The 72,089-nt window shown below is 41.1% G+C and overlaps 1 protein-coding gene across 1 annotated transcript; it reads right to left on the reverse strand.

The window, feature by feature from the left end:
* Window positions 1–11,854: 11,854 nt before the first annotated feature.
* Window positions 11,855–58,924, reverse strand: LOC135504718 (RPE-retinal G protein-coupled receptor-like). The gene is made up of 7 exons (XM_064923527.1): window positions 58,846–58,924; window positions 58,346–58,502; window positions 56,800–56,921; window positions 46,215–46,368; window positions 21,299–21,416; window positions 13,596–13,709; window positions 11,855–11,998 (listed from the first exon to the last, which is right to left on the reverse strand). Exons 1-7 carry the CDS (start codon window positions 58,922–58,924, stop codon window positions 11,855–11,857), a joined length of 888 nt encoding a protein of 295 aa, XP_064779599.1.
* Between the last annotated feature and the right edge of the window lie 13,165 nt (window positions 58,925–72,089).

The following is a 72,089-nucleotide window of genomic DNA, read 5'->3' on the forward strand; positions in this document are numbered from 1 at the left end:
TCAAGTGTGGCATCTCCTTGAACTCGGCACGGCCTAGTGACTAGGTTCATGGAATTTGTTTCCCTTTCTGTGATGATTTAAACCTGCACATTTCTGGGTTTCAGTCCAATTTGATGGTGAATTCATACATCCCCTTTAGGATATGAAGGGGACACTTCAATCTTTTAATAATGATATCGGTAGAGGTACAAGTGACCCTGAATATATGGCAACAGGAATTTTAGTTAGATTGCACACAGGTGAACTTTATTTAACTAAGTGTCACATGTTCTCAGTATATATACTTGTACCAGAGAGGATAAAGCATAACCTGTAATTCCATGTTATCCTTAGGGAGAAACTTGGATGTGTCAGACTACATGAACTGACATGCTCAGCTAGTATAAATCTTATTATGGCTGGGCGGAAGTATTGAGTAGCTTTGATGAATAAGGTGCCCAGAGTAAACTGCCTGCTACTCAGGCCCAGAAGCTAAGATATGCATATCATTAGTAGATTTGGATAGAAAACACTCTGACGTTTCTAAAACAGTTTGAATGATGTATGTGGGTATAACAGAACTCATATGGCAGGCAAAAACCTGAGATAAAATCCAACCAGGAAGTGGGAAATCTGAGGTTTGTAGTTTTGAACTCATAGCCTATCGAATATAGAGTGTCTATGGGGTCATATTGCACTAGATGATGTCAACAGTCTTTAGAACCTTGTTTGAGGCTTCTACTATGAATAGGGCGAGAAAGAGAGCTGTTTCAATCAGGTGTCTGGCATGAGCTGATCACGCTCGCTCCCGTGAGAGTTAGCTGTGTTCCATTGCATTTCTAAAGACAAAGGCATTCTACAGGTTGGAACATTTATTGAAGATTTAGTGTTAAAAACATCCTAAAGATTGATTCTATGCATCGTTTGACAAGTTTCTATGAACACTAACAGAACATTTTTACTTTTGTCTGGACGTAATGCTCGCACCTCATGAATTTGGAATTGTGAACTAAACTCGCAAACAAAAAGGAGGTATTTGGACATAAATAATGGACTTTATCGAACAAACAAAACATGTATTGTGGAACTGGTATTCCTGGGAGTGCATTCCCGATGAAGATCAGCAAAGGTAGGTGAATATTAATAATGCTATTTCTGACTTCTGTTGACTCCACAACATGGCGGGTAACTGTATGGCTTGTTTTGCTGTCTGAGCGCTGTACTCAGATTATTGCATGGTGTGCTTTTACTGTAAAGTGTTTTTGAAATCTGACACAGTGGTTGCATTAAGGAAAAGTATATCTATAATTCGACGCATAACAGTTGTATCTTTTATTAATGTTCATTATGAGTATTTCTGTAAATAAATTGATGTGGCTCTCTGCAAAATCAGAGGATGTTTTGGAAATTACATGCCAATGTATTGTGTATTTTGTAACATGAAGTCCTATGAGGGTCATCTGATGAAGATTATCAAAGGTTAGTGATTATTTTTATGGCTATTTCTGCTTTTTTTGACTCCTCTCTTTGGCTGGAAAAATGGCTGTGTTTTTCTGTGACTAGGCGGTGACGTAACATAATAGTGTGGTGTGCGTTTCCTGTAAAGCCTTTTTGAAATCGAACACTGTGGTGGGATTAACAACAAGTTTAGGTTTAAAATGGTGTACAATACTTGTATTTTTGAGGACTTTAAATTATGAGATGCACTTTCACTGGCTGTTGTCATATCGATCCCGGTAAGCGGGATATCAGCCATAAGAAGATAACTCTGTGGCTTATCCACAACAACCACCCCCCGATGAGTCCATCGAAACGGCGTGTCTCAATGGCCGCAATATGTCCAAAGCATCACTAAATCACCACTAGTCAGGCTTTGTTCCAATCATACTATTTGCACAGTCACTGAGGTCAGACCGAGCGAGCTACTGTCAAGTGGGGCATCCCCTTGATCACTGCATGGCCTAGAGATTAGGTTGATGACATTTGATTTCTTTTCTGTGATGATTTAAGCCTGCCCAGTTCTGGGACTCATAGGAACGCAGAGCTTTCTAAATAAGAGTCCCTTCCTGATTGGATTTTTCTCAGGCTTTCGCCTGCAATATCAGTTCTGTCATATTCACAGACAATATTTTTACAGTTTGGAAACTTTAGAGTGTTTTCTATCCTAAGCTGCCAATTATATGCATATTCTAGCATCTTGTCCTGACAAAATAGCCTGTTTACTTTGGGAACGTTATTTTTCCAAAAATGAAAATAGTGCCCCCTAGTTTCAAGAAGTTAATGAATATGATGTCAGTTCGGTTGTCATCTGAGACATTCTCATCAATGATTAGATGACATAAACTCTACAGTGGAAAGTCTACACATCAGAATTATCGGATTCACATGGAATTGTTGTTCAATTTAAATGTTTGAATATTAAATTATTTGTGATGGGATGAAATGTGATTTTAGCTTCTAAAATGTGAGATGTGGATTTTAATAAGATATTGCTGCTCACTCAGTGGCCTGCCCACGTGAAGACACAGAGGTTGTAAACTATGACACACACCCCTTTTCTCCCATTCTATATAAAGCCTTGACGACAATATAACTTCCTGTTCCAATGAGGTGAGATGACGGTCCTATGTCAGAATGGTTCAAATAATAACTACAGAACGAAGCCAACATCAGCATGATCATTGGTTGCGAATGGTATGAACTTTAAACTCTTATTCACGACAGAAGTGATACCTCCTAGCTGTTGAGTTAGTGACCACAGCTGCAAACGCAAGGTTAGGAACGGACCATACAGAGTATCCCATCTACCACACAATGACGTTACTACAACTTATCCAAGTGACCACCAGAGACATTCTTCAAATGACAGAGGACTCGGTTTGGCAACACGGTCTTCCATCTACCACCAACCTACTGAAGAGCAGCTCAGAGTAAATATTTATTGCATTTTCCTTTTCCAAATGGAGGGTAATTTAGAATGCATAAGATACTGTATTTACGATAGCCCAGCTTCTTCCCTTTGTTCCTCAGTCTTCCCGCTCCTTCACTCAAACCCAGCCACTTTTCTTTTGTGTAACAAGCTGTCATATCTGTTCCGCCCGCTTGGTGTGTTTTTCTTTATGACGTCATTTGTAATCAATTCATAATTAATTGTGTGTATGTGAATTCTGTGTGATTAGTTAGGTATTTAGTAAATAAATAATTAAACCCAATTTTGTATTGCTGATTCAAATTGTTAGCCAGGGTTCTTGCAGATAACCAAGAATTTACAACTTTCATATTATGAGACTGAAGTAAAATGAAGATTAATGTTGACTGCTATTGATGTAAAATATTACAAGGTCTTTACGAGTTTATTCAGAAGATAACAGCTCTATAAATATTATTTAGTGGTGCCCGACTCTCTAGTTAATTACATTTACATGATAAGCTCAATTAGGTGATATTAATTACGGATAATTTATTTTATAGAATAGCATGTCATATCACTTAATCCGGCATAGCCAAAGACACGACACTGCACAGAAGCATAGTTAGAGCATTACCTGTAAAGCCATCTTATTCTTAGGGAGAAACTCGTATGTGTCAGAGAACTTGACCGGAGCACTTAGCTAGAATAACTCTGTGGCTTATCCACCCCAACCTCCCCCTGAATAGCATATTGAAAACGGTGTGTCTCTGTGTGACCAAGAGGCCGCAATATGTCCAACATATCATTAAATCACTACTAGTATAAGGCTCCATTCCGGGCCTACTATTTGCACGGTCGCTGCGGTCAGACCCGAGTGAGCTATGGTCAAGTGGTTAATCTCCTTGAACTCGGTACGGCCTGGAAACTAGCATGATGCCATGTTTCCCATCCTGTGATGATTTAAGCCTGCACATTTCTGTATTTCAGCCATATTTGATGGCAAAGTTCATACTTCCCCTTTAGGATATGAATGGGACCATTCAGTCTTTTAATGTTGATATTTGTAGAGGTACAGGTGACCCTGAACATGTGCTTAAAGGAATTTTGAGAATTGCCTGCACAGAAGCAGAGTTATTGCATAACCTGTGAACCCGTGTTACTCTTAGGGAGACATTCAGATGTGTCAGACTACATGAACTGGCATGCGCAGCAAGAATACCTCTGTGGCTTATCCACCTCAACCTCCCCCCGATGAGCCCATCGGAATGGGTGTGTCTCTGTGTGACCCAGAGGCCAAACTATGGCCATAGCATCATTAAATCAATACTAGTCAGGCTTCATTCCGGGCCTACTATTTGCACAGTCTCTGCAGTCAGACCGAGCAAGCAACAGTCAGATTGGGCATCTCCTTGATCTCGACATGGCCTAGAGACTAGCTTGATACCATTTGTTTCCCTTTCTGTGATGATTTAAGCCTGCACATTTCTGGAATTAAGCCTTATTGGATGGTGAATTCATACTTCCCCTTTTTCGATATGAAGGGGACCATTACATCTTTTCATGTTGATATCTTTAGAGGAACAGGTGACCCTGAACATGACCCTGAAAGGAATTTTGAAAAATGCATGCACAGAAGCAGAGTTCGAACATAACCTGTAAACCCATTTTATCCTTATGGAGAAACTCGGATGTGTCAGACTACTTGACAAGAGCGCGCAGCTAGTATACCTCTGTGACTTATCCACACCAACCTCTCACCGATGAGCACATCAAAAATGGTGAATCTCTGTGTGACCTCGAGCCCTGAATATGTTCAAAGCATCATTAAATTACTATCAGTCAAGCTTCATTCTATGCCTACTATTAGCACGGTTGCTACAGTCAGACAGAGCGTGTTACGGTCAAGTGGGGCAAACTCATTAAACTAGGCACTGCCTAGAGACTAGGTTAATGCCATTTGTTTCCAGCACAATTTGATGGTAAAGTTAATACATCCCCTTTAGAATATGAAGGGGACCATTAAATATTTTCATGCTGATATCTGTAGAAGTACAGGTGACCCTGGATATGTGCTAAAAGGAATTTTGAACATTGCCTGCATAGAAGCAGAGTTAGAGCATAACCTGAAAACCCATGTTTTCCTTAGGTAGAAACTGGGATGTGTCAGACTACATGAACCAGCATGTGCAGCTAGAATAACTCTGTGGTTTATCCACCACAACCTCCCCTTGATGAGCTCATCAAAAACGGCATATCTCTGTGTGACCCAGAGGCAGCAATATATCCAAAGCATCACTAAATCACTACTAGTCAGGCCTCATTCTGGGCCTATTATTTGCACGGTCATAGCAGTCAGACCTCGTTGAACTCGACACAACCTAGAGACTAGGTTGATGACATTTGTTTCCCTTTCTGTGATGATTGAAACCTGCACATTTCTGGATTTCAGCCCAATTTGATGGTAAAATTCATACTTCACCTTCAGGATATGAAGGGGACAATTCAATCTTTTCATGTTGATATCTGTAGAGGTACAGGTGACCAATGTCATGGAAATTTCCTCTATTTACCAAATCATGAGAGCAAACCACACACAAGTCAGAGTTAGTTATCATTAAGTCCATCTTTAATTATATGAGCTCTATCACAACCCTGTGACTCTCAGATCAATTCAGTGTCTATCAATGAATTCTCTGAGAGCCCCTTACACATTGCAACTGAGATCCTTTAATAACAGAGACACACATATCCAGACAGCATAGGCATAATTTATCGTTCAGCTTTGTCTCCTAAACTATGTTCTTTTCTCAAACTCAGAACCATAAACAAATCCTCCATATCAACAGCCATATATCAAATCCATCCTATCTTGACAAGATCACAGAGACACACTGACTGGCACACAGACATTGTGGAGCCAAAAGATACACACTTGACCTCTCACCTCTCTCCGGCCCAAGCAACTTAGTCTTGACATAGAACAGATACTGCAACCCCGCCACAGTATTATACAAAAATAACATTCTGATGAGAAGTAACTTACAAACATATGATGAATATAAAACATCTTACCTATGTTACAAACTAATTCTGATTATTCCCCAACACCCTGAACGTGGGCTATAAGGAATGTGAAAACTGCCTGCTCAGAAACAGAGTTCGAGCATAACCTGTAAACCCATGTTATCCTTATGGAGAAACTCATATATGTCAGACAACTTGACAAGCGCGCACAGCTAGAATACCTCTCTGTGGCTAATCTACACCATCCTTCCACCGATGAGCCCATCGAAAATTGCGTATCTCTGTGTGACTTAGAGGCCTGTTCCTGTCATCAATGTCCAAAGCATCATGAAATCACTATTAGTCAGGCTTCATTCCAGGCCTACTATTAGCTTGGTCGCTGCAGTCAGACAGAGCGAGTTACGGTCCAGTGGGGATTCTCATTGAACTAGGCACTGCCTTGAGACTAGGTTGATGCCATTTGTTTCCCTATCTGTGATGATTTAAGCCTGCACATTTCTGGACCTCATCCCAATTTGATGGTAAAGTTAATACTTCCCTTTTAGGATATGACCTGGACCATTAAATATTTTCATGTTGATATCTGAAAAGGTACAGGTGACCCTGAACATGTGCTAAAATTAATTTAAAAAATTGCATGCACAAAAGCAGAGTTAGAGCATAACCTGTAAACCCATGTTATCCTTAGGGAGACACTTGGATGTGTCAGACTACATGAACCGGCATGCGCAGCAAGAATATCTTTGTGGCTTATCCACCCCAACCTCCCCCCGATGAGCCCATCGAAACGGCGTGTCTCTGTGTGACCTAGTGGCCGCAATATGTCCAAAGTATCATTAAATCTCTACTTGTCAGGCTTCATTCCGGGCTTATTATTTGCAGGGTCTCTGCAGTCAGACCATGCGAGCTAAGGTCAAGTGAGGCATCTCCTTGACCTCGGCAAGGCCTAGAAACTAGCATGATGTCATTTGTTTCCCTTTCTGTGATGAATTAAGCCTGCACATTATAATGTGGGTTCAAATGGCTGTCACGCCCTGGTCGAAATATATTATGTTTATTCTTCATTTATTCGGTCAGGCCAGGGTGTGACATGGGTTATTGTGTTGTGTTTTTGTCTTGGGGTTTTGTGGGATGTCTAGCGTTAGTCTATGGCTGCCTGAGGCGGTTCTCAAGCAGAGTCAGGTGATTATCGTTGTCTCTGATTGGGAACCATATTTAGGCAGCCATATTCTTTGTGTGTTTCGTGGGTGATTGTCCTTAGTGTCCTTGTTCCTGTCTCTATGTTAGTTTACACTAGTATAGGCTGTTTCGGTTTTTGTTACGTTCTTTTTGTTTTGTAGTAATTGCATTGATTCGTGTTTTACGGTTTTTCATTAAACATTGATCGCAATCTACACGCTGCATTTTGGTCCGACTCTCCTTCACCGCATGAAAACCGTTACAGAATCACCCACCACAAACGGACCAAGCAGCGTGTTAACAGGCAGGTGCAGCGAAAGGAGGAATGGACATGGGAAGACGTTTTGGATGGCAAAGGTTGTTACACTTGGGAGGAGATACTGGCTGGAAGAGATCGCCTCCCATGGGAACAGGTGGAGGCACTTAGGAGAGCAGAGGCAGCCGGAGAGAGGAGCCGGCGATATGAGGGAACACGGTTGGCAAGGAAGCCCGAGAGTCAGCCCCAAAAATTTATTGGGGGGGGGGCTCACAGGGAGTAGGGCTACGCCAGGTAGGAGACCTGTGCACACTCCCTGTGCTTACCGGGGGGCTAGAGAGACCGGGCAGGCACCGTGTTATGCAGTGGTGCGCACGGTGTCCCCAGTGTGGATGCATAGCCCGGTGTGGTATATTCCAGCTCCTCGTATCGGCTGGGCTAGAGTGGGCATCGAGCCAGGTAAGGTTGGGCAGGCTCGGTGCTCAAGAGCTCCAGTGCGCCTGCACGGTCCGGTCTACCCTGTACCACCTCCACACCCCAGCCCTCCGGTGGCAGCTCCCCGCACCAGGCTTCCTGTGCGTGTCCTCGGCCCAGTACCACCAGTGCCAGCACCATGCATCAGACCTACTGTGCGCCTCGTCTGATTAGCGCAGTCAGAGCCTTCCTCCTCTCCTGCGCTGCCGGAGCCTCCCGCCTGTTCAGCACTACCGGAGCCTTTCTCCTCTCCAGCGCTGCCGGAGTCTCCCGCCTGTTTAGCGCAGCCAGAGCCTTCCTCCTCTCCTGGGTTATTGTGTTGTGTTTTTGTCTTGGGGTTTTGTGGGATGTCTAGCGTTAGTCTATGGCTGCCTGAGGCGGTTCTCAATCAGAGTCAGGTGATTATCGTTGTCTCTGATTGGGAACCATATTTAGGCAGCCATATTCTTTGTGTGTTTCGTGGGTGATTGTTCTTAGTGTCCTTGTTCCTGTCTCTATGTTAGTTTATACTAGTATAGGCTGTTTCGGTTTTCGTTACGTTCTTTTTGTTTTGTAGTATTTGTATTGATTTGTGTTTTACGTTTTTTCATTAAACATGGATCGCAATCTACACGCGCATTTTGGTCCGACTCTCCTTCACCGCATGAAAACCGTTACAATGGCAAGTCATTTCAGTAATTCATGATCAGTAACTGGTCAAAAACTGTAATTTGATCTAATGATTAATAACAGTTTTGTAATTGATAAAAAACAAGTTGGATATAAGCCATATTTTGATTCTGGAATTAGTATATTATTGTTTGTGAAACAACAAAAGTTAAGTATATTATACATAAGAATACCTACTGTTGGAAATATTCAAAAAGCTGATGCAAATAGTAACCTATTTTTTTTTATAGAACTCGCACAATATGTTTTACAGTTTTGACAGAATAGTGATTTGTCACAAAAAGCACTTGGGGAAGCACTTGGGGAAGTCCACTGAAAAGTATCAATAATACATCAATAATAATTTATATGAAGCTGTTTCAAAATACGAACAACTATAGATCAGAGACATCCACAAATCTCACGGGTGTTCACAAGTCACTTGCACCTTTCACTGATTAGACTGTGGGGTTTAAAATTTCAATGCACAAATACCTAATATGTCTAAAATATTTCTTAGAACTATGATTTTTACAGTTGATTCAATTCAACAATTTAAATGGACTATGTTTGATGGCAATTACTCTTTCTTTATACCAATATATATTGATATTTAACCTTTATTTAACTAGGCAAGTCAGTTAAGAACAAATTCATATTTACAATGATGGCCTACTGGGGAACAGTGGGTAAACTGCCTTGTTCAGGGGTGAAATTAAAGATTTTTACCTTCCAGCAATCTTTTGTTTACTGGCCCAACGCTCTAACCACTAGGCTATAAACATCCTGATGCAAATATTTGATTGAATTGTACGTAACAGGGAGTTTTACCTCCCCACAAAACACAAAAATACAGCTACTATAAATGTTGCTGTTTATGTTTTGGAATTCTAAGAAGTTGCAATCTTATTAGAAAACAGCACGTAACAGCACTTAAATCGTATTAAGATTACATGTTTGATTTGGAAAGGTCAGAGTTTGTGAATTGCCAAATTACTGTGCTATTCTGATGATGTCACTGATAACACACGTGACATTGTATAGATGATTGTCAATCAAGGACGGGAATGGAAAGAAAGACCATTTTCACTCTGCATTTTAGATAGTTGAACAGCTCATGTGGTTTCTATGTATTGATGCTTACACATTGCTTACATTTATCACCCTAGATACCTGAATGAGACTCATAGATACCATAATTTTAGGCCTACACTCTGCATTAGGAGTTTTTACAATTGCAAAGCAGATCATCTGAGTTTCTCCTATAATAACAAAAGGATTTTATGTTTGATTGTCATCATTGTCATTGATTATCATCTGCTATGGTAACTGGCTCTCTCTCTCAGTCTGACCTATGTTACACTATCAGCCTGGAGGTATGGTGCATCATAATGGAGTTATAATACATTGTAAGACTTTTCATAAACATGTGTGATAATAATCTTGACTAGATAACACCCATTTTTATTCAGTTGAAAGGTTGATATAGAGATATAACATATTATAAGACATTAGAAAGCCTCATACATGTTATAAAGCAGGCTTTAAGTAAAGTGTTACCACTGTATCAATGAAGTCACCTCATATCTTACTACCTTGTTAGTCTTTATTGTATTTATCTTATCTCCCATACTCTCCTATGAAAGTATTGTATCCATTATTTATTTTCTGAGCATCAACCATCAGACAAGGTACGTACGAAGTGTTGTGGTAATAATGTTGAAAAGGAAACAGATGTTAACTGATGCTGGCTGCTAAACTGTTCTCTCCACGTAAACTGAATCATACATAAAACTCGAAGAGTTGGATGGAATGAACGGTTCTCAAACACTACCTTGTGCTCTTTCGTTGGAATCAATTAATGTCAAGGGACTTTACCTTAGTAACATCACCTTAATCAATGACGTGCAAGGTTTAATGTCACATTTGGTGCATCATAATGAAGGCGATTGTTTACTTTTACTGACCAGTTATAACCTCTCTGACCATTTATCACCTGTCAACAGTGAACATCTATTTTAGTAGTTTACTTTCTAACAGGAATGATGTGCTAACAAAAAAATACTTCTATGTGAAATAGGACAACATTTTACATTACTGCCTTTGAAACTAAGCTTGGAGGAGAGAAGAGCATGCAAAATACATTTCTTTCTTTCTTATAATCTCAGGGTGGCCGGAAGGATGTGTTTTCATGAAAAGCACCCTTTTTGGTAGGATTGCAGAGTGTAGCTGCTCTACTAATTCTTCTTTGTAGCTCAACCAGGACCTTTGACGGTAATAACCTACAAAGCAAGATTGGAATGCCCAATCTCTGGATGACCATATGGCTTCTACTGGGACTAGAGCTCTAAAGGATTTATATCAGGGGAGCTCTACTCTTTACATGAACTTATCCAGATTCAAAGGAATGCAAAGTAGTATCATGTTTGATGAGTGAAGCCTGCAAGTATGATGCATTTTGATGTGGTTATAATGTGTTGTTAGAGCAACAGTTGTTATACACATGTATGACCCATTATATTAGCATCTCATAATATTAAATGCACATTGCTTTGGGAACCAAAGGACCATGAGTTACAGTGTATTTGGAAAGTATTCAAGACCCCTTGAATTTTTTCCACATTTTGTTACGTTACAGCTTTATTCTAAAATGAATAAAACATCATTAATCTACACACAATACCTCATAATCACAATGTGAAAACAGGTTTTTAAAAATGTTTGAACATTTATTACAAATCAAAAACAGAAATACCTTATTTACATAAGTATTTAGATCCTTTGCTATGAGACTCGAAATTGAGCTCAGGTGCATCCTGTTTCCACTGATTATCCTTCTACAACTCAATTGGAGTCCACATGTGGTAAATTCAATTGATTGGACATGATTTGGAAAGGCACACACCTGTCTATAAAGGGCCCACAGTTGACAGTGCATGTCAGAGCAAAAAGCAAGCCATGAGGACGAAGGAATTGTCTGTAGATGATAACAAGAAATAATAAAGTGATGAAGCATTATACCTGTCGACTAAAGAAGTGTTAAAAATATATATGTATTTTAGTCCATTTAGAGAAATTATGTTCTTGGCTATTTGAGCTGGACAGGAATTCATCATTATATGTCATAATTTATAATATCAACATCTAATAATATAGTTTTTCACCAGTCTGGCATGGCGTGTCTACTGCTCATCCTAAACTAGAGACTGAACATAAATATATCCCAATGCCAGAACAAACACAACACTCCATGTTAACCCCAGACTAAAATGCCTCACACACACACACACACCAGGTCCAGTGACTTTAATGAATCTACAACAACATTCGTACCTTTTGGAAAACCAAGAGGACAGTTTGTGTGTGATTTTCACATGCTTAGTTTATTTGAGCTTGTTCTCAATTTGAGGCACTTCAGTCTTTTCCCCAGTGAGGAACTGCCAGATGCCTCCTCTGTAGTTCTCATTGCCCAGGGCGTACACGAAAACATTGAAGGTGGGAGAGGTCTTTGCCAGAATAGGAGCCAACTTCAAACAGAAGACCAAACAGAGCAATGTCAATGTCTCAGTACGAGCTCAAGAAGAAACAAATGATACATTTGTGTCAAACTGTACAATAAGTTTGTTTAAATACAGATATACATAAAGGGTCGAATGACTCAGTTGGTTGGAAAATGACATTTGGCACATCAGAGTTGTGAGTTTGATTCCTGAATGGGCAATACACAATACAAGTATGTGTTAAATGCACATTGCTTTGGGAACCAAAGAACCATGAGTTACAGTGCATTTGGAAAGTATTCAGAACCCTTGAATTTTTCCACATTTTGTTTACGTTACAGCTTTATTCGAAAATGAATGAAACATATAAAAAATGTTCTTTAATTTACACACAATACCTCATAATCACAATGCGAAAATGTTTTTTTTTAAATGTTTGAATATTTATTACAAATCAAAAACAGAAATACCTTATTTACATAAGTACTTAGACCCTTTGCTATGAGACTCGAAATTCAGCTCAGGTGCATCCTGTTTCCACTGATTATCCTTCTACAACTTGATTGGAGTCCACCTGTGGTAAATTCAATTGATTGGACATGATTTGGAAAGACACACACCTTTCTATATAAGGTCCCACTGTTGACAGTGCATGTCAGAGCAAAAAACCAAGCCATGAGGTTGAAGGAATTGTCTGTAGATCACCGAGACAGGATTGTGTCGAAGCACAAATCTATGGAACGGTACCAAAACATTTCTACAGCAGTGATGGTTCCCAAGAACACAGTGGCCTCCATCTTTCTTAAATGGAAGAAGTTTGGAACCACCAATACTCTTCCTAGAGCTGGCAGCCCTGCCAAACTGAGCAATCAGGGGAAAGGGGCCTTGGTCAGGGAGGTGACCAAGAACCCAATGGTCACTTACAGAGATCCAGAGTTCTTCTGTGTAGATGGGAGAACCTTCCAGAAGGACAACCATCTCTGCATCATTTCATGGATGGAAGCCATTCCTCAGTAAAAGGCACATGACAGCCCACTTGGTGTTTGCCAAAAGGCACCTAAAAATGCTCAGATAATGAGAAACAAGATTCTCTAGTCTGATGAAACCAAGATTGAACTCTTTGGCCTGATACCTAAGCGTCACAGCCAGAGCCCTGACTTGAACCCGATCGAGCATCTCTGGAGAGACTTGAAAATAGCTGTGCAGTGACGCTCCCATCCAACCTGACAGAGCTTGCAGAGAAGAATGGGAGAAACTCCCCAAATACAGGTTTGCCAAGCTTGTAGGTGCTTCAACTAAGTACTGAGTAGAGAGTCTGAATACTTATGTAAATGTAATATTTCAGTTTATTTATTTTGAGGGGGTGAACAAGTTAATGCATTTCAGAATAAGACTAACGTGACAAAATGTGGAAAACGTCAAGGGGTCTGAATAATTTCTGAATGCACTGTATATAATCAAGCAGTGCCATTAATGCCTACTATATTACACAGAAACCCTGAGTATTGCATTTGGTAAATGGAGTAAAAGACCGTTGGCATACACAAAGTCATATGACCTTGAGAAATATATATTAAGTTTTCTGTCAGATTAGATGCGCTGTGTGCGTGTGTGTTGTCCTTACCATCCTAATTTTGGGAGAGACCAAGTTGGCGTTTTCAACAGCAGCGTAGAAGGCAAGAACTCCATAGGGTCCCCAGCAGAACAAAAATGTCTTCAGGGGAGTGGAAGTGTTAAACTGTAGAGAGATTGACAGTATATTACTTACAATGCCTTCAGAAAGTATTCATACCCCTTTACTTTTGCAAAATGTTGTTGTGTTACAGCCTGAATTTTAAAATGGATTAAATATGTTTTTTTTTGTCACTGGCAAACACACAATACCCAATAATTTCAAAGTGGAAATGTATACAAATGTATTTCAAATGAAAAGCTGAAATGTCTTTAATCAATACGTATTCAACCACTTTGTTATAACAAGCCTAAATAAGTTCATGAGTAAAAATTTGCAAGTCTCATAATAAATTGCATGGACTCTCTTTGTGCAATAGTGTTAAAATAATGTTTTATGACTACTTCATCTCTGTAGCACACACATAGATTTATCTGTAAGGTCCCTCAGTGGAGCAGTGAATTTCAAACACAGATTCAACTTCAAAAACCTGCAAGGTTTTCCAATGTCTCGCAAAGAATGGTTGGGTTAAAAAAAGCAGACATTGAATATACCTTTGAGCATGGTGAATTTATTAATTAAAGATACAGGTTGGATAAACAACATTGTAGTTACTCCACAATGCTAACCTAATAGACAGAATGAAAAGAAGAAAGCCTGTACAGAATAAAAACATTCCAAAACATGCAAAGGGAGAAAGAGAGAGCAGAGAGATGAAGAGAGAGATGGAGAGAGAGAAGGAATTGTTACTGTTCAAGCCATGAAGAGAACAAAAAAAGAAAGAAAAACATCTCGGATCATGGGGCTTACATGCATGTGACGGTCTGGTCACAAGCATGGGATAACGGCTGGGATAGAAACACAATATGCAGCTTACCATAATTTCATAATGAACTACATTCCGAGTTCAGCTCGTAAACAAAGACATCATGCACCAAAACAGGTACACAGGGAAACGTTGTTTACTGACCATTGAGTAATCCCATGTTTCATATTCATACTGCAATATACTTGGGGGTAACAGTATGTGTTCTTTTTGAGTACACATGACACAAAGATTGGATTGCCATGTGTACAACTTTTGTATCCATAAAGGAATGTTAATTACATAGTTTACAGTTTTGTAGACATTTCTAGTAGAAACCCAACGCTCTGTTTGTCAGGGGAGTCTGAGAGGAGAGGGGGCTTTGTTCGTCCAAAATAGTGATAAGGTGATGTGTGGATTTCAGGTCTTGGATGTGTGTGTGTCTGTGTGTGTGTGTGAGAGAGACACAGAGAGAGCATGTCTGTGTGTGAATGATGCTATTTGAAGGTTACATAACAGTAACAGTGCTGCCTTTGTGAGAAGAGCTCACGCTTTCCTGCAGCATAGTCACATTTGTGCTCCGACTAGCAAGGTCTTAGACCTAGCTACAGCACCATGAGTAAATGTCTTATGCAACATATAGAGGCAACCTGATTCAGTCCCTCCAGTCCCGCGGGACGTATGTATAGTGGCTTCCTTTATGGCACAGTGGTTGCTTTTCAAACCAACTCACCTAATCCCTTCTCCCGGGGGCCTTGATGCTCTACACCTTACATGGGCAAAAAAACTAAATAGATTAACATTGGCACTATAGGGGTTGTGCATGTTGACAGAGGGTGTTCTTTAATGGAAGCCTCTCCAACATAATCCAGGTAGAATCAGGAATTCCCCAGGGAAGCTGTCTCGGCCCCTTACTTTTTAAATTCTTTACTAACAACATACTACTACCTTTGAGTAAAGCCAGTGTGTCTATGTATGCAGATGACTCAACACTATACAATTTTTAAAATTAACTAAATAAATTATTATCTACAATGACGGCCTACCCCGGTGTCATGACGTTGGCCTGGGGGGTAGGTTTATGACAGTCAGAAATACCTCTTCCCCCCTTTTTCCTCTCTCTACCCTACTGAGGTTACCCTTGGTTAACATAGAGATTCTGAGAATGTCAGAATGTGAGGGGAAATGAACTATATTCTGGTAAACCGAACAATTGAATATATGCGGTGGTACTTAATGAATATGATGTCAGTTCGGTTGTCATCTGAGATATTCTCATCAATGATAAGATGACATAAACTCTACAGTGGAAAGTCTACACATCAGAGTTATCGGATTCACAAGGATTTGTTATTGAATTTAAATGTTTGAATATTAAATTATTTGTGATGGGATGAAATGTGATTTTAGCTTTTAAAATGTGAGTTTTCATGTGTGGGTTTTCATAAGATATTGCTGCTCACTCAGTGGCCCGCCCACGTGAAGAGACAGAGGTTGTAAACCGTCTACCACACAATGACGTTGCTACAACTTATCCAATTGACCACCAGAGACATTCTTCAAAGGACAAAGGACTCGGTTTGACAACACGGACTTCCATCTACCACCAACCTACTGAAGCGCAGCTCAGAGTAAATGTTTATTGCCCATTATCCAAAGGGCGGTAATTTAGAATGCATAAGATACTGTATTTACGATAGCACAGCTTTTTCCCTTTGTTCCTCAGTCTCCCGCCTTTCACTCAACCCAGTCCCTTTTCCTTTGTGTAACAAGCTGTCATATCTGTTCCGCACGCTAGGGACGTTTTCCTTTATGACGTCATTTGTAATCAAGTTATGATTAATTGTGTGTATGTGTAATTAGTTAAGTATTTAGTAAATAAATAATGTAACCCAATTTTGTATTGCTGATTCAACTTGTTAGCCAGGGTTCGTGCAGATAAAAGGATTTACAACTTTCAGATGAGACTGAATTAAGGTGACGATTGATATGGACGGCTATTGATGTAAAATATTACTAGATCTTTAAGAGTTTATTCGGAAGATAACAGCTCTATAAATATTATTTTGTGGTGCCCCACTCTCTAGTTAATTACATTTACATGATTAGCTCAATCTGGTGATATTAATTACAGATCAATTATTTTATAGAATAGCATGTTATATCACTTATTCCGGCATAGCCAAAGACACAACACCAGCCAAACCCTAATGACGCTGGAACTCCTAATCACGGCCGGTTGTGATACAGCCTGGAATCAAACCAGGATATGTTAAGACACCTCTAGCACTGAAAAGCAGTGCCTTAGAACGCTATGCCACTCGGGAGGTACATCAGTGATTGAAATGACTGCTACACTTAAAGCGATGCAGTTTGTTTCAGAATGGGTGGCAAGGAATAAGTTAGTCCTAAATTAGTGACCCGATTCAGTCAACTAGGCATATGTTGCAAGTAATGACTTCGCAGGAGAGCTTTTTGAATGGTAAAAAAATGATTTTAGAAAATAGCATTTTTTTGGCAGAAATGCTTTCTCGAACATGTGAACTTTCATGTGCCGCAATATCAAACTTGTATGCTGGTCATTGAGTGTACGGGGGAATTACTTTTTCAGTAACCTGGTTATATTATGAGCCTAGTTGGTTTAGCCACAGAAAAAGCCAGCAACCTTCCCGCTAGTCATGATTGGCTGAGATAAGTGGGCTGGACATGCTGAGAGATGAGGTTGGATTGGTCTGCCATGTAGCAAGCACTTGTCTATTGGAGCTGGTCAGTATTTCTAGGTAATCGTGTTGAACAAGTTTAAAAAAAATTGTATCACGTAGTAAAACTGCATAAACCTAATGTCAAGTTAAAGTGTAGTGTTCACTAGCTAACATTAGCTGGCATGCTAACTAACTAATGTTATGTGTATGCTCTCCGCTTTCTGGAGGACTGAGTTTTGAAATCAATGGAATTCGAGTATGATAGCCAATGAGATGGAGAAACACCCATCTGGATTACATCTTCAAACTAAGGGCAACCATGCCTAGCATCAGACAGAAGACGCATCCAACCATGATGTAAGATAGTCTAGCTAGCTACATTCAGATATGACACATTTCTAATTTTGACAATATGGTTTAATTTCTAGTGTACTGTTAGCTAGTTAACATTAGCTGGCTGGGTCGCTATGTAATGTTATGTGTATGATCTTATTCTTTGTATCTCAGACACATTTGCTTGACTAGTTATAGCCATAGAACTGGTTGGTTTGCTACCTGCAAATTCATGCAGGGTAGTAAAGTCATGAGTTGTGATTATGGTCCATTGTTTAGCTAGCTAGCTACATGTCAAGACTCCACTATGCAAGTCTCCATTTCAGTACAATGTCACTGCAACTGTTGTTAGACGTAAAAGCTGGTAAATTCGCTCTGGCTATCTACTCCAATTTCAGACCATGGATAAGATATTGTTGCTTGCTACATTTTCAGATTTTACTCGTTTCTAATTTTGACAAAATATTTTTTTAGCTAACATTAGCTGGTTGGCTTGATAACTAACATTATGTCATGCGTTGGGATTCATTGTTTACCTACCTAGGTATCTAGCTACATTTCTTAACAAAAAACTCATCTTAGTGTGCCAGAGAGCAGAATAACTGATACATTTTTTAATGCTGAACACCCATTGAATATGTCCGGTGTCAGTAAACGTAATTCAAATCGTAATTAAATTGTTGCCAGCAGCACTGTTAGAGTCACCAATGCTTTGAATAACATGAAAACAGACTAACCAGCTCTGCTAGGGTGAGTAAAATGGTCAGAGTGCGGTGTTCTCTCATTATGTGTCTGGAAGTAGCTAGCTAATGTTAGCCAGTTAGCTTGGGTGCTTTCGGCTCAACACTACTTATTGGCCTGAGCGTACAGTGTGCGCCTTGAATGCGAAATGCTCTGCATTTACCAACGGACAATCTGACTGCACAGTTGAAGTCACCAAAGCTCTGGATAACATAACAGCCTAACCAGCTCTGCTAGGGCGAGTAATGTTCAGTGAGCTGTTCTCTCTCTCTCTCTCTTAAATGTCTGGAATTAACTGGCAAGTTAGTACAGAACGCTCGGATCAACCCTTAAAGAGATGGGTGGGGCTAAGGCTTAAGAGGGTGTGAACAATGCTGAATGGGTGTACACAAAGGGCTCTCCAATAGCAGTACCAAAACATTAAAAGACAGTCATCAAAAGTCAGTTTACATGTTGATCAACTTTCAAAGCAGAATTACTTTCCTATTTTTTCCTCAGATGCAGTGTATGATATTTCACTTTGTAGCTTTGAGTCTCTACTTTTATCCAATGTAAAAAAAAAGGAAATTCCAACGTTGCTCCAAAAGATCAAATCCAGGTGGTGAGTAACATGTATCAAAAACTAAAAGCATTGCATTTGAGAAAAATCATTAATGAAACCCTAAACCTCAACTAAATCTTGTAATATGGAAATTGAGCAAGTTGAGGTGAGTAAACTGCTTGGAATAACCCTGGATTGTATCATTGTCAAAACATATTGATACAACAGTAGCTAAGATGGGGAGAAGTCTGCCCATAATGAAACGCTGCTCTTTACAGCACTTTCAACAAGGCAGATCCTACAGGCCCTAGTTTTGTTGCACCTGAACCACTGTTCTGTCGTGTGGTCAGGTGCCACAAAGAGGAACTTAGGAAAATTGCAATCAGCTCAGAACAGGGCAGCATGGCTTGCCCTTAGATGTCCACTACCGTTCAAAAGTTTGGGATCACTTAAACATGTCCTTGCTTTTCAAAGAAAAGCTTTTTTTATCCATTAAAATAACATAAAATTGATCAGAAATACATTGTAGACATTGTTAATGTTGTAAATTACTATTGTAGCTGGAAACTGCAGAGTTTTTATGGAATATCTACATAGGCATACAGAGAACCATTATCATCAACCATCACTCCTGTGTTCCAATGGCATGTTGTGTTACCTAATCCAAGTTGATCATTTTAAAACGCTAATTGATCATTAGAAAACCCTTTGGCAATTATGGTAGCACAGATAAACTGGTGTAGCGATTAAAGAAGCAATAAAACTGGCCTTCTTTAGACTAGTTGAGTATCTGGAGCTTCAGCATTTGCGTCAGCATTTGTGGGATCTTTCTTCTGAAACTCGACAGTATACTTGTTCTGAGAAATGAAGGCTATTCCATGTGAGAAATTGCCAAGAAACTGAAGATCTCGTACAACGCTGTGTACAACTCCCTTCACAGAACGCAAACTGGCGCTAACCAGATGCTGGCCTTCTAAGCAGAGTTCCTCTGTCCAGGGTCTTTTGCTCATCTTAATCTTTTCTTTTTATTGGCCTATCTGAGATATGGCTTTTTCTTTGCAACTCTGCCTAGAAGGCCAGCATCCCGGTGTCGCCTCTTCACTGTTGACATTGCGACTGGTGTTTTGCGGGTATCATTTAATGAAGCTGCCAGGGCATCTGTTTCTCAAACTAGACACTAATGTACTTGTCCTCTTGCTCAGTTGTGCACCTGGACCTCCCACTCCTCTTTCTATTGCTTGGAAGGCAGCCACGGTTCGTCCTTTATTTAAAGAGGGAGATCAAGCTGATCATGACTGTTAAAGGCCTATTTCTAATTTACCCTGTTTATCAAAAGTGTTCGAAAAACTTGTCAATAATCAACTGACTGGCTTTCTTGATGTCTATAGTATTCTCTCTGATATGCAATCTGGTTTCCACCCAGGTTATGGATTTGTCACTGCAACCTTAAAAGGTCCTCAATGATGTCAGAATTGCCCTTGATTATAAGGAATGTTGTGCTGATATTTGTATTGACTTGGTCAAAGTTTTTGATACTGTAAACCATTCCAGTCTTGTGGGTTGGCTATAGAGTATTGTTATCTCTGAGGGGTCCTGGGGCTGGTTTGCTGACTACCTCTCTCAAACAGTGCAGTGTATAAAGTCAGAACATCTGTTGTCTCCGCCACTGCCTGTCACCAAGGGAGTACCCCAAGTTTCGATCCTAGGCCCCACTCTGTTCTCAATTTACATAAACAACATAGCTCAGGCAGTAGGAAGCTCTCTCATCCATGTATTGTCTTATACTCAGTTGGCCCCTCCCCGGATTTTGTGTTAAAGGCTCTACAACAAAGCTTTCTTACTGTCCAACAAGGTTTCTCTGCCCTTAACTTTGTTCTAAACACCTCCAAAACAAAGGTCATGTGGTTGGGAAAGAAGAATGCCTCTCTCCCCACAGGTGTGATTATTACCTCTGAGAGTTTAGAGCTTGAGGTAGTCACCTCCTACAAGTAATTGAGAGTATGGCTAGACGGAACACTGTCCTTCTCTCAGCACATATCAAAGCTGCAAGCTAAAGTTAAATCTAGACTTGGTTTCCACTATCGGAATCGCTCCTCTTCCACCCCGCCTGCCAAACTAACCATGATTCAGATGACCATCCTACCCATGCTAGATTACAGTGACACAATTTATAGATCGGCAGGGAAGGGTGCTCTCCAGCGGCTAGATGTGCTTTACCATTCGGCCATCAAATGTGCCACCAATTCTCATATACTCCTCTGTAAACTGGTCATCTCTGTATACCCGTCGCAAGACCCACTGGTTGGTGCTTATTTATAAAACCCTCTTAGGGTTAGGCTATAAAACTCCCCTTTTGGTAGGCCGTCATTGTAAATAAGAATTTGTTCTTAACTGAATTGCCTAGTAAAATAAAGGTTAAATAAAAAGAGTAGCTGCTGCCTTGGCATGGGGATCCATAATAAATACAAATAACAATATAGTATTGATATAGGGCTTAGCGACGAATGAAAATAATAGCAGACATCCTTCTTACCCTGGGGTTTCCAGTCTTCTTGAATTTCTGGCTGATGGACTGGTAGGAGGACATGACAACAAAGGTCTGGATTGCCATGTTGAAAATGGCCATGGGGATCAGGTAGGATGCATAGTTGCTGTTTAGAAGAAGAAAGAACACAGGATGTTATGAAACAAGTGCACCTGGGGAGCAAAGACGAATGTTTTACAATACAGAAATAGACAATACTACAGTGGTTGGCAAAAGTATTAACCCCCCTTCGCATTTTTACTATTTTGTGGTTTACAACCTGGAATTAAAAAAATAGATTTTGGTGGGGTTTGTATCATTTGATTTATACAACCTGCCTAACACTTTGAAGATGCAAAATATTCTATATTTTGAAACAAACAAGAAATAAGACAAAAAACTGAACTTGAGTGCAAAACTATTTACGCCCAGAGACAGTACTTTGTAGAGCCACCTTTTGTAGCAATTATTGGGGTATGTCTCTATAAGATTGGCACATCTAACCACTGGGATTTTTGCTCATTCTTCAAGGCAAAACTGCTCCAGCTCCTTCAAGTTGGATGGTTTCCGCTGGTGTAAGGCAATCTGGGCTTTGACTAGGCCATTCCAAGACATTTAAATGTTTTCCCTTAACCTTTTATAACTAGGGGGCACTATTTTAATTTTTTGATGAAAAACGTTCCCGTTTTAAACAAGATATTTTGTCACGAAAAGATGCTTGACTATGCATATAATTGACAGCTTTGGAAAGAAAACACTCTGACATTTCCAAAACTGCAAAGATATTGTCTGTGAGTGCCACAGAACTGATGTTACAGAAAAAACCCAGATAAAAATACAATCAGGAAGTGCCCCATTTTTTGAAACCGCCTCATGGCAATGAATCCTTATATGGCTGTGGAGGAGCTTAACTTTTTTTTCAGCTTACCTTTTCCACGTTTTCCCCAAGGTGTCTGCAGCATTGTGAAGTATTTGTAGGCATATCATTGGAAGATTGACCATAAGAGACCAGGTGGTCGCTTGGTGTCCTCCGTCGCAATTATTGCGTAATCTCCAGCTGCAGTATTTTTCTGTTTGCCTCTGATGAGAAACCGACTGCCAGGAATGATTTTTCATCAAATAGAATTGTGAAAAACACATTGAGGATTGATTCTAAACAACGTTTGCCATGTTTCTGTCGATGGAGCTAATTTGGAAAAAAGTTTGGCGTTGTAAGTGACTGCATTTTCGTTTTTTTTTCTTAGCCAAACGTGAAGAAAAAAAAACGGAGCTATTTCTCTTACACAAATAATCTTTTTGAAAAAAATGAACATTTGCTATCTAACTGAGAGTCTCATCATTGAAAACATCCGAAGTTCTTCAAAGGTAAATTATTTTATTTGAATGCTTTTCTTGTTTTTGTGAAAATGTTGCCTGCTGAATGCTAGGCTTAATGCTATGCTAGGCTATCAATAGTCTTACACAAATGCTTGTGTAGCTTTGTTTGAAAAGCATATTTTGAAAATCTGAGATGACAGTGTTGTTGACAAAAGGCTACGCTTGTGTTTCAATATATTTATTTCATTTAATTTGTGATTTTCATGAATAGGAAACGTTGCGTTATGGTAATGAGCTTGAGGCTATGATTACGCTCCCGGATACGGGTTTGGAGTCGCAAGAAGTTAAACCACTCAAGTGTTTCTTTAGCAGTTTGCTTCGGGTCATTGTCCTTCTGGAAGGTGAACCTCCGTCTCTCAAATCTCGGAAGACTGAAAAAAAAGTTTGCCTCAAGAATTTCCCTGTATTTAGTGCCATCCATCATTCCATCAATTCTGACCAATTTCCCAGTCCCTGCCGATGAAAAACATCCCCACAGGATGATGCTGCCACCACCATGCTTCACTGTGGAGATGGTATTCTCGGGGTGATGAGAGGTGTTGGGTTTGCGCCAGACATAGCATTTTCCTTGATGGCCAAAAAGCTCAATTCTAGTCTCATCTGACTAAATGTTTGATGAGTCTCCCACAAGCCTTTTAGCAAACACCAAACATTTTCGTTAAGCAATGGCTTTTCTTCTGGCCACTCTTCCGTAAAGCCCAGCTCTGTGGAGTGTACGGCAGAAAGTGGTTCTATGGACAGATACTTCAATCTCCGCTGTGGAGCTTTGCATTCAATTAATGAAAACACATTGGTATATTTAAATTACAGTAACAATTGGTCCTTCGAGCGGATTCCACAAACTTGCCTCTGTCATCCAAAGGGAAAGCTGAAAGCCGTGCACGGACAGGTCTGGACTCATTATTTAAAGACCTGGCCTCTGAATTGAGGGTTTAAAAGACCAGGCCGGTATATGATCTAAGGGCGACAGAGAAGGTGACGGAGTCGAACCGCATTGCTTTTCCCAGTCTACAGGACGATGGTAAATAGTCTTAATTCTCGAATATGGGAGGAATTATTTAAGATATTTTTGATTGAATGTTCTAAAGGAGTTTGGATTTAATCAATGATAGGTGCTTGAATATTCTGAACAAATACACTAGGTTTCTACTTTGTGTTTTAACCAACATCGATAGGAAGGAAGGAAGAGATGTCCGAAATGACCTTGGTAACGAATTCTACCACAAATAAACATAACGGAAGGAAGGGATATAGTAAGTTTTGTTAGATAGGACGGTCGTTCTGTACAAATAGGATAGCCATTAATTCAAAAGACATGCCTAAATATAAATTAGGCTTGGTGAGAAGGTAGGGTTATCCTAGGCAAACGAAATAACGGAACCTATTCAATACTGAAAGAAAGTAATATCCACGGAGGTGGTGAGGGAAACATAGTCTAAAGAAGTGAGATATGAGACATTAATGTTGAAAGTCCCAAGGAACAATAGTTTATAATGAGCTTATGCGGGTGAAATTTAATGTCCGATCAAAAGTCAAATCTATAGACGAAGTTTCCAGAAAGGAGAAATAAATATAGAAACCCATACACATTGATTATCATTAAAGAGACACACACATAGTCAGACAGGAGAGCAACTAAAGTAACTGAGTAACGGTAAATAGCATATTCATAGAAATACACACATATAGAAGGTAAAAAAATTGAAAGGCATAGATAAGTGATTAAATACCATAGCTACTAGTAACGGTAAGGATTTAACTAACATGGGTAGTAAATCCTCAAAGGAGGTCCGGGAGAAGGGAAATAATGCAGGGAAGAGATAAGAGAAACACCTATTTTGGCCCGACAAGGAGGAGTAAGTTTAAAGAAGGAACGATAATTCGCTCACGTGTGAGACCTAATAACTTATCAAGAGTCACAATAGTAACTATTCCTAATTTATGATAGAAGAGAGCGAGATTAATGAGAATCCTCACTGAGGAAAAGCTTGGGCTTTAAAATTAGGGCTAATTTATGTTGTCCCGATGCCGGAGTTACGAATACAGACAATTGTAAAATGGGTCTATTTGCGGAGAATCTTAGTAATTTACGTAGCGTTGGTGGTATAGTGGTGAGCATAGCTGTCTTGAAAACTGCAGTCCATGGTTTGGTTCCCAGCCAAGGCGTTAACAAAAAAATCAGTGTTTTTGATTGTAATTAAAGTAATTGTTTGTTTTGCAGAGAAAGTTATAGTCACTAGTATTTGTATAAGATATAAACAGAACGTTTTAAATAGTTTGTTTGGTTCAAATTGAAAGACTAATTCATTCAATTTAAAATAAGGACGGAGCGAATTTTGAGGTAAGACGATGTCTGTTCAATAAATGATCTGTTTCAATAATGTATTGGGAATATAGTTGTATTTAAAATGCTGAATCAAAGACGAGAGAGTTATTTAAATCTAATGAATTCTAAATAATAATGAAGAGACAATTACGATAGATTTGTGCCCATCGAAATGTTCTTATATACATTAGCGAATTGAGAGATGAGAGATGTTGATTGATGTTGTAAGTTCTAATTCAAGATTCAACAGATGTGATAAATTAGGTTTGGTTTATCGAACCCGTACTACTGTTGCTGCAGACAGCCAACAATTATTTACAATTCATTGAAAGTCGTTGCGGCTTGGGTCTAGGTTGAGCGCTTGTTGATGACATCACTCACAAGGCACTTTTGTCGCCACAGAAATGATGTTGTAACTGGGGTGACGGAGAAAATGGTTTGTGTCTTTAAGAAGAAAAATGCGTGCATTATTGTTTTGAGTCACTTTTCAGAAGTTGATAAAAATGTCCAAATACATTTTTAAAAGTAGCTGTAAGTCGTCAGGGTAGTCAGGAAAGATGCTAAAAACTAGCCGCAGATTCACTAGGTGGGCATCATTGATTTGTGGCGTTTATTTGGACTGTATTTGGCTATGAGAAAGGGAGATCTGAATGTCTGAATCGTAAAACAGAGTGATAATGGATTTTGATGGTTATTGATTCCTGGTTTGATTGTTTAAGTAACAACAGTTAATTTGAGCAGGAAAGTTCATGTAGTCTAACATTACAATCTGTTTCCATTATGTGGAACAATGTTAGGGTATTAATCTTGAAAAGCAACCTCTATAGTAAAAAAACAATTGCATATGTTTCGGGAAATTAGCTAGGTTGAATTTGGTTATTTGAGCTTTTCCCATGATACATAGACATCTGTAACAGGGGCAAGTTGTTCTTTTTTGAGGAACATGCAGACTGTGTTTTGTTTATTTGAGATGTAAACATGAGTCTCTGAGTAATATTGTCATCTGAAGCATTATAGTAGGGAGTTTTTGTATAGTTTGTTTTTTGCTGATTAAAGTGGTTTGTTTATTTTGTTACTGTTTATAGTTTATTTTAGGAGTTGATTTAACTTAATTAAACATTGTATTCTGGTGTGTTTAAGTAGGGTTCCTTCTTCCGGAACGGATGGAAGTTATCTAAAATGTGTAAGTTGAAGGAGCCATGGGAGAATACGTTTACATTTTTATTAAATATCTGGGATTAAATTACTGATTTCTTACACTGAGAAATGTACGACATTTGCGACAGAGGGAAAAAGTAATACATTAGATCATAATGTTTTCAGGTTAATTGCATCTAAGGGTAGCATGTTTAGTTAAGTATGTATATACATTGACGTTGTTTAAATCTTATGATTAATGATTTGAGGTAAGAGGAATTATCATTAGGTTTGGTTTATAGTTCACTTTTGAGTTTCTGAATCGATGTAGCATAGTGAATGCTAGTTACGTGTTTTGTGTTCTTCTGGGAGAATGGGAGTTTATTGTCTCTCTTTTAGATGTTTCCTGGGACTATAATCTTGGGGAGAGTGGGTGAGATTGAGGCCATAAACGACCAAATTGAAAAAGGCCTGGAAGTGTTTGTTTATTCATCAAGGTTTGCAAATACACACATATAAAACATTTGTTAGGACTATTTGTTTTAGTGCAAAGGTATTTAAAGAGGCACGCACACATATGGAACTTTGAGTTTTTATTTTATGAATTTTAATTACACACGTGATTTTTTTTATATTTTAAGGATAAAGGGTTATTTTATATGTCTAATGTGGTATGGAACATGACTATAAAAGGGTGGTATGACCTTTGACCTTATCATGGCTATCTCTTGGGGTCTGATCAGCCTCAGGGGAGAGTCATTTGTATAATGAATTTGTGGTCATTTGGGTTACTAGTTTTAAGGTAAATGAATTATAATGTAGTTATAGTTTTGGGTTAGAATTATTGTTTGAACCACAGATAAGAAAGTGGTTCAGGATTCTGTTTTACAACATTAGCTGTGAAGTTTTTGAATTGGCAATTATTGATTTGGTTTTACAACAGAAAAAAATCATATTTATCATTGAGAATAAATAGGGGGAGATAATATACATTGAGGTATGGATAGGAGATATATTAAGCCAATAGGGCAGGAAATTATATAGAAAAATAAGTTTCAGTTATTAGGGGTGATAAATTACTGTAGATACGGTATTCACACTATGCAACATATATTAAATTATTGATGAAACTGATTTTAAGGTTAATTCATGTTATTGTCATATAAGATATCGTGGATCCCTGAAGGAAAGAGCTTATTAGTGTTGAAAGGATTTGATATGGTTAGCATTTGTTTGGGCTTTGTTTGACTATTAGGAGTTTTTTAAAAATAGTATTAAATTTAACAGGAATATAAAACATCTGTGATGATTTAGGATTATTGTTAGGATCAAGATAGATTGATTAAGGAAATGTAAGGACTTTAGAGATTGCCACTCATAGACATGTTTTTTCTAAAATCAATGAGACGCTTAGTTGTATTTGAGAGATAGGAGGGAAAAGGGTTACTGTTTAAATCGATAAATACATACAGTATATATTTAAGATTTTTTTAATATATAAGGAGCACAGATACTTCTTAAAATAGATAAGACACTTGACAGAGAATTGGTACAGGATTGGACATGTGGCGAATGAAAGGGGGGATCCTACATGATGATGTCAGACATAATGATAATTTACAAATCTTACCTAAGTCATTGTTTAGAGTAGGCAAGGTTGTTACCTGGGCAGAGCCTCTGGTGGCATATCTTGTGGGGTTTGCGTGGGTGTCCGAGCTGTGTCCCAGTAGTTCAAACAGACAGCTATATTATATATTAATATATAGCTATATTGTATATTTGGCATGTCAATACATCTCACAAATACCAATAGTGAGGAAGTCAATCTCTCCTCCACTTTGAGCCAGGAAGAGCTTGACATGCATGTCATTAATGTTAGCTCTCTGTGTACATCCAAGGGCCAGCCGTGCTGCCGTGTTCTGAGCCAATTTCAACTTTGTGGCAGCTGACCATACGACTGAAAAGTAGTCCAGGTGCGACAAAACTAGTGCCTGTAGGACCTGCCTTGTTGATAGTACTGTTAAGAATGCAGAGCAGCACTTTATTATGGACAGACTTCTCCCCATCCTAGCTACTGTTGAATCAATATGTTTTGACCATGACAGTTTTACAATCCAGTTACTCCAAGCTGTTTAGTTTCCTCAACTTGCTCAATTACCACATTATTAATTCAGTCCCTCCAGGATTCTGCGATTCTGCGATCACATAATTCAATGCAAAATCAACCATCAGCGCATATTGCGAGAGCTCGCAATTTTGACCAATTCCATCACTTTTAGCACATAAAATGGTCCAATAAAAAGCGGGTTTGTAATTTTCACGAATTACTGCACCCAATTCAACCACATGTCAACAAAGTTTTACCCCCTGGCCTGTCAGCGTATTCACATGTGAAGATGATGGGTGATTGTTGATGGCTGACAGGCAGTACAATGAACAGAATCTTACCAACAAAAATAACAGCTAACGACCATGCAAATCAATTTCCAAATGTTTTTGGACACTAGAAAAAGTTGACAATCAACAGTCCCTCTGAATCAGCAAAGCATATGAGAATGTCAGAACAGTTACCACAGCAGCGGCAGATCACAATGACTGAAGTGGTAGCAGGGAAGACTGTGGCAAGCACTGAAAGAATCAAGGTGAGTGGCGTTTTTACTCAAACTTTTACTCTGCTCACCTTGGCTTAAGTAGGGTGGTCTGCACTCTGCTCTCCCCATTCTGTCTATGGAGAGCGCTGCTCAAATCACAGTGCAATTTGACAGCATTGCCATTTTAAACTCTCTGTAAAACTTAATAAGGATCACAAAAGCACAATCTTTCTGGATTAAAAAAAAAGAGTAATAATCAACCACAACTCCATTATTCCATGTTCTGTTCTTTATCTCCCTTACAACCCTTTCAGAACAACAAGACAATTTATTAAAAAGAAATATCGATCCTCAAATTGAAAGTGATACATCAGCTTTGAATCTATTCGTTTTTTTAAGAGAGAGAGAGAGTGAGTGAGTGTGTGAGTGAGTGAGACTTTTTGTCTATCTTTAATGAAACATTCCCTCTACCACACGATACAAAACAACACCGCACATCATAATAACCAAAAAAACCTTACCATTTCTACAACCGTATGTCCAATACATCTTCCCCCGCTATACAGACAGCTCCCCCCAACACTCCATATCGCCTGAAATATCTCCACACTTTTTATCATTATATAGAACTCAAATTCTACCCTAAGGCGCGCAGAGACCATCCCATTAAATAATAGTAAAGGGTCTGTTATCCCCCCACCTTTGACCCTGTTCCTCCTTGTTAGCCAAATAGCCAACTTCGCCTGAGCAAACAGAAAATTCAACAACATACATTTGGCCCTCTCCTTATTTGAATACCTGTCCCCATTGTAAACATCCCAACAGTAAAAACTACTCCCAACCTCTCACACAGACATTCCAACATAGACATTAATTGCATTAACTTTTTATGGCTACAGGGGCAGTATTGTGTAGCTTGGATGAAAAGGTGCCCATTGTAAACGGCCAGCTCCTCAGTCTCAGTTGCTAATATATGCATATTATTATTAGTATTGAATAGAAAATACTCTAAAGTTTCCAAAACTGTCAAAATATTGTCTGTGAGTATAACTGAACTGATATTGCAGGCGAAACCCTGAGGAAAATCAAAACAGGAAGTGGCCTCTATTTTGAAAACTCCATGTTCCATAGCCTCCCTTTGCTACATTTTAAGGGATATGAACCAGATTCCGTTTCCTATTGCTTCCTCAAGGTGTCAACAGTCTTCAGACATAGTTTCAGGCTTTTATTTTGAAAAAATGAGCCAGAATGATAACATCGCGTCAAGTGGTCACATGAGTTTTGCTCGCGCAACAGAATTTGGACAGCCATTGTTTTCCCCTCTCCTACTGTGAAAGACATTTGCGGTTGATATATTATCGATTATATATTTTAAAAACATCCTGAGGATTGATTATAAAAAACCTTTGACATGTTTCTGTGGACATTACAGATATTATTTGGAATTTGTCTGCGTTGTCGTGAGTGAAAACATCCGAAGATCATCAGAGGTAAACGATTCATTTGATTTCGTTTCTGATTTTCGTGACCAAGCTTCCTGATGCTAAGTGTACTTAATGTTTTGTAGTGCGATCGATAAACTTGCTTTCGCTGAAAAGCATAATTTCAAAATCTGACACAACCGATATATATATTGCACTTGTGATTTCATGAATATAATATTTGTTGTAATATTTATTGAATGTAGCACTATGCTATTCAGCGGTTGTTGATGACACTTATCCCAATATAAAGATTGCAGCCATAACAAGTTAACCTGGCGCACACAGAAAACACATGGATCACAGTTTCTTTCATAACACAGAAAGGACACCCCAGCCCAATTCCCAGTTAAACCTGTACCAACCAGCTGTTAGTGGCCAGGGCTCCATGAAGAACCCACCACTGGAGGTACCCTGACCTCTTTGGTACTGGGGGTTTGTAAAGACCCCTCCATCTAAAACCCACCATACTCTCCGCCCCACATACCCCCTGCCAATGATGTGCCTTCACTCCTGTTAGGCTCCTAATGTTCCTTACCTGAACACAGAAGTTGTAGAGGGCATTTCCTCCCACCCCTTCAAACTCCCACAGGTTCAAAGTGTTAAAATCTAACAAGTCCTCCAGACCCCCTTGCCAGTCTCCAGTCTCTGCCGTCACCTGCAGTGGCGGAAACATTGGTGGCCCCTCCCCCCTTGGCCGCTCAAACACCCCCTTACCGGCTCAGACAGTGCCCCCTGGACCTCCTCCAGGAATCTCTCCAGCAGCCTAAGATACGTTATTCCTGTTTGTTGTGCCAGGACTTCTGGGGTTTTCCTCCTCTCCCATCATTCGCAGGTCACCCAGTCTTTGTAAACCCGCTGCCATCAGTTGCCTCTGCAGGGTGGTTGACTGAACCGATCTCAAAGGGATGGCTGGGTTGTGGTAGATAGGCTCCTCCCACACCCACAGCTCGGCTCCCCACCCCCTTCTCGTGTGGGCCTTAGCAGCTGCAGAGTAAAAATCTGAGAGACCTGCTGTACTCAGCCTCTCCAGCTTCATGAGGAACAGGTGCCGGTCCAACCCTCATCCGCCAGCTCTCCTCAGCAGTGCGCATGCTGGTTCCCTCCAGCCAACATCAGTAAAGTACGCAGTGCCTGCGCCGACTTTAAGTCAGTAAGCAGCCACCCTGCTCTCCAGTTCCACCAGGCCCTGTCCCCCTTCGTGGATGGTCATGTACAACACTGTTGCCCTCAGCCAGTGATGGTTCGACCAGAAAAAGTCCACAAACTTGCGTTGCAGGTCTGCGAGCAGACAGACAGTTTATGCCACAGGGAAGATGCCACCAGGTTGTTGATTATCAGCACCCTCCCTCTATATGACACTTGGGACAGGAGCCACCTCCACCTGTCCAGTCTTGACACCACTGCCTGTGACAGACCCTCCCAGTACTTCCTGACCCACCTCTCCGAGCTCAGGTACACCCCCAACACTTTAACCATTCACAACCCCACTGCTCCCTTGTACACCTTCAGACTGGTCTCAAGTGCCTGCATATCCTGACCATCCCTGACCATCACAGAAACATAATCTGCATATGCTGACACTGCTATGCCTGTCACCACATCCATGCCTGTCCAGCACACTCCCTGCAGTCTCCTGTGTAGCAGTCCCAAAAAAGGCTCAATGGCTAGTGTATATAACTGCCCAGATAGAGGGCACAATTGTCTAATGCCCCGTCTCACTCACTGGCCTATTGAGCCCCCCTCCCGCCTTGACAATACATGACACCCCAGCATACAACAGCTTCACACAGGGCAAAAAAATCTACCCAAACACAGACATCACATTAAACAGATACTCATGGTCCACTCTATCAAAAGCCTTCTCTTGATCTAAAGATACCAGTCCAAAGTTCACATTAGAATCGCTCGACAAGTCCAACATGTCCCCGATTAAGAACAAGTTGTCTGTGATTGACTGTCCCGGTACACAATATGTTTGGTCCTCATGGACTATCGAGTCCAGATGGGACTTCAGTCTGTTTGAGAGGACCTGGCAAATATCTTGTAGTCCGCACAGAGCAATGCCACAGGCCTCCAGTTCTTAAGTTCACACAAGTCCCCTTTTTTGGGCAGGAGAGTCAGAGCCGCCCGAATGTAGCTGATCGGCTACTCTCCTTCCCCGACACATTCACGCAAAGAAGTCCAGTCCAATTATTCCCCAGAATTTTTTATAAAACTCCACTGGGAGTCCATCGGTGCATGACCAGGGGACATCTGGGTTACGGCCTCTGCCTGCTCATGGGACAACAGAGGAATGTCCATTTCATCCCTCTGTGCCAGAGAGAGCTTAGGGAGTCCTGCAAACAAGACCTGAGCACACATATGATCACACATTTCTGACCTATATACAACTCAGTTTAACCTTTTGTGACTAGGGGGCAGTATTTTCAGTTTTGGAAAAATAACGTTCCCGTAGTAAACGGGATATTTTGTCAGGACAAGATGCTAGAATATGCATATAATTGACAGCTTAGGATAGAAAACACTCTAAAGTTTCCAAAACTGTAAAAATATTGTCTGTGAGTATAACAGAACTGATGTTGCAGGCGAAAGCCTGAGAAAAATCCAATCCGGAAGTGCCTCATGTTTAGAAAGCGCTGCGTTCCAGATGACTTTTTCTCTGTATTCCCCAAGGTGTCTACAGCATTGTGACGTAGTTTTACGCATTTATGTTGTAGAATACCCGTAAGTGGCTACATTGCGCAAGTGGTCACCTGATGCTCCCAAAGTGATTCTTGCGTAAAATACAGAGGTAGGCATTTTTCCAATCGGTCCTACTGAAAAACTAATTGTCCCGGTGGATACATTATCGAATAGATATTTGAAAAACACCTTGAGGATTGATTATATACAATGTTTGCCATGTTTCTGTCGATATTATGGAGCTAATTTGGAATATTTTTCAGAGTTTTCGTGACTGCAATTTCAGGGAGATTTCTCAGCCAAACGTGAAGAACAAACGGAGCTTTTTCGCCTACAAAAATAATATTTTTGGAAAAAAGGAACATCGGCTATCTAACTGGAAGTCTCGTGAGTGAAATCATCCGAAGCTCATCAAAGGTAAACAATTTAATTTGATTGCTTTTCTGATTTCCGTGACCAAGTTACCTGCTGCTAGCTTGACAAAATGCTCTGCTAGGCTATCGATAAACTTACACAAATGCTTGTCTAGCTTTGGCTGTAAAGCATATTTTGAAAATCTGAGATGACAGGGTGATTAACAAAAGGCTAAGCTGTGTCTCAATATATTTCACTTCTGATTTTCATGAATAGGAATATTTTCTAGGAATATTTATGTCCGTTGCGTTATGCTAATTAGTGTCAGTCGATGATTACGCTCCCTCATGCGGGATGGGTAACTAGAGGATAACACTCCACAGTTTGCTCCCTCATGCGGGATGGGTAACTAAAGGATAACACTTCACAGTTCGCTCCCGCATCTCTCCCACCACAGAGGTCACCCGCCCATTAGACAGCCGTAGACAATGCATACCCTTGGCTTCACCTCTCTGTCTTTCCAAACCAAAGAAGAAGGAGCTGGAAGCATCCATCTAATTGAGCATGGAGAACCTAGCTCTTACAAGTGCTCCCTTTGCTTTAACCTGGAAAAAAATACCCAGGTCCCTACGTAGTTCAGATAAAATTAGTCTGGAGGCCTTCATTGCCTTCCCCCACCATCTCTACCTCCATCTCACTAATACAATGATCTAGTTCCCACAATAGTATCCTACCCTCTGAGAATGAGAGAGCTGTGTACTGTTTACAGAAAAGCCGAATTTGGACTGTTCCTACATCCCACCATTGGCTCAGACTCATACTCCTCTCTTTGCTGCCCCCACCATTCCCAAAATGTCTGGAAACCTTAACAAAAAGTGGCATCTTGTAAGAGCTTTAAATTAAACTTCCAATAGGATGCATGCCGGGGCCCTGGTGAAATAGACAGTCAAGCCATGGTTATGTGGTGATCCGAAAACCCAACCAGTAGAATGGTAGCGCCCAACAGCCTATTGCTCAGATTCCTGGACATGTAAAGCCTTCATCCATGTATACCTTCTTGTGTTGGGATGTTTAGTTCTCCAAACATGCACTTGATCAAACTGATGAATGACGTACCTTAACACTCCCACTGACACTGAATGAGGCTCTTCCCCATTTCTGTCTTTCATAAAAATCAATTGCACAGTTCCAGTCCCCGTCAATCACCAGGTGCTACCCGTGAGAGTTCCTGTCTAAGACACCCAAATAGAACCCTCCTCTCTCTCCCTGTGTTAGAGGCATACACATTTATAAATGTGTAAATGTGTATTGTTGATTTCTAATTTTACAACAAGCAGCCTACCCCTACATACCTCCTTTGAGGAGCAAATATTTACAGACAGAACTGGTACAAACAGGACTGCCACCCCTGCATTAAAATGTGTCCCATGGCTAAACACATTTGCCCCTTTCCACCAGAGCCCCCAATCGACTTATTCAACACATCACTATGCGTCTCCTGCAGAAACAACACCAGTACTTTTTTAGTTTTACATATTCACCCAACACACTCTGTCCCGCATCCCTGGCACCATTTATATTAAGCGAGCCTACCCGAAGAGTCTCCATAAGAGGTGGGAGAAAAGCCAGCAAAGAAAGAGGCCAATAGCAAAGCTCAAAAAGCCCCAGTGTCAGAAAGAAACTATACATCTAAACAGTGTCTGAAGGTAGACCCTTACGCACTGTTGTGACCCATTTCCTCAACCTAAACCATTTCCTGGGTGCGAGGACACCATGCCCCTCATTTTTTATAGCATTTGTACTGATCTTACAAACTTTCCCAGATAAGATAATAAGCCTAAAGATTAAATTTTACCCCTTGGTCGCATTCAGGAACCTTGTCAGTTCTCTCAACATGTACTTTGACCCCTCTGCTTGACTGGCTGTCAGCTCCGGACCCATTGAAGAGGAGTTTGAAAAAAATAACTCTGTATCCTCTTCCTCAGACTCACTTTCCTCCTCATCTCCATCTCCCATCCTGACCACCTGCCCTTCCTCTCTGATCAGGGCCTTCCTGCCAGCACCAGGCAAAGGTTCCATGGTGCCTTTGACCACATCCTTTTTCCTTTTCTGCTTGACACCCTCCTCCTCCCCCCTAGTCTCTTACACTATACTCTCCTCATCAACTAGCATAACCTGACTAGACCCAGCCTAATCTACACCACCCTCCATAGCATGACTACACCCAGCCTCAGCTACCCCACCATCTCTAGCCTGACTAGGCCCAGCCTCATTTACACCACCATCTCTTGCATGACTAGGCCCAGCCTCATTAACACCACCATCCCTGGCATGACTAGGCCCAGCCTCTGCTGTCTGCATCTCATTACCCCCTGCATGTTGATTTCCCCCACAAGGTGCCCTCACATACCCTAAGGGAACATTTCGACAATCACCGTATGGTTAGTGAGAAAGTCCCTATTGGAAATGTACGGTCCCTTACTAGACGTCCGAAAACATTTTAGAAATTCGGGGACGGCGTCGGGCCGAGCGGTAGGGCCAGACCTACCGGGAAGTCATCAAATGAACTTTGTCGGACATTCGGTTTTCGTTTAATAAAATAAACAAATTTTAGCCCATTTTTGCGCAATGCCGGAATATCCCACAAGAGGGCATAAGCAATCATATTGCTATTGGACAAAACATCCCGAATCACGACGTGCCATATCTCGGAAACCGAAAATATTTCGAAGCCGAAACTTGGTGAGCGTAGGTTTGGCATTATGGGAAGATGGCCCCGAACAAGATGGCGTCTAGGCCTCAACGGTTTTTGAGTTATGGCCATATTTCTGGGATTAAAGGTCCAAAATGAAAATAGAGAAAAGATTTTTTCACTTCACGTCAAAGTCAAGGAGCCTCCGGTGTCAATAAAAAAAAAATCGGCCATTTATCTATCGTCATTTACGAAAATCGTACGTTGACCAGATCGTGATGTTCAGATATAGGTGTTTTTTTTTTCAACGGTTACAGATCCAGTTGCAGGGTGTTCATACGAGTATTTTTAAAATGTGCTGCGGAGCTCTGCGACATTTCTGTGATTTTCTATGATTTTCTGAAATAACACACACTCACTAAACCCTCCGTAAATAACTCAGTTCTTAACGTAAAGACTTAAAACTCAGGATTCTGTAAAGGCATACCCCAATGAGGATATGAGTTTATTTATAGCTTCCTGTGCCAACCGGAAGTGCCATAATTGGTGTCTCAGGGGCTGTTTGGAAGGGTTAAAAAAATCAGATCTGTCCAAAACTTCATATGTGTGATTAGACAACCCCCATGAACTGTAAATCAGTCATTTTTCCCATAAAAATTCAAAGGAAAAATAAATCACACAGATACACAACTTGGATGGAGGGACGTATTGGGGTGTGTAGAGACTGACAGTGCCTCCAATAGTTAGCTTTGTTCGAGCTAAAAAAGAACCGTCAGACCTAGAGTTCCGAAACTTTAGAATCCTGTTCTAGACCTCAGGTAGATAGTGCGTGGTGAGTTACGGCGCTCTAGAATGTTCTCGGACCGAGAAACAGCGTCGAACATTTGCAATGACTTCAATTCATTTTGACCATTACGAAAATGGCGACATTTAGAAATGTCCCAGAGACACAAGACTAGGTGCATTGTGACCGTCTTGGCCCATAGAGACAGAACCCAACATCTCGGTCCGATAGCTCATTCAAGGACCCCGTAGCAAGGCATTGAAAAAAGTGGATTTTCAGCACCAATTAGGCTTTTACTCGGACACCAAATGACCTATCGGGCCGAAACTCGGGATTCGGGGTCGCCTCACATAGGACTACACATAATGTCCGAACTGGCCCCGCAGCTAGAAAGTAACTATGTGTTTTATGGTTTTTTAATATTTTGTACCGAAGGCCTTGTGAATTTTGGGCCAGCTCTGAAGTATGTTATACTTGGCTCCTAAATGAGTTGGGAAAAGTGGGTTTGGTGTCAGTTTGTATCAGTTTGGTGTCAGAATGATATCAAATTGACTGATGGACGGTGACTTGCAGGTGACTCTTGTCCATTAGCAATATGTTTAAGCGGTGAGGTACCATCACCAAAAGCGACATTCTGAAATCAACCCAAACGAGCGATGGAGAGGTACCAGTATCACTGCCCAGACATCCCTATGTCATCGGGCCAGTCAATTTGGCATTCCTGCATGATTTTTATGGCATGACAAATTGGTAATGGTGACTGCCCAGTTAACCATATGGCAAATGCACAGTGACTTTGAAAGAGTGAGAAAAATCACTAAATGGACATTCTGGAATCAACCCTAACGAGTGATGGAGAGGTACCAGAATCACTGCCAAGCCATCCCGACTTCATCGGGCCAGTCAATTTGGCATTCCTGCACAAATTTTCAGTGACTTTGCAAAAGTAAGGAACATTTGCAATATGTTTTAACAGTGAGGTACCATCACCAAAAGCGACATTCTGAAATCAACCCAAACGAGCGATGGAGTGGTACCAGTATCACTGCCCAGCCATCCTGAGGTCATCGGGCCAGTCAATTTGGCATTCCTGCATGATTTTTATAGCATGACAAATTGGTGATGGTGACTGCCCAGTTAACCATATGGCAAATGCACAGTGACTTTGAAAGAGTGAGAAAAATCACCAAATGGACATTCTGGAATCAACCCTAACGAGCGATGGAGAGGTACCATAATCACTGCCCAGACATCCCGAGGTCATCGGGCCAGTCAATTTGGCATTCCTGCACAAATTTTCAGTGACTTTGCAAAAGTAAGGAACATTTGCAATATGTTTTAACAGTGAGGTACCATCACCAAAAGCGACATTCTGAAATCAACCCAAACGAGCAATGGAGAGGTACCAGTATCACTGCCCAGCCATCCTGAGGTCATCGGGCCAGTCAATTTGGCATTCCTGCATGATTTTTATGGCATGACAAATTGGTGATGGTGACTGCCCAGTTAACCATATGGCAAATGCACAGTGACTTTGAAAGAGTGAGAAAAATCACCAAATGGACATTCTGGAATCAACCCTAACGAGTGATGGAGAGGTACCATAATCACTGCCCAGACATCCCGAGGTCATCGGGCCAGTCAATTTGGCATTCCTGCACAAATTTTCAGTGACTTTGCAAAAGTAAGGAACATTTGCAATATGTTTTAACAGTGAGGTACCATCACCAAAAGCGACATTCTGAAATCAACCCAAACGAGCGATGGAGAGGTACCAGTATCACTGCCCAGCCATCCCGAGGTCATCGGGCCAGTCAATTTAGCATTCCTGCAAGAATTTTTAGTGACTTTGCAAAAGTAAGGAACATTTGCAATATGTTTAAGCGGTGAGGTACCATCACCAAAAGCGACATTCTGAAATCAACCCAAACGAGCGATGGAGAGGTACCAGAATAACTGCCCAGCCATCCCTATGTCATCGGGCCAGTCAATTTGGCATTCCTACATGATTTTTATGGCATGACAAATTGGTGATGGTGACTGCCCAGTTAACCATATGGCAAATGCACAGTGACTTTGCAAAAGTGAGAAAACATGACCAAATGGACATTCTGAAATCAACACAAACAATGGCATCACCATAGTGTCCAGACTGTGCCGAGTCCAACGAGGTGTCCCGCTTGACCGTAGCTCGCTCGGTCTGAGCGCGGCGACCATGAGAAAAATAGGCCCAATATGAAGCCTTCACCAGTACGTCATTTGATTTTGGGTGACAGCGGCGGAACCGTTAGGTTTAGAAAGACAATTCAACCACAGGACTGTTCCTAAGGTCCTCCTGATCTGTCCAAGCCTATCCTTGACCGTGTGACATTAACCCTTCACAGTCAAAAGAAGGTGTTTACATAAAAACAGTGTTCATTGACTTCTCTCCCCATAGGAATATATTGGCTGCTCCACTAAATACAACCTGGAGTCTATATGGGTTATGAATGTTGTATGAACCTGTCTTTGGTACCAGTCCATCAGACCACTATAAGGTCTACCTGTGTCGATTCTAAGCTTCCTGGACCAACCGGAAGTGGTTCAAATCGCCCTAAAAGTGTATACCCATACACTGCCTGCAATTTGATGGACATAGCGCATTGAACCCTGTGTAAATCAGTCAGTTTTCATGGTAAAGACTTAAAACTCAGGATTCTCTAATGGAATAGCCCAATGAGGATGTATGTTGAGTTACAGCTTCCTGTGCCAACCGGAAGTGCCATAATTGGTGTCTCATGGGCTGTTTGGAGGGGTTAAAAATATCAGATCTTTCCAAAACTTCATCTGTGTGATTAGACAACCCCCATGAACTGTAAATCAGTCATTTTTCCCAACAGATGTCAAAGAAAAGCTCTCACACACACACACAGCAAGGATGGAGTGACAAAGCGTGGTGTTTAAAGACACAGAGAGCAGGCAATGGCATAAACATAATCCCAAGGCCGTGCCGAGTCCAACGAGGTGCCCCGCTTGACCGTAGCTCGCTCGGTCTGAGCGCAGCGACCATGAGAAAAATAGGCCCACAATGATGCCTGCACCACAATGTTATTTGATTTTGGGTGACAGCGGCGGAACCGTTAGGTTTAGAAGGACAATTCAAACACAGGACTGTTCCTAAGGTCCTCCCGATCTGTGCAAGCCTAACCTTGACTGTGTGGCATTAACCTTTCACAGTTAAAAGAAGGTGTTTACAAAAAAACAGTGTGCATTGACTTCTCTCCCCATAGGAATACATTGCCTGCTCCCCTAAATACAACCTGGTGTCTATATGGGTTATGAATGCTGTATGAACCTGTCTTCTATGACATTCCATCAGACCACTATGAGGTCTACCTGTGTCGATTCTAAGCTTCCTGGAGCAACCGGAAGTGGTTAGATTGACCCAAAAGGTATTTGGATGTACATCACCTCGAAAGGTGCCGAGGCCTCTGCATTATTCAACCCTGTGTAGATCAGTCAATTCTCAACTTAAAGACTTAAAACTCAGGATTCCCTAGGTTTCTATGTCAGTCAAGACATGTGTGTATTTATAGCTTCCTGTGCCAACCGGAAGTGCCATAATTGGTGACTCAGGGGCTGTTTGGAAGGGTTAAAAAAATCAGATCTGTCCAAAACTTCATATGTGTGATTAGACAACCCCCATGAACTGTAAATCAGTCATTTTTCCCATAAAAATTCAAAGGAAAAATAAATCACACAGATACACACCTTGGATGGAGGGACGTATTGGGGTGTGTAGAGACTGACAGTGCCTCCAATAGTTAGCTTTGTTCGAGCTAAAAAAGAACCGTCAGACCTAGAGTTCCGAAACTTTAGAATCCTGTTCTAGACCTCAGGTAGATAGTGCGTGGTGAGTTACGGCGCTCTAGAATGTTCTCGGACCGAGAAACAGCGTCGAACATTTGCAATGACTTCAATTCATTTTGACCATTACGAAAATGGCGACATTTAGAAATGTCCCAGAGACACAAGACTAGGTGCATTGTGACCGTCTCGGCCCATAGAGACAGAACCCAACATCTCGGTCCGATAGCTCATTCAAGGACCCCGTAGCAAGGCATTGAAAAAGTGGATTTTCAGCACCAATTAGGCTTTTACTCGGACACCAAATGACCTATCGGGCCGAAACTCGGGATTCGGGGTCGCCTCACATAGGACTACACATAATGTCCGAACTGGCCCCGCAGCTAGAAAGTAACTATGTGTTTTATGGTTTTTTAATGTTTTGTACCGAAGGCCTTGTGAATTTTGGGCCAGCTCTGAAGTATGTTATACTTGGCTCCTAAATGAGTTGGGAAAAGTGGGTTTGGTGTCAGTTTGTATCAGTTTGGTGTCAGAATGATATCAAATTGACTGATGGACGGTGACTTGCAGGTGACTCTTGTCCATTAGCAATATGTTTAAGCGGTGAGGTACCATCACCAAAAGCGACATTCTGAAATCAACCCAAACGAGCGATGGAGAGGTACCAGTATCACTGCCCAGACATCCCTATGTCATCGGGCCAGTCAATTTGGCATTCCTGCATGATTTTTATGGCATGACAAATTGGTGATGGTGACTGCCCAGTTAACCATATGGCAAATGCACAGTGACTTTGCAAAAGTGAGAAAACATGACCAAATGGACATTCTGAAATCAACCCTAACGAGTGATGGAGAGGTACCAGAATCACTGCCAAGCCATCCCGAGTTCATCGGGCCAGTCAATTTGGCATTCCTGCACGAATTTTCAGTGACTTTGCAAAAGTAAGGAACATTTGCAATATGTTTTAACAGTGAGGTACCATCACCAAAAGCAACATTCTGAAATCAACCCAAACGAGCCATGGAGAGGTACCAGTATCACTGCCCAGCCATCCCGAGGTCATCGGGCCAGTCAATTTGGCATTCCTGCAAAATTTTCAGTGACTTTGCAAAAGTAAGGAACATTTGCAATATGTTTTAACAGTGAGGTACCATCACCAAAAGCGACATTCTGAAATCAACCCAAACGAGCCATGGAGAGGTACCAGTATCACTGCCCAGACATCCCTATGTCATCGGGCCAGTCAATTTGGCATTCCTGCATGATTTTTATGGCATGACAAATTGGTGATGGTGACTGCCCAGTTAACCATATGGCAAATGCACAGTGACTTTGCAAAAGTGAGAAAACATGACCAAATGGACATTCTGGAATCAACCCTAACGAGCGATGGAGAGGTACCATAATCACTGCCCAGACATCCCGAGGTCATCGGGCCAGTCAATTTGGCATTCCTGCACAAATTTTCAGTGACTTTGCAAAAGTAAGGAACATTTGCAATATGTTTTAACAGTGAGGTACCATCACCAAAAGCGACATTCTGAAATCAACCCAAACGAGCGATGGAGAGGTACCAGTATCACTGCCCAGCCATCCTGAGGTCATCGGGCCAGTCAATTTGGCATTCCTGCACAAATTTTCAGTGACTTTGCAAAAGTAAGGAACATTTGCAATATGTTTTAACAGTGAGGTACCATCACCAAAAGCGACATTCTGAAATCAACCCAAACGAGCGATGGAGAGGTACCAGTATCACTGCCCAGCCATCCTGAGGTCATCGGGCCAGTCAATTTGGCATTCCTGCACAAATTTTCAGTGACTTTGCAAAAGTAAGGAACATTTGCAATATGTTTTAACAGTGAGGTACCATCACCAAAAGCGACATTCTGAAATCAACCCAAACGAGCGATGGAGAGGTACCAGTATCACTGCCCAGCCATCCTGAGGTCATCGGGCCAGTCAATTTGGCATTCCTGCACAAATTTTCAGTGACTTTGCAAAAGTAAGGAACATTTGCAATATGTTTTAACAGTGAGGTACCATCACCAAAAGCGACATTTGGAAATCAACCCAAACGAGCCATGGAGAGGTACCAGTATCACTGCCCAGCCATCCCGAGGTCATCGGGCCAGTCAATTTGGCATTCCTGCATGATTTTTATAGCATGACAAATTGGTGATGGTGACTGCCCAGTTAACCATATGGCAAATGCACAGTGACTTTGAAAGAGTGAGAAAATCACCAAATGGACATTCTGGAATCAACCCTAACGAGCGATGGAGAGGTACCAGAATCACTGCCAAGCCATCCCGACTTCATCGGGCCAGTCAATTTGGCATTCCTGCAAAAATTTTCAGTGACTTTGCAAAAGTAAGGAACATTTGCAATATGTTTTAACAGTGAGGTACCATCACCAAAAGCGACATTCTGAAATCAACCCAAACGAGCCATGGAGAGGTACCAAAATCACTGCCCAGCCATCCTGAGGTCATCGGGCCAGTCAATTTGGCATTCCTGCATGATTTTTATGGCATGACAAATTGGTGATGGTGACTGCCCAGTTAACCATATGGCAAATGCACAGTGACTTTGCAAAAGTGAGAAAACATAAACAAATGGACATGATGAAATCAACACCACGAGTGATCGAAAGGAACAACAATCACTGCCCGGCCATCCCGAGTTCATCAGGCCAGTCAATTTTGCATTTCTGAAGGATTTTTGAGCATGTCAAATTTCTTATGACATTTGGCCCCCACAAAACATATGCCTTATGCACAAGCAAAAAAAAAACATTATGATAATAAAATATGACTAAAGTATGTTGATACAGTTCTTATACTTGTGTAACTGACACAAAATTCAATTTTTTTCGAAAAACGGTCCAGAAAGCACTTTTTAGGGGTGTGTGAAGTTTTTTATGAAATTTAATAATTTTTGACTTTTGACTTCTGACTTCCTATGAAATCATATTGCAGATGGACAAAACACATGCAATATGCGCAAGTAAAAAAAAAAAAAAAAAAAAATTATGATAATAAAATATGACTAAAGTATGTTGATACAGTTCTTATACGTGTGTAACTGACACAAAATGCGAAAAAATTTCGAAAAACGGTCCAGAAAGCACTTTTTTAGGGGTGTGTGAAGTTTTTTATGAAATTTTATAATTTTTGACTTTTGACTTCTGACTTCCTATGAAATCATATTGCAAATGGACAAAACATATGCAATATGCGCAAGTAAAAAAATTTAAAAAATTATGATAATAAAATAGGACAAAAGTATTTTCATACAGTTCTTATACATGTGTAATTGTCAAAAAAAGCGAAAGAATTTCGAAAAACGGTCCAGAAAGCACTTTTTTAAGGGGTGATACGTTTTTTTCAAAAATTCGTTTTTTCAAAATTTGGCTTTTGGATGTTGACTTGGAGTCCAATACCAATATGAAAAACCATGGTGGAGTGCAATCGCCACCTGTTGGATTTTTGAAGTGTTACAACTGGCAATACCCATATGGCAATAGAAGTAAACTTTGCATGAATCAACGCCGCTTTGGGTGGTATTGGCCAATGTGTACATGGTTTGTCCTATGCCAATAACTTGCCATTCATTTTTGTCCACTACGGGGGTGAAATCCCTTACGTTGTCTACATCCTTTATAATGGCACGCAAAGCTCTTATGCCCAAATTCCTCACACTCAAAACATCGTAGACTATCTGTGCTGGCAAACCCTGCTTAGAGCCCCTTCCTATGCATCACGTTAATGAGCTGTTGCTCATTGTTATTCAGAAGCATAAACACTTGCCTTTTTGCACTTTTTATATTATGTATTCTGCTTAAAATCAACCTAAAATTGAGCACATTTGACTTTTATTGCTTTATGTAAAAAAAAACATTGCAAAATGTAATGCAGAATTTCAGAAAACCTGTTGCAAAATCAAGCATTTTTGGCTGCAGAAATCCCAAAATGTAGAAATCCCAAAATGTTCATAAATCCTGGAGGGACTGTTCATTACAATATTTAGTTGAGATATATGGTTTTGTGAATGATTTGTCCCAAATACAATGCTTTTAGTTTATGAAATAGTTCGGACAAACTTATTCCTTGCCACCCATTCTGAAAGCCAGTCTCATGTCATTAGTGAAGACTGAGAGAAGAAAGGGGCCTGGACAGCTACCCTGGGGAATTCCTAAATCTACCTGGATTTTGTTGGAGATGCTTCCATTAAACAACACCCTCTATGTTCTGTTAGACAGGTAACTCTTTATCCACAATATAGCAGTTGGTGTACAGCCATAACACATTTGGTTTTTCAGTAGTAGACTATGATTGATAATGTCAAAAGCCGCACTGAACAAAACAGCCCAACAATCTTTTTACCATCAATTTCTCTCAGCCGCCATTTGTGTAAGTGCTGTGCTTGTTGAATGTCCTTCGTGCTTAAAGTCTGTTACTGTAAAATGGCATTGTATCTGGTCAAACACCATTTTTTCCCAAAATTTACGAAGGCTGACTGGTCGGCTATTTGAGCCAGTAAATGTGGCTTTACTATCCTTAGGTAGGGGAATAACTTTTTCTTTCCTCCAGGCCTGAGGGTACACACTTTCTAGTAGGCTTAAATTGAAGATATGGCAAATAGGAGTGGCAATATCATCTGCTATTATTGTCAGTAATTTTCCATCCAGGATGTCAGACCCAGGTGGCTTGTCATTGTTGATAGACAACAATATAGAATCTCTTATACACTAGATTAGGCCCAGTCTTTGGAACTTTGGTTTTCCTAGATATGGCTACTATATTGTGATCACTACATTCGATGGATTTGAATACTGCTTTCAAACAAATTTCTGCAGCATTAGTAAATATGTGATCAATGCATGTTGATGATTTATTTCCTGTGTTGTTTGTAACTACCTTGGTTGGTTGAATGATAACCTGAACCAGGTTGCAGGCACTAGTTACAGTTTGAAGCTTTCTCTGGAGTGAGTAGCCAGAAAATCACCCAGAAAATATAACTATTGATTTCACACACACTATCAACCATTTCACACATGTTATCCAGATAACACCATCAGGCTCCTGAAGAGCTACTATTCCCATGCTATAAGACAGCTAAGTAGCTAACGAAGTAGCTAACAAAATGGCTTCACAGACTATCTGTGTCTACCTTTGTATTTTATTCTAATTTTTGCACTGTCTCTATGCACACTCACAGGACCCTATACACTTCGCACACTGATACTTCAACACTCACTACATCATTTGCTCATATGCACATACATTTGTACTGACTCTACACACACCCACTCACATACAATCATCATATACACTGCTACTACTCTACATATATCCTGATGCCAAGTCACCTTACCCCTATACATATCTACCTCTATCACTCCAGTATCCCTGTAAATATGGTTCTGGAACTGACCATGTATATAATATGCTTACTTACATAATTGTGTTATGTCATAATTATTATATATTGTGTGTTTTTGTTCTACCTTGTTACTTGTAGTATTATATTGTTATTGATTACTGCAAAGTTGGGTTTAGAGATTGCAAGAAAGGCATTTAACTGTACTTGTGCATGTGACATTAAAAACTTGAAACCTGAAACTTGAAACATGGGTGTCTTTGTCACCTGTCTCCTTTGCTGTAGTCCAGGGTACAGCATGTCCTGAGGGGTTCGTAGTCATACTCTCCCCAGCCGATGAGGGGCATGGCTGACCAGAAGGCGGTGAACAGCCAGATGAAAATAGCCAGAGTGATGGCACTGCTCCACTGTAGCCTTGTCCCTGATGAAAAGCACAACCATAGAAATACAATAATTATGATAGAATCTATTACAATAATCGATAGAAGCCATGGAAGTGGAACGATTAGACTAGATTCTATTTCCAATTGAAATGGAGAGGGAGAGTAAAAGTGTGTGCTATGCTATTAGAAACACACACAGTTACTCTCATCATTCCAATGGAAAAATGAAATATCCCATCAGGCTTATGATTTTCCAGGACTAGACATATGTACAGTGCATTCGGAAAGTATTCATACCTTACTCTAAAACGGATTAAAAATACACTACCGTTAAAAAGTTTGGGGTCACCTAGAAATGTCCTTGTTTTTGAAAGAAAAGCACATTTTTTGTCCATTAAAATAACATTACTCTAAAACGGATTAAAAATACACTACCGTTAAAAAGTTTGGGGTCACCTAGAAATGTCCTTGTTTTTGAAAGAAAAGCACATTTTTTGTCCATTAAAATAACATCAAATGAATTAGATTGTAAATGACTATTGTAGCTTTAAACGGCAGATTTTTTAAATGGAATATCTACATAGGCGTACAGAGGCCCTGTCACGACATCTGCCGAAATCGGTGCCTCTCCTTGTTCGGGCGGTGTTCGGCGGTCAACGTCACAGTTCTTCTAGCCATCATTGATCCATTTTTAATTTTCCATTTGTTTTGTCTTGTCTTCCTACACACCTGGTTTCAATCAAATTCATTACATGTTGTGTATTTAACCCTCTGTTTCCCCTCATGTCTTTGTCAAAGATTTTTTTAATGTCAGTGTTGTATATGTATTTGTATAGGTGTGCGATGGCTCCTCGTAGTCATTTTTGAATGTGGACCGCTGGGAGAGACAGGGAGTTTTTCCAGTGCCTCCACCAGCACAACCGGGGTCTCCCTTGAACGCCTTTTCCCCTACTGAAATTAACAGGATCCATTTATCCCTACCTAAGGGATACAACGGAGATACTGCCAGTTGCCAGGGTTTTCTCCTTAAACTAAACTTGTATCTGGCCACGGTCCACCCAGCTCCATCGGACCGTGAGAAGACTAGCGCCCTCGTGTCATGCTTCACCAGGAAACCCCTGTAGTGGGCCAGCGCTGTGGGAGGAGAGGAGGATGCGGCGTTGGACCATTTTGAGGAATTCACCCGCCATTTCAGGACAGTATTCAACCACCCACCCAAAGGCAAAGCGGCAGGTGAGTGCCTCTATCATCTGAGGCAGGAGACGAGGAGTGCACAGGAGTTTGCTCTGGAATTTAGGACCCTGGCTGCCGGCGCTGGATGGAGCGACAGGGCCCTGATCGACCATTACCACTGTAGTCTACGCGAGGACTTCCGACCGTGGGCTGGCCTGTAGAGACACCACCCTCACCTTTGACCATCTGGTGGACATGTCCATAAGGCTGGACAACATTAAGGCTACTCGTGGACGTATAGATCTGGTCTGGCATTTCCATCCTCCCGCACCCTCTCTCTCAAACCTATGGAGTTGGGTGGGATGGTGCGCCGGGAGACCGGAGGAGGTTCCCGCTGGAGCACCATGTGTGGTCGCAGAAGGCACACTGCTGGTCAGTGCCGGGTTGGTTCCTCTGGGAATAGAGAGGGCAGGCAGGGCATTCTGGCATCATCCCAGGTGAGTAGGCACCATTCTCATCCAGAGCCCTCTGTTGCACTAATTTTTGTCTGTCACTTTTCCTGATTTTTCCCTGCATTCCGAGTATAAGGCGCTAGTAGATTCAGGCGCGGCTGGGAATTTCATTAATAAAAGTTTAGCTCATAGTTTAGGGATCCCTATTGTTCCCGTGGATATGCCTTTCCCTGTTCATGCCTTAGATAGTTGACCATTAGGGTCAAGGTTTATCAGGGAGGCCACAGCTCCTTTGTGTATGATAACGCAGGGGGGTCACAAGGAGAAGATTAGTATTTTCCTTATTGATTGCATATTCTGTGGTGCTCGGCTAGCTTGTCATTACTTCACTGTTTCTTGGCCACAGAGGGCTCTCACGGGGTGGTTGCGAGAGGGCTCAGGTAGGTGTTTCGGGGTTTCCTTTGGTGCTGCTATGGTGGAAAGTCCAGACCAGGTCTCCACCGTGCGCATTCCCCCAGAATATTCTGTAAAAAGAAGGCGACTCAATTACCACCCCATCGACGGGGGGATTGTGCGATAGATCTCCTGGTAGATGCTGCATATCCCAGAAGTCACGTGTATCCACTGTCGCAAACGGAGACGGTGGCTATGGAGACATATGTCTCAGAATCCCTGCGTCAGGGGTACATTCAGCCCTCCCATTTCACAAGTCTCCTCGAGTTTCTTTTTTGTGAAGAAGAAAGATGGATTGATTATCGAAGTCTCAGTAAAATCACGGTGAAATATAGTTACCTCTTATTACTACAGTTATTGAGTCAATGCACGGGGCACGCTTTTTCACTAAATTGGATCTCAGGAGTGCGCACAATCTGGTGTGTATTCGGAAGGGTGATGAGCGGAAGACGGCATTTAGCACCACCTAATGTTATTATGAGTACCTTGTCATGCCATATGGGTTGATGAATGCTCCATCAGTCTTCCAGTCATTTGTAGATGAGATTTTCATAGACCTGCACGGGCAGGGTGTAGTGGTGTATATCGATGATATCCTGATATACTCCGCTACACACTCCGAGCATGTGTCCCTGGTGCGCAAAGTGTTTGGTTGCCTCTTAGAGCATGATCTATATGTCAAGGCTGAGAAATGCTTGTTCTTCCAACAATCCATCTCCTTCCTAGGGCATAGGATTTCCACATCAGGGGTGGAGATGGAGAGCGACCGCATTGCTCCAACCACGGTAAAGGAGGTGTAGCGTTTTTTAGGGTTTGCCAATTACTACCGGAGGTTTATCTGGGGATTTGGTCAGGTTGCTGCTCCCATTACCTCACTGCTAAAAGGGGGGTCGGTGCGCTTGCAGTGGTCGGCTGAGGCGAGCAGGGTTTTTAGGCTCCTGAAGACTCTGTTTACCTCGGTTCCTGTGTTGGCTCATCCGGATCCCTCTTTGCCAATCATAGTGGAGGTGGACGCATCTGAAGCTGGGATAGGAGCAGTGCTCTCTCAGCGTTCAGGTACACTACTGAAGCTCCACCCCTGTGCTTTTTTTGAAGAGGAAGCTCAGCCCGGCGGAGCAAAACTATGATGTGGGGGACCAGGAGCTGTTAGCTGTCGTAAAAACCTTGAAGGCGTGGAGACATTGGCTTGAGGGGGCTAAACCCCCCCTTTTCTCAGCTGGAATGACCATCGCAATCTGGAGTACATCCGGGAGGCGAGGAGACTGAATCCTCGTCAGGCAAGGTGTGCCATGCTTTTCACTCATTTTGTGTTTACTCTTTCTTACAGACCAGGCTCCCAGAACGTTAAGGCAGACGCATTTTCCCGGCTATATGACACAGAGGAGCGGTCCATGGATCCCACTCCCATATTCCCAGCTTCGTGTTTGGTGGCGCCAGTAGTGTGAGAGAGGTAAGCCTTGCACTGGGCTCATACCGAGCAGGAGGAAACATAAATCCTCAAGTCCTTAGCTAAAGTGGGCCACCAGTACCTCCCATCAAGACAGCGCATCGTCCGACCTATCCCAGGATGACCAGAGGAGGGTGACGTGTAGGCCCAATAGATCAATTGGTCGCGGACAGCAGACGGAACATACAGACGCCCAGCTGGACACTAAGGGGGAGAGTGCTCTGCACGTGACGACGGCTCAATGTCCGCGTTTGACATTGAGCGGGCGTCACGCGTCACGTGCAGAGCACTCTGGTCATCCTGGGATAGGTCGGACGATGCGCTGTCTTGATGGGAGGTACTGGTGGCCCACTTTAGCTAAGGACTTGAGGATTTATGTTTCCTCCTGCTCGGTGTGCGCCCAGTGCAAGGCTCCTAGACACCTGCCCAGAGGTAAGCTACAAACTTTACCCGTTCCACAACGGCCGTGGTCGTACCTGTCGGTAGATTTTTTTTTACTGATCTTCCACCTTCACAGGGTAACACCACGATCCTGGTCATTGTGGATCGATTTTCTACGTCCTGTCGTCTCCTCCCTTTGTCCGGTCTCCCTACGGTCTTACAAACTGCGGAAGACGTGTTTACACACATTTTCCGGCACTATGGGGTGCCTGAGGATATAGTGTCTGAACGGGGTCCCCAGTTCATATCAAGGGTCTGGAAGGCGTTCATGGAACGTCTGGGGGTCTCGGTTAGTCTTACCTCAGGTTTACACCCCTAGAGAAATGGGCAGGTGGAGAGTTAACCAGGATGTGGGTAGGTTTCTGCGGTCTTATTGCCAGGAACGGCCAGAGAGGTGGGCGAAGCTCGTGCCCTGGGCAGAGATGGCCCAGAACTCGCTACGCCACTCCTCCACTAATCTTTCTCCCTTTCAATGTGTATTAGGGTATCAGCCGATTCTGGCTCCTTGGCATCAGAGTCAGACTGAGTCGCCTGCGGTGGACAATTGGTTCCGGCACGCGGAGGAAACCTGGGAGGCCGCCCACCTCCAACTTTAGCGCGCCATAATGCGCCAGAAAGTTGGTACAGACCGTCACCACAGTGAGGCCCCTAGTGTTCGCACCAGGGTACAGGGTCAGGCTCTCGACCGAAACCTGCCCCTCCGCCTGCCCTGCCGGAAGCTGGGTCCGCGGTTTGAGGGGCCATTTAAAGTCCTGAGGAGAGTGAACAAGTTATGTTATAGGTTATAACTGCCCACTAATTACCGTATTAACCCCTCGTTTCATGTGTCTCTCCTCAGGCCGGTGGTGGCTGGCCCGCTCCAGGAGGCTGAAGTGCGTGATGTTCCTCCGCCTACACTAGACATCAAGGGGAACCCGGCGTACTCCTTTCGATTCATACTGGATTCGAGACGTCCAGCGAGGGCCCTTCAGTCCCTCATGGACTGGGAGCGGTACGGGCCGGAGGAGAGATGCTGGGTTCCGGCGGAGGATGTGTTAGATCCTTCCATGTTACAAGAATTCCACTGTCTCCATTCGGAAATGGCCTCTCCGCCCTCCAGGTAGTCCCAGAGGCTGGTGTCGACGTGCTGCTGGAGCCACGCGTCGGGGGGGGGGGCTACTGTCACGACTTCTGCCAAAGTCGTTGCCTCTCCTTGTTCGGGCGGTGTTCGGAGGTCGACGTCACTGGTCTTGTCGCCATCATTGATCCATTTTTCATTTTTCATAGGTTTTGTCTTGTCTTCCTACACACCTGGTTTCAATCCCATTCATTACCTGTTTTTTATTTAATCCTCTGTTTCCCCTCATGTCTTTGTCAGAAATTGTTTTTATGTCAGTGTTGTATATGTATTTGTATAGGTGCGTGATGGGTCCTCGTACCCATTTTTGTTATTTATGTACATTTAGTGTTTGGAGTATGTTTAGTGGACTGCTATTAACCTCTCTAGGGTATGTGGGATGCTAGTGTCCCATCTGGCCAACATCCAGTGAGGCTGCAGGGCGCAAAATTCAATTACAGAAATGCTCATTATAAAAATTCAGAAAACAAAACATATTTTACATAGGTTTAAAGATTAACTTCTTGTTAAACCAACCACAGTGTCATATTTATAAAATGTTTTTCGGTGAAAGCATACCTAGCCCAGAACATAGCCCAGTTGACAAATTATTACAAACAGTAACCAGCCAAGCAGAAGTGTTACAAAACTCAGAAATAGAGATAAAATGAATCCCTTACCTTTGATGATCTTCATATGGTGGCAATTAGAAGAAATTAATTTACTCAATAAATGTTCCTTTTGTTCAAAGAAGTCTCTTTATATCCAAAAACCTCCGTTTTGTTAACGCGTTTTCCTCCGTAATCCACAGGCTCAAACTCAGTCAAAACAATCAGACAAAAAAATCCAAATTCTATCATAGAGACATGTCAAATGATGTTTATATTCAATCCTCAGGTTGTTTTTTTTAGCCTAAATGATCTATCATATTTCAACTGGACAATAACGTCGTCAATATAAAAGGTAAACAAGAAATGCACATGCGCTTGAAAAACTCTGCGTCATGTTAGGTTCTGCTCGTTTAAACTGGTCTTACTCCCTCATTTATAAGAATACAAGCCTGAAACAATTTATAAAGACTGTTGACATCTAGTGGAAGGCATAGGAACTGCAAAGGGAGTCCTAAGTGGATACTGTAATGGCATTTAAAAAAAACTACTTCCTGAATGGATCTTTCTTAGGTTTTCGCATGCTAAATCAGTTCTGTTATACTCCCAGACACTATTTTAACAGTTTTGGAAACTTTAGATTGTTTCCTATCCAAATATACCAGTTATATGCATATCATATCTTCTGGGCCCGAGTAGCAGGCTGTTTAATTTGGGCATGGTTTTCATCCAAAATTCTGAATGCTGCCTCCTCCCTAGAGAGGTTAAAGAGTCTCCATTTACACTCCGTTTGACTCTCCTGCGCCTGACTTCCCTTCCACCTATACACACGGCTCTGACAGGCCCATTATCAGCAACCCTTTCTCCTGCGTTCCAATGGCACGTTGTGTTAGCTAATCCAAGTGAATAATTTTGAAAGGTTAATTGATCATTAGAAATGCCATTTGAAATTGTTAGCACAGCTGAAAACTGTCTCTAACCAGAATAGAAAGAGGAGTGGGAGGCCCCACACAGAGTTGCAAAGATTTTTTTTCATCTCAGACAGGCCAATAAAAAGAAAAGATTACGATGGGCAAAAGAACACAGACACTGGACAGAGGAACTCTGACTAGAAGGCCAGCATCCCGGAGTTGCCTCTTCAATGTTGACTTTGAGACTGGTGTTTTGTAGGTACTATTTAGTGACGCTGCCAGTTGAGGACTTGTGAGGCATCTGTTTCTCAAACTAGACACTTTAATGTACTTGTCCTCTTACTCAGTTGTGCACCGGGGCCTCCCACTCCTTTTTCTATTCTGGTTTGAGCCAGTTTGCGTTGTTCTGTGAAGGGAGTAGTACACAGCGTTGTACGAGATCTTCAGTTTCTTGGCAATTCCTCGCATGGAATAGCCTTCATTTCTAAGAACAAGACGAGACTGACGAGTTTCAGAAGAATGTTCTTTGTTTCTGACCATTTTAAACCTGTAATCAAACCCACAAATGCTGACGCTCCAGATACTCAACTAGTCTAAAGAAGGCCAGTTTATTGCTTCTTCAATCAGAACAACAGTTTTCAGCTGTGCAAAAATATTTGAAAAGGGATTTCTAATGATCAATTTCCCTTTTAAAAGTATAAACTTGGATTAGCTAACAAAACGTGCCATTGGAACACAGGAGTGATGGTTGCTGATAATGGGCCTCTGTACGCCTATGGGCCTCTGTACGCCTCTGTACGCCATAAAACAAATCTGCCGTTTCCAGCTACAATAGTCATTTACAACATTAACAATGTCTACTCTGCATTTCTGATCAATTTGATCTTATTTTAATGGACATGAAATGTGCTTTTCTTTCAGAAAAAAGGAAATGTCTAAGTGACCCCAAACCTTTCAACAGTTGTGTGTGTGTATGTATATATAGTGCATTCAAAACTATGAAATAACACATATGGAATCTTGTAGTAACCAAAAAAGTGTAAAACAAATCTAAATATATTCTACATGTGAGATTCTTCAAATTGCCACGCTTGGCCTTAATGACAGCTTTGGCATTCTCTCAACCAACTTCACCTGGAATGCATTTCCAATGGTCTTGAAGGAGTTCCCATAATATGCTGAGCACTTGTTGGCTGTTTTTTGCTTCACTCTGCGGTCCGCCTCATCCCAAACTAAAATAGCCCTTACACAGCCTGGAGGTGTGTTAGGTCATTGTCCTGTTGAAAATCAAATGATAGTCCCACTAAGCCCAAACCAGATGGGATGGCGTATTGCTGCAGAGTGCTGTGGTTCCCATGCTGGTTAAGGGTGAATTCTAAATAAATCACTGACAGTGTCACTAGCAAAGCACCCCCACACCGTAATACCTCCTCCTCCATGCTTTACGGTGGGAAATACATCCATTCACCCACACCGCGTCTCACAAAGACATGGCAGTTGGAAACAAAAATTTGGACTCCAGACCAAAGGACAAATTTCCACCGGTCTAATGTCCATTGCTCATGTTTCTTGGCCCAAGCAAGTCTCTTCTTCCTATTGGTGTCCTTTGGTAGTGGTTTCTTTGCAGCAATTCAATCATGAACACCTGATTCACACAGTTTCCTCTGAACAATTGATGTTGAGACATGTCTGTTACTTGAACTCTGTAAATCATTTATTTGGGCTGCAATTTCTGAGACTGGTAACTCTAATGAACTCGAATGAACTCTAATGAACTTAACAAATTAGCCAAAATTAGCCCTTTTTTCTTTTTCTTTTTTACAATTCCTGACATTTAATCCAAGTAAAAATTCCCTGTCTTAGGTCAGTTAGGATCACCACTTTATTTTAAGAATGTGAAATGTCAGAATAATAGTAGAGGGATTTATTTCAGCTTTTATGTCTTTCATCACATTGCAAGCGGGTCAGAAATTACATACACTCTATTAGTATTTGGTAGCATTGCCTTTAAATTGTTTAACTTTGGTCAAACATTTCGGTTAGCCTTCCACAAGCTTCCCACAATAAGTTGGGTGAATTTTGGCCCATTCCTCCTGACAGTGCTGGTGTAACTGAGTCAGGTGTGTATGCCTCCTTGCTCGCACACGCTTTTCCAGTTCTGCCCACACATTTTCTATGGGATTGAGGTCAGGGCTTTTTGAAAGCCACTCCACTACCTTGACTTTGTTGTCCTTATTAAGCCATTTTGCCACAACTTTGGAAGTATGCTTGGGGTATTTGAACATTTGGAAGACCCAATTGCGACCAAGCTTTAACTTCCTGATATCTTGAGATGTTGCTTCAATATGTCAACAGAATTGTCCTACCTCATGATGCCATCTATTTTGTGAAGTGCACCAGTCCCACCTGCAGCAAAGCAACCCCAAAACATGATGCTGCACCGCCGTGCTTCACGGTTGGGATCGTGTTCTTCGGCTTGCAAGCCTCCCCCTGTTTTCTCCAAACATAATGATGGTCAAAATCGCCAAACAGTTCTATTTTTGTTTCATCAGACCAGAGGACATTTCTCCAAAAAGTATGATCTTTGTCCCCATGTGCAGTTTACAAACCAGTCTGGCTTTTTTATGGCGGTTTTGGAGCAGTGGCTTCTTCCTTGCTGAGCGGCCTTTCAGGTTGTGTCGATAGAAGACTTGTTTTACTGTGGATATAGATACATTTGTACCTGTTTCTTCCAGCATCTTCACACGGTCCTGCTGTTGTTCTGGGATTGATTTGCACATTCAAAGCTTCTAAAGCCATGACATAATTTTCTGGAATTTTCCAAGCTGTTTAAAGACACAGTCAATTTAGTGTGTGTAAACTTCTGACCCACCGGAATTGTGATACAGTGAATTATAAGTGAAATAATCTGTCTGTAAACAATTGTTGTACAAATTATGCACAAAGTAGATGTTCTTACCAACTTGTCAAAACTATAGTTTGTTGACAAGAAGTTTGTGGAGTGGTTGAAAAAACGAGTTTTAATGACTCCAACCTAAGTTTATGTAAACTTCCGACTTCAACTGTATATATCAAAAACGTTCCACAGGGATGCTGGCCCATGTTGACTCCAATGCTTCCTACAGTTGTGTTAAGTTGGCTGATGTCCTTTGGGTGGTGGATCATTCTTGATACACACAGGAATCTGTTGAGCGTGAAAAACCCAGCAGCATTGCAGTTCTTGATACAAACTGGTGCACCTGGCACCTATTACCATACCCCGTTCGAATCCACTTAAATATTTTGTCTTGCCCATTTACCCTCTGAATGGCACACAGACACAATCCATGTTTCAATATTCTTAAGGCTTAAAAATCATTCTTTATCCCATCTCATTCCCTTCATCTACACTAATTGAAGTGGATTTAACAAGTGACATTAATAAGGGATCATAGCTTTCACCTGGATTCACCTGGTCAGTCTATGTCATGGAAAGAGCAGATGTCCTTAATGTTTTGTACACTCAATGCATAGTTTGACAAGGTCATAACACAATAGAATGTGTGGGTATAGCCTGCAGATTATGTCTTCGTGAGAGGTCATTAAAACCATATAGATGAGTGACCTCCTAACAGACCAATAGACTCTTAGGCCAGATGGCCTTTTAGGATGCTGTGAGGCCCCAAGAACAGCTGCACACAAAATTAGTCCTGTTTAGTATGAGTTTGTTTGTGCATTTGTTGTTGGGGATAGATGTGTGTGTGTGTGTGTGTGTGTGTGTGTGTGTGTGTGTGTGTGTGTGTGTGTGTGTGTGTGTGTGTGTGTGTGTGTGTGTGTGTGTGTGTGTGTGTGTGTGTGTGTATGGAGATGTATGAGACCTAAGAAACCTATGAGACTCATGCCACTTACTTGTGCAGTACTGGTGGTATCTGTCCCATGCAATGGCAGCAATGAAGTGGATGCTGGCGAGAGCTGTCACGAAACCCTGGAAGCCATGAGTCTGGCAGCCATCAGAGCCATAGGGCCAGTACCTGGAGAAGGGCATACAGTAGTAAAGATGGGGAAAGAGAATACATTAGGCCTTAACATTATGGTATTATTTTTATTGTGTTCAACAATGAATTGATAGACTGGTAGAGCACAATATAACAGAAAACTGTAATTTATTGGTCAGTTTTAGTGTTATCAACAGTAAAAATAAACTTAAAAACATTTTACTGCAGCATACTGTTAATGATGGTGTATTGTGGGAAAATTGGCATATTTCAAATGGTACTGTAGTTCCACCCCACAGAATGCAGTACCGTACCGTATTGTTTCCTTCGAGCCCTAAAAACCTTTATGACCATTAGGAGATGCATGGTATGTTTGTTTCTGGCCCATTAACATATTTTGAGGTGTTACCTTGTAAGAAGCTATATTTGTTGCACCCATGAGTGAGAATGCTGTACCAATTTAACTCATATGTAGTTATAGTGTTATGTCAATTTATAATGTGTAGTCAACAGATTGAAATGGCAGCAAGTCTCAAAGCTTAAAGTGCTGAGCATTATGTCATGTCCTTTTGGTCTGTTCTACCCTGTAGTCTCTGTCGGTTTGGAAGTCTTTGAGAAAGCCTCTAGAAGTGCAAGTGATTTAAAAGGCAAAATATGAAATATTATACTGTAATATACTAGCAGCAACCTGCTTGCACTAATCACTTGTTATTACAGTGAAATACAAACTCTTCCCCTTAATGAATTTCCTTCATTTGTCCATTAATTAATGAATTAATTCATTCCGATTACGGTAGCAGGTACATTTTTATAGTATAATATAGGCAAGTGTACAGTCAATTTGTGGTAGTGTACTGTGTGTCATTGCACAGTACTTGCTTTGATACTGTATTTATATTACAGTAGGTGTACAGCAATATGAAATACAGAATTTTACTCACCACCGAGATGCCTGTAAGATACTGTCAAATTAATGGCAAACACTTTACAGTGCATAGAACTAGACTGCAGGGAAGGCCAGTGTCTGTTTATGATATTTTGCATTGGCCATGGTCATCTATTAATACACATTTGAAGTGAATCTGGTGCCTGTTTTAATCCTAAACCACCTAGACGCCAACCCAGAGCATCATCGTTCATCCCCCCCGATTAAAGAGTTCTAAATCCTCCGCCTTTATGCATCACAGCACAGTCCCCGGAAGGTCTGTTATGACTCTACCTCGTTGGTGTACTACTCTAAAACTATGCAGAGATATTGATTAGCCAATTGATTGGAATATGTCAGAGAGAGAAACATATTCTCATTTGAGTTGGTCCGCTATGGTATTGAGAACCCCCAGTATATAATATTTCATATTCAATTCATGGTATTTTGCAGTGGCAAAACGTTGCAACAATGAGTCAGTGTGAGTAAAAACTGAATAAGGCGATGGAGAGGATTAGTATGCTATGTCACTCACCTCAGAAAACTGGAGAAAGCAGCAATGGTTGCGTTCGTAGAGATGCCCATATCGGCCAATGCCAAACTCAAGACTAGGAAATTGCTGGGGGTTCTCAGTTCTCTTATTTTGAGGAAAGCAGCGACTGTCACAGCATTCAGGAAGAATCCCAGAAGACCTTTAAGGGACACAACACAGAATAGGCTATAAACACAGTGGCAGTGTGCATAGCAGAGCGCATATTCCATGATGAGAAGTAAAAATGAAAAGTTTTCTTTTGAAAGGCTGTTTAAACAATAATAATGTGTTATTCCAGACTATTGAATGAAAACTTATATCATGCAATTTTCTGGACAAAATCAGCATTTCATTCATATTGCATCAGGTCACATAACTGCGCTGCTACCACTCCTTGTTAAAGAGTGCGTAAACAGGCCACCAACCCTGAACACGGAGCATCAGGTCTAACATTGCATATAGAAGCATAGCTACCGCATTTATGGATGAATTCCATCACTCACCCTCCACTAGCAGACAAGATCCCAAAGAGAATACATCAAAGTCTGAGAAACCATCCGGTAAAGGGTAGGAAGACACCATCTTCAGTGTGATTTTTCACACCAGTAAAGCGCAAATCACAGATCTACTTACTCTTCACTGTCCGCTTGCTTTACAATGTGCCTCTAACCTAACTGATCGCACTTTTAAAGGGGCATTTCATGTGAAAAAGCATGCATGCAATTATGTAAAGCTCTCTCACTCTCTTGCCCCAATCCGCACAAGAATGTATTAATGAACATAACAACACAACCCACTGTCCCCTAATACCTATTTACACACCGCTACTCTAAAGCTCTCTATTAGTTACACAACAAGCCTTTCTGTCTGTATGAGACCACCAGGATGACCTTAATGTCAAATGCACATGTTTGATGTAGTATATACAACTCTGTTGAAAGGATGTTCTGTTACTAGTTACCTGTCCAAAATAACGTAACTTTTAGATTAGCCAAAGATTAGATTAGATTACTTTCAGTTACTATTGGATTACTTTCCCCTTAAGAGGCATTGGAAGAAGACAAAAAGGATCCGTCAAACACATTTGGTGTGTCATCATAGTGGTCTCTGACTGGTGGTCAGACTCACTCAAGTTTCCATCCCGTTATGTTTGTAAAGTCATACTGTATAAAAATCATAATATATTTATTCCATATGGTGGGATATTTTTGCGTCTGTAAAATGTTTTATGGCAGTGGAAATGTGGCCGTGAATGTGTTAGCCGTAGCTAGAAGGCTAGCTAGCAGACAAAAATAGGCCACATGTTTAAAAAATACAGAATTAGTTAGTGATTTAGTTATTTGTCATGTTAAAGTTCTGCACTATGCTAAGTATATGTGTCCCCTTCTTTGGGTCTGATAGCACAACCAAAGGAGAGAATCACTCAAAAATAAATCCACTTCAGGAGATGAAGTGAGTGAGTAAGACTGGAGCACTCCACAAAGGATGTGATGATTTACATATAGTGTGAAATCTTCTCAAATCATTGGATTCATGTTTAGGAAAACTGACTGCAAGATTTGTTCACACAATAGGCAAGTTATATTAATTATTTAAGGGTTTTTGTGCATTATTTTGTGCATCATTAAGTAATTCATTGTTTCCCTTACATTTAAAAATGGTAACTGACATGCACGCACACGCACACGCACACACACTCACACTCACACTCACACTCACACTCACACTCACACTCACACTCACACACACACACACACATTTCAGACACTCATCTCAGTGAGACACTGACCTCACTGCGAAACTGAGACAATGAACTATTCTTCGATTTGACTGGATCAAAGCAGGAGAATCAAATAACTGCAGGATGTTTTAAAGGTATGAGATCTATGTTCATAACTTCATGAATAAACAAATCTAATGGGGATGTCAACTCTGTAAACTTTGCTATAGTTCCGTGATACAAAAGGAGGCTTAGTTGAGCGAGATTACGAGATGCTTTCTGACAAAGGTGTGAGAGATACAAAAGCCACAACTTGCCATAAATTATACCATCTATTCTTTAGTGGAACATGCTATAATTGCGACATCCTAATTGGCAGCTTTTCATACCATAGGGTTAGAGGGGAGAACAATGGCCATATTGTTTGCCTACAAAACTGGATTATCAGATTGGGAAACCTTTGGAAATGTCATTAAAAACCTGAAGCCCAGTGCAGTCAAAACATTATTTTCCTGTGTTTTATATATATTTTATATATATTTATTTCCACACTATGAGGTTGGAATAATACTGTGAAATTGTGAAAATGATGATAATTCCCTTTTTATTGTAAGAGCTGTTTGAAAAGACTGCCTGAAATTTAAGCCTGTTTTGGTGGGATGGAGTTTTGGCCTGACCGGTGACACCGCCAGGTGATAAATTAGAGAGTTTCAAACCTCTCTGCCAATAAAAGCTAATTTTAAGTTTTACCATCCCCAGTTAGACCAATCCTAGCAAAATTATTGCTTGAGAAATTGCTCTTTTGCTAAGAAGAGATTTTTTTAATTTTACCATTTTAATAGATACTTCATTTTTTACCCAGAATGGATTTGATATTGAGATAAAATGGCTGCATATGATCACACAAATCATCATTACTAAATGAGGTCATTTAGGATTCTGTAATGTTTCACGTATTGTGTATTTTAATAAACTGATTTAGATGTGTGCTTTCGGTTTCTGTTTTGGTCTGTGACCAAAATAAATACACTACATGTTTTAATGCATGTTTGTTCAGATCTGAGGCTATGGAATTTGTGATAAAAACTAGGCTATGTATGAGTCTCTAATATGACTTGTCTGACACAGATTTGTGTTATTATGAACTGATCTGTTTATAGCATAGCTCTTAGTTGTCTCTAATATTAAAGCCAAGCTCACAAATCCATCTGTCCATTGCTGACCTCAGTATGGCTGGCTTTAGGTGTACAGAGAAATTGCCATCTGCACATGGGTTTTTGGCTGTCACGGAAAAACACATTTTTCATGAAAAAACAACAATATTTATCCTCTAATTATATGTGACCCACAAATAAAATGTATTTCCAACATTTGACTCTGTCAAAATACATCACTGATCATTTTTAACCTATGCAATTTTGTTTGGCACTTAACATTTTGATATTTTCCATGTATATATATAAAAAAATATGCTGTCTTTCATATTTCCACATTGAGCTTGAATAAGGTACAATTTTAAGGCACACACTTGATAGAAAAGTCTCAATTTGTCAGGCATGGACTCTACAAGGTCTTGAAAGCATTCCACGGGGATGCTGAGCCCACAGTTGTGTCAAGTTGGCTAGATGTCCTTAGTAGTGCATGAAGTAATAATATTTTACTGTCACCCATTGTTGCCATTAATGCTAGTTTGACCACTAGAGGGCATTTTTGGAAGCAAAGTTATTGAAATGACATGGAGCTGTGTGCCCCTAGAGTCCATTTAACTAGCTGTTTTAATGAAACTTACTTATTAGCATAAAGACTTGAAATCACTGGCCACTTTAATAATCGGAACACTAGTCACTTTAATAATGTTTACATATTTTGTATTACTCATATACTGTATTCTATTATATTCTACTGTATTTTAGTCTATGCAGCTCCACCATTGCTAGTCCAAATATGTATATTTATATGTTCCATTCCTTTACTTTAAATGTGTGTATTGTTGTGAAATTGTTAGATATAACTTTTTAGATATTACTGCACTGTTGGAGCTAGAAACACAAGCATTTCGCTACACCCGCAATCACATCTGCTAAACATGTGTATGTGAACAACAACATTTGATTTGATTGGAAAGGCCTACTTCAATATGCAGTATATCTATCAATCATCACACAGCATACAAGTCATCCATGTCTTTAAATAAAATCAAGCATTTTAGTTATAAAATGAAACAACAAAGGGAGCCTTGAATAATTCAATAATGAATAAACCGCAACATGTCGGCTAAAGCGATTGAATTCAGGAATGCATTTGTCAGTGTTTTAATATTGACTGTACTAGAGACTTTAAAACCTTTTTTTGTTTGAACAGATTATATAGGATTGATTATAATTTGTTTGTAAATACTTATAGTATTTGTTGTACTGTTTATACTGTTAGAAATGTAGATTAATTAAATCGATTAGTATTATGGTGTTTCTATTCCAAGAAAAATTAAAATGCATTTTGCAGTAGCGTATGTAGGCCTTAGGGTTTCAGTCTGGAAAATATGGCTCTGTAAAACGTGACCGGTCGGGAGTAGGCCTAGGCTACTATGCAACTGCGAGTGAAGGGCAAAATAATCCTAACATTTCCACAAACTAATTGTAAGCTAACCAATTCCCAAATGAAGATTCAGTGAAAATAAAAATCTGATTGGTTTTTCAAGATCAGTCCCCATGCTTGTCTCAAAGCAGAGCGAAACAGTGCTGAAATAGTTGATCACACATTGTTAGGCTAATGCTTCCAATGCTATTATAACAATTGGATGACTTTGGATGTTTCAGTAAGCAACACTTTGTTGCATTCAATTGCTTGAGTCTAATTTATTCCAATGTTTCTGTCATTCAGATATATTTATTCCCATAGTAATTCAATATGGATCTATCCAGATGTGGTTACAAAACAGTGCATGTGGTGGGCTATGCAAAGGGATGTCTCAAAAACATCCATGAATACATTTAAAGTCCTTCAACAAGGCTATAGTCTATTGTGCTACTGATAGCCTATCAGGCTGCTAAATCATTTAAAACGGGCCCACACTATTGTTGCAGACTTATTGTACAGTGTACTTTCACTCAATTATCTGCCTAACTCTCTGGCCATGCCACCAGGTTATTCTTTCTATTGTTGTTATCTATCAGGTAACATTACCGGGCTCCCGGTGGCGCAGCGGTCTAAGACACTGCATCTCAGTGCTAGAGGTGTCACTACAGACACCCTGGTTTGAATCCAGGCTGTATCACAACTGACCGTGATTGGGAGTCCCATAGGGCGGTGCACCGCCCATGTTTGGCCGGTGTAGACCGTCATTGTATATAAGAATGTGTTCTTAACTGACTTGCTGAGTTAAATAAGGTATGTAAGGGAATACCCCCCTGAAATGGACAAAAATGAATGGGAAACCATTGGCATAGTACAAACCATGTACACGATGGACAATACCACCCAAATCGGCGTTGATTCATGCAAAATGTTTTGCAAATGCCACATGGCAATTGTCAGTTGTAACACTTCAAAAATCCAACAGGTGGCGTGTGCGCTCCACCGTGGTTTTTCATATAGGAAATGGACCACAAGTCAACATCCAAAAGCCAAATTTTGAAAAAATGATTTTTTTGTCAAAAACTTATCACCCCTTAAAAACCTGTTAGGGCTATGGGAAATACTGCCCCCTTTTGGATGAATGGTGTGCCCAAAGTAAACTAAAAAAAAACTGTCAAAAATTGCTAATATATGCATATAATAATTATTATTGAATAGAAAACACTCTAAAGCTTCTAAAACCGTTCGAATTATGTCTGTATGTAAAGCAGAACTCACAGGGCAGCCATTCTTCCAAACTATCTCTCCCTCCTTAGAAAATTCCCCCAACTTTGACATCATCGCCCCCACCCTTCCCAACCAGCTATGGCTCTGGGAACAGTTTCTGTCTCTTCGGCGTGCTCCCGTCTTACAGTGAAACGTGCAACGGAGAAAATGGCACGAGTTTTGACTGCTTGGTGGGCCTAACACTTGGGTGTCACGCGTTTACAGGAGCGCGCTCTGGAAAAACGGACATTTTTTTCCAAGCTGGTTGATGTGAGTTCGTTATGTTTGATTTAATCGCCAATTGTTTTGTACGTTAAAAACATCCTAAAGCTTGATTCTGCATTTAGTTTGACCAGTTTAGTCGACATATAATATGTAAATTTGAAGTTTTGATGCGCAATTTTCGTGACCAGAAGTCATTTTTGGGGTAATTCACCTGAAGATGTTAGCTTTAGCTTTTGCTAATACAAAGACACACCAACTGCAACCAAACGTTATATTAGGTAAGTATAACTCCTTCCACGGCATTCTTGTCGAAGACCATCAAAGGTAAGGGAATATTTATGTTATAAAATTGTATTTTTGTCGAATCCAACATAGTAGAGAAATAATGCTAATGGCTGAGCGCCGTCTCAGATTATTGAATAGTGAACGAATTCTGTAACGTTAAAAATAAATGTAACAGCGTTTGCATTAAGAAGAAGTGTATCTTTCTACATATATGTAGAACATGTATATTTAGTCAAAGTTTATGATGTTTATTGCTGTTATCTGGCGTTAGCTGCTGGAGATATTTATAATTTCTCCGGTCATTTCTGCTGCATTTTTTGAACATGGCTCAATGTAAATGGAGATTTATGGATATAAATTGCATATTATTGAAAAAAACATAAATGTACTGTGTAACATGTGCTATTACTGTCATCTGATGAAGATTTTCAAAAGGTTAGTGAATTATTTTTCTTTTAATCCTGCGTTGGTGATTGTGCTAATTTGCATAGCCATGTGGCTACATATTGTATGTTTCCCTAGTGGTGGTTTAACATAAATATGTGCTATGTTTTCGCTGTAAAACATTTTAAAATTCTGACATGCTGGGTAGATGAACAAGGTGTTTATCTTTCATTTAAGCTATTGGACTTGTTAATGTGTGGAGGTTAAATATTTTTAAGAATATTTTTGCTTTCCATGCGTCACCGTGGGGGGCTGGAGGGGGGGGGGTGTTCCTAGTTGGGAACCCGTATCCCCTTGTAGTTAAAAAAGTGCTTTCTGGACCGTTTTTGAAAATTCGTAAGCTTTTTTTGTCAATTACACATGTGTAAGAACTGTATGAATATACTTTTGTCCAATTTTTTTTTTTTTTTTTGCGCATTATTGCATATGTTTTCTCCATTTGCAATATGATTTCATAGGAAGTCAGAAGTCAAAAGTAAATAATTGCAAAATTTCATAAAAAACTTCACATACCCCTAAAAAAGTGCTTTCTGGACCGTTTTTCGAAATTCTTTAGAATTCTGTGTCAATTACACACATATAAGAACTGTATCAATATACTTTAGTCATATTTTATTATCATAATTTTATTTTTATTTTACTTGTGCATAAGGCATATGTTTTGTGGGGGCCAAATGTCATAAGAAATTTGACATGCTCAAAAATCCTGCAGAAATGCAAAATTGACTGGCCTGATGAACTCGGGATGGCCGGGCAGTGATTGTTGTTCCTTTCAATCACTCGTGGTGTTGATTTCATCATGTCCATTTGTTTATGTTTTCTCACTTTTGCAAAGTCACTGTGCAATATGTAAATGTTTGAGGACAGGGTTTTGTTCTCTGGATTCCATTAGAATGACCATCGCAGAGAAAGGGACCGGCAACAACTCCCCAATTCCAACTATTGAATCCTTCAAGATATTATTCTACTACCTTTTTTGCCTAAATTCTAGTTAAGTTTTTGCATTCACATTTTCGCATTTTCGCTGCGAATTCCCCATCACGAATTTGTCATGCTATAAAAATCATGCAGGAATGCCAAATTGACTGGCCCGATGAACTCGGGATGGCTGGGCAGTGATTCTGGTACCTCTCCATTGCTCGTTAGGGTTGATTTCAGAATGTCCATTTGGTGATGTTTTCTCACTCTTGCAAAGTCACTGTGCATTTGCAATATGGTTAACTGGGCATTCACCATCACAAATTTGTCATGCCATAAAAATCGTGCAGGAATGCCAAATTGACTGTCCCGATGAACTCGGGATGGCTGGGCAGTGATTCTGGTACCTCTCCATCGCTCGTTAGGGTTGATTTCAGAATGTCACTTTTGGTGATGGTACCTCACTGTTAAAACATATTGCAAATGTTTTCTCACTTTTGCAAAGTCACTGTGCATTTGCAATATGGTTAACTGGGCATTCACCATCACGAATTTGTCATGCTATAAAAATCGTGCAGGAATGCCAAATTGACTGGCCCGATGACCTCGGGATGGCTGGGCAGTGATTCTGGTACCTCTCCATCGCTCGTTAGGGTTGATTTCAGAATGTCACTTTTGGTGATGGTACCTCACCGTTTAAACATATTGCAAATGGACAAGAGTCACCAGCAAGTCACCGTCCATCAGTCAATTTGATATCATTCTGACACCAAACTGATACAAACTGACACCAAACCCACTTTTCCCAACTCGTTTAGGAGCCAAGTATCACATACTTCAGAGCTGGCCCAAAATTCACAACGCCTTCGGTTCAAACCATAAAAAAAACATAAAACACGTAGTTACGTTCTAGCTGCGGGTCCATTTCTTGTGTTATGTGTAGGCCTAGCTGAGGCGACCCCGAATCCCAAGTTTCGGCTCGATAGGTAATTTGGTGTCCGAGGAAAACCCTAATTGGTGCTGAAAATCCACTTTTTTCCATGACTTGCTACGGGGTCCTTGAATGAGCTATCGGACAGAAACGTTGGGTTCTGTCTCTATGGGCCGAGACAGTCACAATGCACCTAGTCTTGTGACTCTGGGACTTTTCTAAATGTCGCCATTTTCGTAATGGTCAAAATGAATTGAAGTCATTGCAAATGTACGAGGCTGTTTCTCGGTCCGAGAACCTTCTAGAGCGCCGTAACTCACCACGCACTATCGACCTGAGGTCTAGAACAGGATTCTAAAGTTTCGGAACTCTAGGTCTGACGGTTCTTTAAAAGTTCCAACAAGGTTAACTAATGCAGGGAGTGTTTGTTTCTACGCACACCAATGGGTCCCTACTTCCAAGCTGTGTGTGTGTGTGATTTAGTTTTCCTTTGAAATTTTATGGGAAAAATGACTGATTTACAGTTCATGGGGGTTGCCTAATCACATATATGAAGTTTTGGAAAGATCAGATTTTTTTAACCCCTCGAAACAGCCCATGAGACACCAATTATGGCACTTCCGGTTGGCACAGGAAGTTATAACTCAAAACACATCCTCATTGGGGTATTCTATTACAGAATCCTGAGTTTTAAGTCTTTACCATAAAAACTGACTGATTTACACAAAATCAAATGACGTTGTGGCTTCATTTTGGGCCTACTTTTCTAATGGTCGCTGCTCTTAGACCGAGCGAGCTACGGTCAAGCGGGATATCTCGTTGAACTCGGCACGGCCTTGGGATTATGTTTATGCCATTGCCTGCTCTCTGTGTCTTTAAACGCCGCGCTTTGTCACTCCATCCTTGCTGTGTGTGTGTGAGAGAGCTTTTCTTTGACATCTGTTGGGAGAAATGACTGATTTTACAGTTCAAGAGGGTTGCCTAATCACACATATGAAGTTTTGAAAAGATCTGACCTTTTTAACCCTTGGATACAGCCACTATGACACCATTTAAGGCACTTCCTGTTGGCACAGGAAGCTATAAATAAACCCATATCCTGATTGGGGTATGCCTTTACAGAATCCTGAGTTTTAAGTCTTTACTTTAAGAACTGAGTTATTTACGGAGGGTTTAGTGAGTGTGTGTTATTTCAGAAAATCATAGAAAATCACAGAAATCTCGCAGAGCTCTGCAGCACACTTTAAAAATATTCGTATGAACACCCTGCAACTGGATCTGTAACTGTTGAAAAAAACCACCTATATTTGAACATCACAAATCTGTCCTTGTACGATTTCTCTTAAATGACGATAGATAAATGGCTGATTTTTTTGTTATTGACACCGGAGGCTCCTTGACTTTGACGTGAAGTGAAAAAATAATTTCTCTATTTTCATTTTGGACCTTTAATCCCAGAAAAATGGGCATAACTCAAAACCCGTTGAGGCTTAGATGCCATCTTGTTCGGGACCAACTGCCCATTATGCCAAACCTATGCTCACCAAGTTTCGGCTTCGAAATATTTTCAGTTTTCGAGATAAGGCCCGTCGTGATTCGTGATGTTTTGTCAAATTGCAGTATGATTGCTTATGCCCTCTTGTGGGATTTTCCGGGATAGCGGAAAAATTACCAAAATTTGATTATTTTATAAAACGAAAACCGAATGTCCGACAAAGTTAATTTGATGACTTCCCGGTAGGTCTGGCCCTGCCGCTCGGCCCGACGCCATCCCCGAATATTCAAAATGTTTTCGGACGTCTAGTAAGGGACGGTACATTTGCAATATGGACTTTTTCACTAACCATACAGAAAATGTCGAAATGTTCCCGGTATGGAATACAACAGAACGTTTTCATTTCTCATCAAACATCCCGAAAATACAAACAGTATACTGAAAAACTGAAAATCCACCAAAGTCAGCCTTTAAATGCTTTATTATCCAAATCAAATCAAATCAAATGTATTTATATAGCCCTTCGTACATCAGCTGATATCTCAAAGTGCTGTACAGAAACCCAGCCTAAAACCCCAAACAGCAAGCAATGCAGGTGTAGAAGCACGGTGGCTAGGAAAAACTCCCTAGAATGTTGTATGTGTGTGTATAACAGAGAGAAACAAAATGGTGCAGTTTGAGGCCAAGTGGCGGGATGCAGGCGTTGGAAATGGGGGTGTGAGCAGGTGGGTCTGGGCAGGTGTGTAAGGGTTTTCCTCCTCCTCTTCGCCTGAGGAGGAGAAGTGAGAAGGATCGGAGGATCAATGCGCAGCGTTGTAAGTGTCCATGGTTGTTTATTTAAAAAACATAAACTGAACAATATGAATACAAAAACAATCAACATGAAACGAACAAAAACCGAAACAGCACCAGACACAGGTTGAAACCCGGGCTGTGGGTAAGCACTGGAGATCTAGTGCCTGCTACGTGCACCTCTCATTTAGGCTCCACTCCCACATTTGCCCGTCATGAGTGGAGCGTGGACAGGCGGGAGACTCTGGCATCGCCGGGGTGGAGGACGACTCCGGAAGCTCCGGAGTGAAGGGCGATTCTGGCATAGCCGGCGTGACAGGCAGCTCTGGCAGCTCCTGGCAGGTCCTGGTGGCTCTGGCAGGTCCTGGCTGACTGACGGCTCTGACAGGTCCTGGCTGACTGACGGCTCTGGCAGCTGCTGGCTGACTGACGGCTCTGGCAGCTCCTGGCTGACTGACGGCTCAGGACAGACTGGCGGCTCTGACAGCTCAGGACAGACAGGAGACTCTAGCAGCTCTGGACAGACGGGAGACTCTAGCAGCTTTGGCCAGACGGGAGCAGAGAGACAGCCTGGTGCGTGGGGCTGCCACAGGACCCACCAGGCTGGGGAGACCTCCAGGAGGCTTGGTGTTAGGAGGCACCTGAAGGACCGGGCTGAGGGGGAGCACTGGAACTCTGGTGTGCAACCTTGGCACCTCTCCCCCAGGCTTTTTAACTACTCTAGCCGGACCCTCCAGAGTGCAGCACTGGAACTCTGGTGTGCAGTGCGGGGCGCAGGCATAGGACGTACTGCACCCTTCCAGCGCCCTGGAGACACAGCACACAGAGCCGGCGCAGGATACCCTGGACCGAAATGGCGTACCGGCAACCAGACACGCTGAGCAGGCACCATACACCCTGGCTGGACGCCCACACTCGCATGACACTTTCCGGGGGGCTACCCTATAGCGCACCGGGCTATGGGCACATACTGGCGACACCGTGCGCTTAACCGCATAACACGGTGCCTGACCAGTAACGTGCTGCTTATAATAAGCACGAAGAGTGAGCTCAGGTCTGCTACCTGGCTTAGCCACACTCCTCGCGTGCCCCCCCAGTACCTGTTGCCATGTCCAGGAGTCTTGTGATGCTGGCCACTGCTGCAGCTGCTGCTGCTGCTGCTGCTTGGTCCTTGGTTGGTGGGTGTTTCTGTAAGGGTTTTCCTCCTCCTCTTTGTCTGAGGAGGAGTAGCGAGAAGGATCGGAGGACCAATGCGCAGTGTGGTAAGTGTCCATGGTTGTTTATTTAAAAAAACATAAACTGAACACTATGAATACAAAAACAATAAACGTGAAACGAACAAAAACCGAAACAGTACCATGTGGTGAAAAACACAGACACGGAAACAAACACCCACAAACAAACAGTGAAACCCAGGCTACCTAAGTATGATTCTCAATCAGAGACAACTAATGACACTTGCCTCTGATTGAGAACCATACTACGCCGAAACATAGAAATCCCAAAATCATAGAAAAACAAACATAGACTGCCCACCACAACTCACGCCCTGACCATACTAAATCACGACAAAACAAAGGAAATTAAGGTCAGAACGTGACAATGTGTGATATAGTTTTCATTTGTATGTGTATGTTTTGTATTGTCTGAAAAGATCAAATAAAATCTTACTATAAAATTAAATAAGGGAAAATAACAAACTTGCAACATGCATCTGATTATTCATTATGATTAGTATTTATTTGATTTACACTACCGGATAAAAGTTTAAAAACTCATTCAAGGGTTTTTTAGAATTTTTTACTATATTCTACTATATTCTACATGTAGAATAATAGTGATGACAACAAAACTATGAAATAACACATATGGAATCATGTAGTAACCCAAAATAGTGTTAATCTCTCTGCGTACGGAACCTGCTAGCAGGCTGAAACTCCACAACATACGGTTATCGCTACATAAATAGTCATATTAAACTTTCATGAAAATACAAGTGTCTCACATGTATCGAAAGCCTAGAATCTTGCTAATCCAACTGCGTTGTCAGATTTAAAAAAGGATTTACTGCGAAAAACTACGATGCGATTACCTGAGCATAGAGCCCCATAAAAAAAAAATGTTTTAACCTGCACAGGCGTAACATAATCACAAACTGCATTAAAATAATTTGTTTACCTTTGACAATCTTTGTCTGTTTGCAATTCCAATGCTCATTGTTACACAATGAATGATCTTTTGTTTGATAAAATCCGTTTTTATAGCCTAACACGAAACATTTTGTGAACCGCTTGTGGCGTGAATTCCGACTCATTCCATTTTTGACGACACAGACAGAACGTGACTTTTCCAGTCGTGTTTGGTTTCACTGCAATCAACTGGTTTGTTTGTAACACAATCAAACCTGATGGGCCATTTTGCGGGACGTATTGACTGAAAGAACCCGATTTGAAGACAACAAGTCATGACATCATTGTGCACCAATGATTTGCCCGCTGTTTCGTTGATTGACTGTCTTTTAACCCAATGACCACTGATCATCTTGAAATCTAGCTGGGTAGATAGCCAATGAGCTGAGCTAAACAAATATAGGTAATGTTTATGTGTTGCAAGACCAACCCATGTAATAAGCTCCAGCTTAACGAGTCATTTACTATTGAAGTTTCATACCAGAAGGAGAAACACATATTACGCCCTGCATTGTTTGGTAATTGCGCAGATTCAGCTGTTTATATATCAATCATTATGGCGACTAAGTCAGGGAAAGCTAAATCTATTTGGGTTGCGGTTGGGCGGTTGCATCTCATTTGGGTTGCGGTTGGGCCACCCCAGAAGGCACATTTTCTTCTGTCTTTTGTTGAAGCCATTCTGTCCAGGTTAGCTTTTGGAGAAGTCATTAGCCGAGATGTTCAGATACTTTTTCCAACCTACACTGTGAATGTTTAAATTATGTATTCAATATAGACAAGAAAAATACAACAATTTGTGTGTTATAAGTTTAAGCACACTATCTTTGTCTATTGTTATGACTTAGATGAAGATCAGACCAAATAGTGTGACCAATTTATGCAGAAATCCAGGTAATTCCAAATGGTTC

Source organism: Oncorhynchus masou, chromosome 18 (genome assembly GCF_036934945.1).
Source record: "Oncorhynchus masou masou isolate Uvic2021 chromosome 18, UVic_Omas_1.1, whole genome shotgun sequence".
In the NCBI taxonomy this organism is placed as follows: domain Eukaryota; kingdom Metazoa; phylum Chordata; class Actinopteri; order Salmoniformes; family Salmonidae; genus Oncorhynchus; species Oncorhynchus masou.

Excerpts from the sequence above, each read along its gene's own strand:
- LOC135504718 (XM_064923527.1), bottom strand. The coding sequence starts at position 58,924 with ATGGTGTCTTCCTACCCTTTACCGGATGGTTTCTCAGACTTTGATGTA. Across the intron at positions 21,417-46,214 it reads GACTACAGCAAAGGAGACAG|CAACTATGCATCCTACCTGA; the intron begins GTGACAAAGACA and ends TCTTCTAAACAG. Across the intron at positions 11,999-13,595 it reads TCTCTCCCAAAATTAGGATG|TTGGCTCCTATTCTGGCAAA; the intron begins GTAAGGACAACA and ends TTCTGTTTGAAG.